At 43.7% G+C, this 72,089-nt stretch overlaps 1 long non-coding RNA gene across 2 annotated transcripts; it reads left to right on the top strand.

Annotated features, from left to right (window-relative positions):
- Window positions 1–28,057: 28,057 nt before the first annotated feature.
- On the top strand, window positions 28,058–42,622 carry LOC137522405 (uncharacterized). Of its 2 annotated transcripts, none has more exons than XR_011022283.1 (3): window positions 28,058–28,156; window positions 29,097–29,146; window positions 42,505–42,622. It is a non-coding gene; the product is annotated as an uncharacterized lncRNA (long non-coding RNA). The 2 variants fall into 2 exon arrangements; XR_011022284.1 differs by lacking the exon at window positions 42,505–42,622 and adding an exon at window positions 36,669–36,905.
- Window positions 42,623–72,089: the final 29,467 nt, after the last annotated feature.

The following is a 72,089-nucleotide window of genomic DNA, read 5'->3' as shown; positions in this document are numbered from 1 at the left end:
GGGGCCCCCTTACAGCACTGGGCACCCCTGTGGTTACAAGGGCTGCTCCCCTCTAGTTACATCTGTGGGCCCCTAACACCTCTGGGCCCCCCTTTTGTGCGATGCAACGGAGTGGTGTAAGTATGAAAGGAGCCTTATCTCCACTTGTATCTCTTTGTTGACCTCATTTCATTCAGTGATAATAGATCCCAGGTATTTGAAGCTCGACACTCTTTCGTACTCTTTCCGAACAGTTGGAGAAATAAAGACAAAGTAACTGCCAGTTGGGTAATCACCGTCCATTATCGCTGCTCACCCGGTAGGCTACAGTCATCTATTAATTTATTGGTCCCACTCCCGTTTTACGAGGCTTCAAGCTAGAACAGAAAGAAATAACTTCGAGCCTTTCTCAGCCGCCTTTGGGAAGGGCCCTGTTCTTCTAAGTGCGGCTTTTAAGAATCGAAAACAATCTGGCAATTCACTTTGCAAATTACCTTTCCGTGCTATAAAAACTGCACCTTAATCTTGCTTAATAATTGCCGTTGACCAGACACTTCACGGTCTCAGAGCAGCAGAGTTACCAGGGGAAATGTTTGCCCATAGGAAAGACAGTAATGGATGTGAGTCTTAGCTGAAAGAGGCTCGTAGTAGCACAGTTTGAGAAGCCCCATGTCTGGAACACATCCTGCTCTACAGGTTTGACTCAACCTCGTATGGCAATTAGTGTGCAGATAAGTGGAACGACAAAGGTGTTTTTCGCAGGAGAGGGCACAGCTTTCCGAGAGAGAGAAGCTTGTAGGCTGTTTATCTCTATTGCCCATTGCACAGAAATAGGTCTGCTTCCTCACTCTCTCTCCGCTGGGTGACTGCCCTCAGGTTTATAGCGAATGTCTAATGTCTCGAATGCAAATGCGTGACCTAGTCACAGGAGTGAGACGGGTGCGGCGGTCCTGACCTGAGTGCTCGATTAACCAAAGCGCTGGATTATGCTTCTGTGTAACGTGTGAACTATCCGTCTCCTTTCCTAAATGTGCCTGCGCATATTTTAGCCTAGTGTTAATAAACTGATGATCGGTGAGAAAGCCAGGCTTGGATTCCTCCTGTATTCCCCCCTCCCCCCAAAAAGTAAACAAAATAAACAAGCAAAATTTAAAAAGTCACACAGGTGGGAAATGTAGGTACGGTTTGGGTTAAATAGGTCAATCGGTAGCCGATACCCCCTTGCCCACAAGAAAATTGTATCTTTTTTTTATATTGTGGTGAACGCCTTCCCACAGTGTGATATCAAGGCCATGGCCCTGACAGTTTGGTGCCTGAGAACCTTGTTGCATTGTGGGAAATAACAGCTTTTTTCCTCTGTGCATAGAACTCACAGTAAAGAAACGTTCCGCAGAGATCCCCTGGCAGGACTAAAGATGTCGGCTTCTGGGATTAATTTCACAATGTAAATCAGGGCGAGGAAAGATTTTACAATCGGCAAACACTGACTAAATAATTTATAAATTAATATTGTAAAAAAAAAAGTAAGCAATTTTATTCATTATATTATTTTTACTACAGTTTCTCTTTAAAGAGGGACTTCAGCCTAAACAAACATACTGTCATTACGTTACATTAGTTATGTTAATTAAAATAGATAGGTAATATAATCTCTTACCCACCCTGTTTTAAAAGAACAGGCAAATGTTTGTGATTTCATAAGGGCAGCCATCTTTTTGGTTGAAGGGAGGTGACAGGGAGCATGAGACACAGTTCCAACTGTCCTGTGTCCTGATCACCCCTCCCAGCTGCTAGGCAATGAGAACAACAACATCATAAATCCCATCATGCTTTGCATAGCATCCGGGGGAAAATGCCTGGGCAGTTTTCTTTGGTGGGGCGGAGCTTAGCTTCTGTATAGCTAATAATTAAAGGGGAACTGAAGAGAGAGGTATATGGAGGCTGTCATGTTTATTTCCTTTTAATCAATACCAGTTGCCTGGCAGCCCTGCTGGTCTATTTCTCTGCAGTAGTATCTGATTAAAACCAGAAACAAGCATGCAGCTAGTCTTCTCAGATCAGACTTATAAGTCTGAACCACTGAAACACCTGATCTGCTGCATGCTTGTTCAGGGGCTATGGCTAATAGTATTAGAGGCAGAGGATCAGCAGGGCTGCCAGGCAACTGGTATTGTCTAAAAGGAAATAAACATGACAGCCTCCATATACCTCTCTCTTCAGTTCCCCTTTAAGCTTGGGTATGAAAAACAAAGTTCTGATGCTGTGAAACTGTTAAAGAAACAACAAGCCTTTTCAGTGCTGCTTAGTAGATTTTTAGTCTGGAGGTTCACTTTAAGCATGGTACCCAAATTAGACTTTTGATGCCAAAAAAGATCTGTAAAGACCCACGGGAGTGTGTAGGTATGATATAGAGCATTAGTGCAAATAGTAAGCCCCTCTCTGTACAGGTATTATTGTTATCCCTCCTGTTATGAGTGGAGGGAGTCATGATGGCCACATGCACAGAGAGTGTTTGCTGAACTAGCCACCCAGACTTGTAACTTAGTACCTTTAGTCTTACTTTGCTCCTTCAACTTACCTTAACCTACTACACCAGAAGGGGCTCCCGGTGTCCCTGTGTTCTTTTCTTTTGCATGATCTAAATATATGGAAACCACCTTCAAGAATGCTTTAACTACTCACACAGCAGTATATCTATGCCCCACGGGAGAACTGTTCCTGTTCCAGGGGCGTAGATACTCGTCTTCCACTGCAGATGCCCGGCACTCGCTCTCGTCATTGGCACTTACAGGCAGGGCTGGGACAAGGTCCTCCAGCACCCAAGGCTGAGGCACCAAAGTGCGCCCCCTCCATCCCTCCTACCCCAGCTGTCACACACTGATTGCTATTAGAGTAAGAGGCTCCCCAGGGCCCCCAACACCTTAATCTCCAGTTATTTGGCTTGCAGTCACTGCCATGGATCCCCTTTTCTTATTTCTCTCTGCTTCAAACACAGTAGGGGAATGATAGCTGAGTGAGTTGTGCGCCCCCCTCCTACACTGCACCCCAGGGTCGTATCTGGGTAATATAGGGACTGTGGCAAACACTGAAATTGCGCCCCCTCCCCTGGTCGAAGCCCCTTTTCCCTCTAAAAACTACATCCTCTCTCGTGTCCATGTGTTACGGTTACCTGTGTTTTTTGGCTCGGAATATTGCTGAAGTTACTTTTTTAGAAATATCTCTCATTTCCTCTTTCTCCTCTTTTCTAACACTAAGCCAAATGAGCCCTACATACATAAATGAAGTAGCCATGTTCTCCAGATAACAAAATTGATCTGAGTTCTGAGTGACTGGGAGGCATGGGGTGCAGCACAGGGGCAGAGATGGCGCCCATGGCATGAGCCAAGCCTGCACCCCTCTAGATACGCCTCTGCTGCGCCCTGAGGCTGGAGCCTCTCTGCCTCTGCCTCGACCTGGCCCTGCTTACAGGGTAGATTGGGGAATGGGAATTGATATTCCCAAAGCCAATCTAAGTGTCGGATTTTGAATAATCTCTGCTGTAACAAACAGCAGGTGTTATTCATTGAAAAAAAATGTAAAAAAAACCAGTTTAAAATATGTATAAATTGATTTTTTTAATAATGAGTAAAGATCTCACCACTTATATCTGATAATCAGTTATTAATATCAGCAATGTCTTCACTTTGTAACTTGGAGAGAGTTACGCAAACCCGAAGGTTGAATCGCTCGGAAATATTAAAAAAAGCCACTTCATAACAGCAACTTCATCTGTCGTCAAACTGAAACATTGGTTATGAGAGGTAAAATAAATCCTACAATAAAATAAAATGTATTTTAGCTGCCTTTGAGCTTTGCGATCCATTCAGGAGTACTTAAACTTGGGTTTTGTGCTATTGTACAGCCGTCCAATTCCCCAGAGACTTTATAATATCTTTAATTTTTCAAGTAGTCTACAGATTTCGTACTGCACACGGTCGCACATTGGAGTGATATGTATATTTCCAGATTAGCTTAATCCTTTAAAAGGGGAATTTAAATTACGGAAAGTAAAGAAAAGGATTATAGGAATGAAAGTGTGTTGTGTGTAGTTCCACCGGTTGTTAATATGAAAAGGCGAGTAAACCTTCAATTCAAGCTCCCTTTTATAAATATGTGTAAGTGTTGGATTTCTCAAAGCAGACATTCTCTCTGCAATTAAGAACTACTTTTTGCATTAGCAGGGGGTGTCTTTTAAAGGTTGGAAGCAAGTCATGTGATCAATACTTTAATTGTCTATTAACCCTAGACAGCTCCTAATGTCCACTGTCTAGGGTTAATATTTGACTCCAAGCTCTCATTGAAAGCAAATGGTGGAGTCACGCATCACGTGCTTATGGGGCTGGAGGAAGCCCCAGGTAAGTATAGATTCTTTGATTTTCCACAGCTATGGTACACTTTAAAGGAACACTTAAGCCAATGTAAAAAATGAGTTTTACTCACCTGGGGCTTCTACCAGCCCCCTGCAGCTGTCCAGTGCACACTTAGACACGCTCCGATGCTCCTGGCCCCGTCGGCAGCCACTTCCGGTTTCGGCAACAGGAGCCGACAGGCCGGGAATTCTTCACGATCCTGGACGCAATAGCAGTATAGAGGGCGCTATTGCATCCAGGAATGCAAAAAAATCACTCGCGTTCCCGGCCTGTCGGCTCCTGTTGCCGAAACCGAAAGTAGCTACCGGCGGGGCCAGGAGCATCGGAGCGAGTCTACGTGGGCACTGGACAGCTGCAGGAGGCTGCAGGAGGCTGGTAGAAGCCCCAGGTGAGTAAAACTCATTTTTTACATTGGCTTAAGTGACCATTTAACCATTTCAGCCCGCAGGGATTTTTCACCTTATGCATCAGAGCAATTTTCACCTCCCATTCATTCGCTAATAACTTTATCACTACTTATCACAATTTATTGATCTATATCTTGTTTTTTTCCGCCACTGATTAGGCTTTCTTTGGGTGGTACATTTTACTAAGAATTATTTATTTTTGAATGCATTTTAACAAGATTAATAAGAAAAAAATAGAAAAAATTCATTATTTCTCAGTTTTCAGCCATTATAGCTTTAAAATAATCCATGCTACCATAATTAAAACCTATGTATTTTATTTGCCAGTTTGTCTCGGTTATTATACCATTTAAATGTTGTCCCTATCACAATGTATGGCGCCAATATTTTATTTGTAAATAAGGGTGCATTGTTTCCGTTTTGCGTCCATCACTATTTACAAGCTTATAATTTAAAAAATATTTGTAGTATACCCCCCTTATAATGCAAGTTCAGACCCTTAGGTAACTATTTATGTCTTTTTTTTAGTATTGTATTTTTTTTTCCATTAAAAATGTTGTTAAATGTGTCAATTATAATGTAAAAAAAATGTGTAGATGTAGTTTTACTATTTGGCAACAAGATGGCCACCTTCATTTTTGCTTTCCCTCCTTGTACTTCTCGCTAAGCGGAAGTTCAAGGGGGATGCGGAAATTTTTCCAGGCAGAAGAAAGGAAGCCTTATGTGTGAGCGCTTCGGTTTTTCTGCGGGGGACAGGGATCGGTGATCGGGAACTATGTTCCCGTTCACTGATCCCAGGGCTACCGGTGGACACCACAGGGACATGGGGGCGTGGCCGCAATCGCGCGCGGGAGCGCATCAGAGCAGCCGCCCGGACGTGAGCTTCACGTCCGGGCGGCAGTAATGGTTAAAGCATAGCTGAAGTGAAATAAAAACTTATGATATAATGAATTGTATGTGTAGTTTGGATAATAAATAGAACATTAGTAGAAAAGAAAGGAGTCCCTTTTTTATTTTCAATAACATAGCTTTTATATATATATATATATATATATATATATATATATATATATATATATATAACATTTCATCATTCTCTGATATTTGCAGTTTAAAGGGAACTGAGCACATTCTCTTTCACTGGAAGCTCTCCTGGCATAGAAGCTGCCATGTTCCCCCATCCCCTTCTCACATTCCTTATTTACAGAAGTCAGAGATGCTATCTTGACACATTGACACACACAATGGGCTCGATTCACAAAGCGGTGCTAACCCAGTTAGAGACTTTAGGCATGATAACCATTTTTATCATGCCTAAACTCAGTTTAGGCATGATAAGTTTAGGCATGATAAGTTTAGGCATGCTAAGTTTAGATAAGTTTAGATCGCATGCAAAGTCCCGCAGGCAAAGCAGCGCCATTAAACTCTATGCAAAGTGCACCAGACTTTGCTAGCGCAAAACTTTTGATCAGCTGTGCACTGCGGTGCTAACCCAGTTGGTGCTTAAACTTATCACGCCTAAAAACTTATCACACCTAAACTTATCATGCCTAAACTTATCACACCTAAACTTATCACACCTAAACTTATCATGCCTAAACAGAGTTTAGGCGTGATAAAGGGCTTTTCACCAGGGTGCTAACTGTTAGCACCGCTTTGTGAATCAGGCCCAATGTCTTTGAAGAAACAGTCCTAATTACCCACCCCCTTTGTTGATGAAAAGGCATTGTTTACCGCTTGGTAATTAGCTCAATAAAACAATTAGGTTCCTGAAAGCTCTGCTGACGGGGACGACCGGGCAGGCCTGCTGAAACAGGCTAATAAAACTACTTTGAATGTAAAATACAAGGTAAATTGAAAGTTTATTTTAACCCCCTTGCCATTCCAATTGTGTCGGCAAGGGGGCGGCGCAGCACTTTAAAAAAATTTTTTTTAGTTCATGTAGCGAGCCCAGGGCTCGCTACATGATAGCCGCTGACAAGCGGCATCCCCCTACCTAACCCGATCACCGCCGGCGCTCTCGGAAAGCAGGAAATCCCGTTCAGAATTCCTGCTGGGCTTCCCCCATCGCCATGGCGACAGGGCGGGATGACGTCACCAACGTCATGGAAGTTGGGACGTCAGAGGGAATCCCGATCCACACCTCAGCGCTGCCTGGCACTTATTGGCCAGGCTGCGCAAGGGGTCTGGAGGGGGGGCGGTTTGCGGGTAGCGGCGAATCGGCGGCGGTGATCGAAATATGCACACAGCTAGCAAAGTGCTAGCTGCGTGCAATGAAAAAAATTATGCAAATCGGCCCAGCGGGGCCTGAGAATTCCTCCTGCGCAGGTTACCGCGAGCTGAGCTCGGGATAACCGGCAAGGAGGTTAATAATGAAACAGATTGTCGGCATGCATTTTTCATGTGCTATAGAAGTGTCCTGAGTGATAAAAAAAGGTGCTCGGTTCACTTTAAGAACCTCGCTTTGGCCCATACGCAATTAACTTTTCTCCTTAGTTTTCTCCTACGTAGTGGTTAGCACTCTCGCCTTGCAGCGCTGGGTCCCTGGTTCGAATCCCAGCTAGGTCAACAGCTGCAAGGAGTTTGTATGTTCTCCCCGTGTCTGCGTGGGTTTCCTCCGGGCACTCCGGTTTCCTCCCACAGCCCAAAAACATACAGATAACTTAATTGGCTTCCCGCTACAAATTGGCCCTAGACTGTGCTACATACACTACACGACATAGACATAGGACTATGGTAGGGATTCGATTGTGAGCTCCTCTGAGGGACAGTTAGTGACAAGACTATATTCTTTGTACAGCGCTGCGTAAGATGTCGGCGCTATATAAATACTAAATAATAATAATAATAATAAAAAAAATCTTCTACGGTATTTTAAATAACTTTTCAGCACTTTGCAATTTAAAAAGTGGCCAAAAATAAGTGAAAAAAGTACTATAAAAATAGTTTTGAGTATTTTCTTGCTAGCTGAAGGTTTAAATGGCATTTTAGTGACATGTTTGAAAATATCACCTTGGAGAAATTTCGGTAGAAAAAGTGAATTGCATACTGGCCTCTGTCTTTTAAGCTATAAAACAAAGCAGAAATAAATCCAAACTTTCCTGCAGTAAATCCTTATCTCAAGCTGTCTTTCGCTGATTCTTGCCTGTTTAAGTGCTTCAGAAAACAGGACTGTATTCAACCCAAGTAGGTTCAGAGAGCTGAGAGAAGCTCTTTTGCATAGATAACAACTGAAGGTTTTTTAACCCTTCCTGTACTGGAAACAACATGGGACACTTATTTTTTGCCACACATGTTCTATTTCTTAGCTGTACTACACAATTCATTATGTTGCAAGTTTATTTTTTGTTTCATGTTTGCTTTAACTGTGAGTAACTTAGTGCAAAATATAAAAGCAAATGTATTAGGTAAAAAAGTGTGCAAAAGAAAAATTTAAAAAAGGCGTAAATCCAATAATATGTGTGCAATGTGATCAGTGGTTATTTTATGCACTAGGAGACAGTCTGATGAATGAAGTATGGTAATTGTTTCATTTTGGGGGTGGTGGGTGGCATCGGGATCTGTCATAATGTTAGGAGTGGGTCCTGTATTAGTCTAGGTGGGTTTGATGTATATGCACTACAATGCTGTTTAATACGGGGGTTAGGGCGGGATCAGCTGGGAATACACCAGTTAGCCCAGGAGTGGGTCCTGTATTAATATAGATAGGGTTAATGTGTGCTACCATGTATTGTAAAGGCGCATCACATGGGCAGTACTGTGGGCGGGATATCTTGAGGGGAGTGTGATGCGCGGCGTGGAGTTGGAGCGCAGCGTCACGTCGGTGCACGTGTGGGTCAGCTGACATTCACGTCACGTATGGGGAGGTTTAAGTGCGGCTGGCGTACTGGCAACGCTAGCCCCTGATGAGTCTTGTGACGAAACGCGTAGGGCGGAGCCAGTACGCCTGACGCACTACACGGGAATCCAGAAGAGCCGCTGATTGCGGGGGAACGAGCGGGACGCCGCGAACGAACCCAGCAGTAATAGAGTGGTACGCCGGACAGCCCTGCCGTTGTGATATGCTTATCTGTATCTTGGAGCTTGTAAGTTCATAGAGGGCGCGAGAGGCGCAGTGTGTTTTATATGAGCATTGGATGTTACGCAATGAAGTTTTTATGTGTTTTTTATTGAGGAATAAAGGCCTTTTTTTATGACACCATGGATGTGGATTACTGATGAGCCTCTGAGTACCACATGCTGAGCTTGAACTCCACCTATATATTGGTGGTCATCATCTGGTGAGCTGCTCTGTTTTCAGAGGTGGAGGGAGTAATTTGCACGGTCTCACCTTTTGACACTTTTGCTGTGGGTGTAGTTTTATATTGAGTAAGCAGGTTACGCTATGTCAGATTATTTTTCAGATATGGTAGCGCGCAGTGGATGATATTGAGTTAAAGGCATTCCCAGAGGATTCTACACAGCGCACTCCAGGAACTGCTCTGGACCTAAGGACTTTTATGTGTATTGTGTTCACTCTAGTAACGACATAGTACTGTATCTATTGTGGTTGGCGCAGCATTTTCTACCACTACTGTAAATCCAATAAGAGAAAACATAAAAAATGGCGACAGAGTCTACATTTGGTTAGTAAATAGATGTGATTAGGATGTGAGATGGACAGATGTGGATTGTTCTGTGTACTCTTTGAAGCGCTGCATGATATGTGTATAAAAACAGAAGACAAGAACAATAATAATCACAACTGTAAAAATATAATTAGTCATTAAAATCAAGTAAATAGGCATTTTAGAATTTCAACAAGCAGTTAATAAATACACATTTTCCATACAGTACATTGGAAGATGAAGCACTAATTAAAACAATTATAGTATCTAAATGTAAAGGAATCTGTAAATAGGAACCAGTTCTGATATCTTACCGTTATCGCCAACGATCGCTTCGGGGCCAAGTCGGTCCCCTTTGCCAAGGCATAGAACAGACAAAAAACGTAGGTTTTTTTTGTCTGCCTAACTGTGCTTGGGTGGAAATTTAGGGCACTGCCTTAGAGTTACAACATTACATTACAGTGTCATGACATCACACTCGCACCCAAATATATGAAGGCAACCAAATGGGGCACAGGTATGGGCTCCGTGAAGCTGGCCCCCCTACAATCAGCACAAGTAAATATTCCGTTTGTGCCCATTTGTGCTGCAAAAATTACGACTTGTGCTGCTTTCATTTTGAAGATAATATTTCCAAAACAATACCATCACCCGGCCCCTATACAACAACCTACAGACATGAAACTGGTATGGGTGGGTAGTGCTGTGTTTGTGCTCATTTGTGCTGCAAAAATCATCTTTCTATCTTTTATCGTTTTTGAGATATTCACATTTTTATAAAGGTCAGAAGTTCACTCAGCCCCCCCTACAACATTGCAAAGGCTGAGTGAGTCTGAGTGAACTTTTGACCTTTACAAAAACGTGAACATCTCAAAAATTATAAAAGATAGAAAGATGATTTTTGCAGCACAGATGAGCACACGAACAGCACTACCCACCCATGGCAGTTTCATGCCTGTAGGTTGTTGTGCAGGTGCTGGGAGATGGTATTGTTTAGGAAATAATAATCTTCAAAATGAAAGCAGAACAAATCTTACTTTTTGCAGCACAAATGGGCATAAACTTAGAACTAACCAACCGTTATGGAATTTTTATTTGTGCTGATGGTACGGGGGGGGGGGGGGGGCAGCTTCACGCAGCCACGTGTATGTGGTATGTGGACGGATCCCGGAGTCAGTGTCGGACACGGACAGGCAAAGTATAGTGCCCAAGGCATGGGGGGTGGGGCACATTTGACATTAGGGCGTGCAGTGTTGGCCGCGAGGTGACAGATGCGGCGTCACATGACCGATTCCTGATCGATTTCAGCATGGATTAGATCCGGAATCAGCCTGCAGTGTATGGGTAGACACAGATCTTTGTCTAATCAGATTTAACCAGAGAGAGATTTATATCTTGCTGGAATCAGCCCATCATCGCTAGATGTATGGCTACCTGAAGTACCAGGAGGGATGAGAGGAGCAATCAATGGAACAGAAGCTGCTGAGCCAACTTACCCATAACATAAATACACAGGTGGCCGCTGCCACATGCTTTATGGATATTGGCCCCCATTCAATTAATTTTTCTCCTAAGGCCAGGTTCACAGTGGTGTGTTGCAGTGCGGTCCGTGGCGTAGCTAAGGAGCTGTGGGCCCTGATGCAAGTTTTACATTGGGGCCCCCCAAACACTCTATACATAACAACTGATACAGTGCACCACAACCTGCCAATGGCAACTACAGTGTCAGAGGTGCAAGAAGGGGGTGGGGAACAGTTTTATTAATGATTTCTACTATTCAAAGCATCTATAGAAGTGATTATTATGAGCACAGGACCAATACATAGCTAATACTGCAGTTGAGGGGGGCCCTTAGGGGCCCCTCTGGCTCAAGGGCCCGATGCAGTCGCAACCTCTGCAACCCCTATTGCTATGCCCCTGAGTGCAGTGTAAGGACCACTTTGTACTGCTGCTTACCGCACTGCAATGCACCACCTATGAAACGTTCACAGTGTGGCAGGTGCATTGTGGTACAACGGGTTGTAGTATGGTAACGCACTGCATATAGGGCGTAACTGGTAAATGTACATGTTAGCAGGAGCCGTGAAGCATACTTTTAATTGACTGTATGCTTCACTGTACCTGACGCAATGCGTCCATACCATGTGGCACGACTTTTCCGCTCCATTATTCTCATGTTAGATAGGGAACGCAGCGCAATGTCCCACTATGAACTTTGCTTACGTTTTCTCCTAGGAGATCATTTTTCATTCTCTGTTTAAAATAACTTTTAAGCACTTCTCAATTGAAAACAGGGTTGCCTCTAGCCATTTTGTCACTCCAGGCGAGAAAACCTGTGCCCCCCCCCCCCCCCCATGGCGCCCCCCATGAAAATAATTGTAATGAAGCAGTGTTTACTTTCACCAGGAAATAATTGTAATGTGACAGCATTCAGCAGAAAATAATCGGAATGTGGCAGCGTTTCACCAATTACACTTATTGTGGCAGCGTTTCACCAAAAAATACATGTAAATATGGTAACGTTTCACCAGAAAATACGCAATGTGGGCAGTGTTTCATCAGAAAATACACGTAGGCAGGACTCATCTAGGAAGCAAGTAATAGAACGGGGTGGGGCTTAGTCAGGGGTCAGTACTTAATTTGGGGGGTGGGGCTTAACCCAGCAACATGGCGCCCCCTAGGACCAATGGCACTCCAGGCAATGGCTTGTACTGCCTATGCCTAGAGGCGCCCCTGATTGAAAATGTACAAAAATAAAGTGAAAAAGTACTGCCACAATTATTCTGAGTATTTTCCTGCTTGCTGACGGTTTAAAGTTATTTTCATATATGACAGGGGCCCTCATACAATTTACTTTTTCTCCTAAGTTTTCTCCTAGGTGATATTTACACACTATATCAATAAAATGCCTTTGAAGCCACCAGAAAGCAAAAAAATACTCAGAATAATTTTGACAGAACTTTTTCACCTACTTTTTTGGTACTTTTTCAGTGCTGAAAAGTTATTTTAAACAATTATTGGCCCATATGCAATCAACTTTTACTCCTGAGTTATCTCCTAGGAGATCATTTTCATATTCTGATTAAAATAACTTTTAAGCATCTTACAATTGAAAAAGTACCTAAAAGTTGGTGAAAAAGTACTATCAAAATTATTTTGAGTATCTTCTCATTTGCTGTGGGTTTAAAATGCATATTATGACCAAACGGCCCATATGCAATTAAGTTCTTCTCCTGAGTTATCTCCTAGATCATTTTTCATCTTCAATTTATAGTAACTTTGCAGCACTTTGCAATGGAAAAAGTTCCAAAAAGTAGGTAAAAAAGTGCAATCAAAATTATTTTGAGTATTTGTTTCCTTGCTGGTGGTAAAGGCATTTTATTGACAAGTTTGAAAATAACACCTTAGAGCAAACTGAGGAGAAAACCTTAATTGCATGTGGGCCGTGGGTCCATATGCAATTCACTTTTTCTCCTTAGTTTTCTCCAAGTTGATATTCTCACACCTTATTAAAAAAAATGTCTATTAAACTCCCAGCAAGAAAGGAAATACACAAAATCATTTTGATAGTAATTTTTCTACTATTTTGGTGCTTTTTGGATTGTGAAATGCTAAAAAGTTATGTTAAAGAGAAAACGAAAAATGATCACAGAGGAAAAAACGTAGGAGAAAACGAGAATTGCATATGGGCCGTTATCTCCAAATTATCTCCTGGGAGAACACTTAAAGAGGAACTCCAGTGAAAATAATGTAATTAAAAAAAGTGCTTCATTTTTACAATAATTATGTATAAATGATTTAGTCAGTGTTTGCCCATTGTAAAATCTTTTAAATCCCTGAATTATATTCTGACATTTATCACATGGTGACATTTTTACTGCTGGCAGGTGATGTAGCTGCTGCTTGCTGGTTTGCCAGTTGGAAACAGCTGTAAACAGCTATTTCCCACAATGCAACAGGGTTCACAGACAGGAAACTGCCAGGAGTATGTACTCAGAATTTCTTTGTGGGAGGGGTTTCACCACAATATCAGCCATACAGCACCCCCTGATGGTCTGTTTGTGAAAAGGAATAGATTTCTCATGTAAACGGGGTATCAGCTATTGATTGGGATAAAGTTCAATTCTTGGTCAGAGTTTCTCTTTAAGGTGCGTACACACGCACTACGGCCGCCAACGACGGGTCCGTCAGACCCCCCCACTGGGCAGACTTTCAGCCAACAGTAGCGCGTTTGTACGAGCTGTCAGCGGAATGATAAGGCTGTTTCTGAACTATCCGCTCAGCCGTAGCGTGTGTGTACGCACCTTTAGAAGAAATTGAATAAGAACCAGGGTCTCTACATAACCTGAGTTTATGATACTGCTTGACAATGTTGTTTGTTGAATATCTTGTCTTTGTAGCTCACATTTGCCAAAAAAAAGTATTTATACTTTTTCATCAAACATCAAAACGGTGCAATTTTGGTGGTATATATGATGTAGCCAGTGATAAGCTTTTTATATAAGATGATGTAGTTTTTGAGTTTTGAGAACTTTTGCTCTTCTGATGTTATTGGGAAGAATGACATGTGTGAAACTCATTACATTTCAGTACCATGTAGCTGGGAGAAAAAGATCCATCACACCATGTTTGTATAAGTTTTTTTTGTACAAGCACAGCGACTAATGTCAACGATAACAAAATCACAAGTACACCATTAAAATGCCTCTAGTCTTTTTTTTTCTAAGAGCTGAAAAGTAACTGCTTCTTCTAAGCTCTGCTACGTAGCAAGAAAGGACTTGGCAGAGCGTTCGCTTGCGGATAGTATTCCACTCCGAGGAACGCAGGGCTATTTAATATAAATGAAAGGACCAGGAACGTCTTTTTAGACCAACATTATATATTTAATCCGGGGAACCAAACCACATATCACCGTCAAATCGTTTCACTGCAGCAGTTCCTAAATTGAAGTTGCAAAAAAGTGAATTGAAAAAATATTTCAGCAGTCACTTACAGTATATTTTATTAATTAAAAATCTACTTTTTGTATCTGCTCTTTATTTCCCAGGCCGCTCTTTCCAACTAATAATACTGTAGGTTTTGGCCCGGCTTCTGCAAGGACGTGCCAGCCAAAACAAGCGGGATAGTTGGGTTGGGGAAGATCCTCGGGAGTTTGTGTTTTCAAAGAAGTGAAAGTTTTCAGTCTAGGTTCGTCTTTTTTTTCTTTTCTTTTTCTTTTTTTTTTATGTGATGGGTTTTCAGTTTGAAGTGGCTTTGGAGGTCTGGATAGTTTGCTGTCACAGCCAGACTTTAAGTAATCATTAAAGAGGTTTTGCCACTTGGGTTTTGGCCAGTGGAACAGCCTCGAACTGCCAAAGAAAAGACAAAAAGTTTGATAAATGTGGACTTCTCAGTAGGAAAAATTCTTAAAGCAAACCTGCCACTGATCTGTGTAATGGAAACATAAGATGAAAAAGTACTGATACGTGAGACATTTATTTGGTATGAAGATTCAGAAGCAAGCTCTACATTGCGAAACAACCAATAATGTGATTTTCATATGATCTTCTCTGCTGCTTCCTAACGCTAACTTCCTACCTTCTATGTCCGTATTGTATTGAGATTAGGGATGGTCAATGAAATTCAAATAATTTTGAGTTGATGCAGTATTATGCTCATACTTTATGCAAATTTATGGAGCTTGAAAATGCCTTAGCAGGTAAAAAAAGGTGCCAGAGGTGCCTTGTTAAAAACGGAGCTGCCATAGGCAGCAATGTTAAAAGGCTCGATTGGCGGCTATAATGGTAATTTGGGCACCTGGAGGCATGGGATAAAATAGCAGATGCCGGGGCCACCCGCTATGCAAATTAGGGCTACAAATAGCAAAGCCCCCACTATTTATAGCTGCACTTAGCGTAACGGCCCACTATATACCGTTTATAGCTGCTATTTAAAGGATACCCGAGGTGACACGTGACATGATGAGATAGACATGTGTATGTACAGTGCCTAGCACACTAATACCTATGCTGTGTTCCTTTTTTCATTCTCTGCCTGCAAGTGTTAAATATCCGGTATGTAAGTGGCTGACTCAGTCTTGACAGGAAGTGACTACAGTGTGACCCTCACTGATAAGAAATCCCCCTTTTTTTAACCTATTTCTTGCTCTCAGAAACCATTTTCTGCTGGGAAAGTGTTTTATAGTTGGAATTTCTTATCAGTGAGGGTCACACTGTAGTCACTTCCTGTCAGAGTCAGCCACTTGCATACCTGATATTTAACTCTTTCAGGCAGAGAAAGAAAAAAAAGGAACACAGCATAGTTATTTGTGTGCTAGGCACTGTACATACCCAGGTCTATCTTATCATGTCACATGTCAGGTCGGGTATCCTTTAATGTTTGTAGCCATTTATAGCCACTATTTACCATTTATAGCCGCTAATTGAAGATTTCATCATGCTTTGTGTTTATTAAGTAGTCTACATCCTGACCCTGCATTGCAAGCATTTCAATATAATCATAAATGATTATATGCAGTTCTGCATACACCATCTCAGGCAGAGGAGAAAAAAAAGAGTAAGGGAGGAAATGACATCAGGCTTGACTTAAGTCAGAGGCAGTACAGATGGAAAATCCCTACAACAGTTTTCTTTTCATTTACTATATAAAATTGACTGAAATCAAAACATGGACAGTACAATACATATATTATGTAAGTAGAACAAGCATTTATCTACTTATATATGTGTTTTTTTCCTGGGATAGTATGGCTGATCCTACTGCTTTAAAGAGAATTTATACTCTACAATTCTTACAATAAAAAGCATACCATTCTATTCATTATGTTCTCCTGGGCTCCTCTGTGCTGTTTCTGCCACTCCCTGTTGCAATCCTGGCTTGCAATTGCTAGTTTTAGGCAGTGTTTACAAACAAAAGACTTGGCTGCTAACAGCATGTGATAGGCTGAGAGTAGCTCAGTGTGTGAGTCATACAGAGCTTAGAGGGGGCCTGGAGAGGGTGTGTATAGCGTATATCCTATCACAAGCAGACCTGCACATTCCAGCCTGAGCCCGACAGAGCCGACAGAGGAAAGAAGATTAGATTATATAACAGACATAACACAGCCACTGTGCAACTAGGAAAGGCTGCAGTAAGGCAGAGCACATTAGAACAGGTATAGGAACTTATAGGATAGAAGAAATAAGGCTGAAAATGTTGTTACAGAGGCTCTTTAAGCACTTGTACTAATGCAGTAAAGCATGACCATATATATGCTCATTTCACACCACTATCTATAGAGTTTGTTTTAAAAGCAAAAAAGCAAATAGTTTTGTAAAAAAAAACAAAAAAACTTCTAAAACAATCATTTTAGGGCTTGTTTTATAGCAGTGGCTATACTTTGCCAAAGAGAACAGGCCACCTAACTTTGGGGTTTCTTTTATGCACCAGCCTGTATTTTCTTAGAACCTTAAAAACGCCACTGTTAATAAGGGCCCTAGGTAAGACGACTGAATGCCACTGTCAATCAAAGCCCCTGTTAAGAAAAACAACCAAACAGTAGAATATTTGCCAAGCTGCCCAAAACGTCATTTGAGTTAAAAAAAACAACCAAACAGAATAATATTTGCAAAGTGGCCTTCCACTGCCTGACACTGTGACACATTCCCAGAAAAGTGCTTAATAGTTCCTTGTCCTGAAACAAATCACAAATTGTTGAAAGTAACTTTGTCTGCTCTCAGGGGCATTGTTGAAAGCTCCAGAGTCCTTCTAACAGTTTAGAATGCACTCATTCCGCCTTCCTCATGGGCTAGAATTTATTTTCTTAGAAGTTACACAATTGTACAAAATGTCAAGAAATGTGGTCGAAATTTTGACAGAGCCGTATGCGCCGAATGAGCCTGTCACTAGTCATATTCTGTTGTCCTTTGTGCAGAACTAGGAAACAGCATTTCATATGCAAAGTCTGTACATCGTGCTTGGTATATTTACAGTATACACAATAATTAAATTGCATTTAAAGCAAACCTGCAGCGAAAAAAAACAAAACAAAACACCATAATATAATGAACTGTATGTGTTGTACTAATAATAGATATAACTTTAGTACTGAAGAAAAGAATCTCATATTTTTATTTTCAGTTATATTTATTTATTGTATTTATAAAGCGCCAACATATTACGTAGCGCTGGACATTAGTTTAGGTTACAGACAATATTTAGGGGTGACATACAGCAATATTACAATACAGGAATACATGCAAACCAGATCACACAGCACAGTATGAGTACCAGGTAATGCTTAGTCAGTCACTGGATCGGAGCATAGAGATTAGGCAAGTCAAGTTCACTTAGATCCATAGGATGGAGGAAGGCGCGCGATCAGGTAGGAGACATAAGGAGGAGGGCCCTGCCCGAAGGCTTACAATCTAGAGGGAGAGGTGGGGACACAAAAGGAAGGGGACCAGAGTTCAGCTGCGGGTTTAGAGCTCTAGTGAGGGGTGGTAGGCCAGAGTGAAAAGGTGAGTTTTGAGGGCCTTCTTGAAGATGTTAAAGGAGGGGGAAACCCTAATGGGGGGAGGTAGGGAGTTCCATAGTGTTGGAGCAGCTCTTGAGAAGTCCTGGATGCGTGCATGGGACTGGGTGATGCGGGGGTCAGTCAGGCGAAGTTCATTGGAGGAGCGGAGTGAGCGGTTAGGTGTGTACCTCTGGGTGAGAACGAAAATGTAGGTTGGACAGGTTTTGTGGACAGATTTGTAGGCCAGACACAGTAACTTGAATCTTATTCTGGACTGGATAGGAAGCCAGTGGAGGGATTCACAGAGGGGAGCTGCTGTGGTGGAGCGATGGGAGGAATGGATAATTCTGGCTGCCACATTCATGACGGACTGCAGAGGGGCAATTCATGGGATAGGGAGACCAGACAGAAGGGCATTGCAGTAGTCAAGGCAGGAAATTATAAGGGCATGGATGAGGAGTTTGGTGGTGACAGAGGTCAGGAAAGGGCGAATCTTGCAGATGTTACAAAGGTGGAAGTTGTAGGACTTTGTGAGGTCTTGAATGTGGGGGGTGAAGGAGAATGCAGAGTCCATAGTGACACCCAGACAGCGGGCTTGAGAGATAGGGTGAATGGTAGTGTGGTTAACAGTGACATTCACATCTGGCAGGGTCAGGGATGGCCGGGATGGCAAGATCATAAATTCCGTTTTGTCCATGGTAGTGGTCAGGGGTGTGGAGGTAGATCTGGGTGTCATCTGCATACAGATGATAGTTAAAACCCATAGAGGAAATAACCTTGCCAATGGAGGATGTGTATAGGGAGAACAGTAGGGGACCAAGGACCGAGCCTTGGGGGACTCCGACTGAGAGGTGGTTGGAGGTGGATGAGGACTCATTGAAGGAGGTTGTGAAGCTGCGGTTGGAGAGGTAGGATGAGAGGCAGGCCAGGGCGAGGTCATGAATGTCCATGATCTGGAGGGACTAGAGAAGTAGGGGGTGGTCCACTGTGTCAAAAGCTGCTGAAAGGTCAAGGAGGAGGAGAATGGAGTAATTGCTTTCAGCTTTAGCTAGGGTGAGGTCATTGACCACTTTGGTGAGAGCTGTTTCGGTTGAGTGGGCAGTCCGAAATCCAGATTGCAGCGGGTCTAGCAGAGAGTTGGCATTGAGGTACTGGGTCAAGTGTTTGTGAACCAGACGCTCAAGGAGTTTTGAGGCAAAGGGGAGGAGGGAGATAGGGCGGTAGTTGGAGGGTAATGAGGGGTCAAGGGAGGGTTTCTTGAGTAGGGGTAGTACAGTGGCCTGCTTGAAGTCTGAGGGGAAGGTGTCTGTGGATAAGCTGAGGTTAAACAGGGCAGTGAGGACTGGACTGGGGCCAAATCTGGAACGTGTGAATGGAGTAAGTCAGAAGGGACGGGGTCAAGGGGGGAGGTAGTGGTATGGGAAGTCTGCAGTAGGTGGTTGACTTCCTCAATGGTAGTAGGAGTGAAGGAGGAGAGAGGAGGATAGGATGGAGAAGGAGCTGGATGGAAGGGGGTGGGAGGTGAGGATTGAAGGGTGGATATTTCCTGATGAATGGAGACGATTTTGTTAGTGAAGTGGGTGGCTAAATCCGTGGCAGAGAGGGAGGAAATGCATGTTGGGATGTGGGTTTAAGCAAGGAGTTGAAAGTGGCAAAGGGACTCCGGGGGTTGTATGCTTGAGCTCCTAACAGCTTGGTGAAGTATTTCTGCTTTGCATCAGCAAGGAAATGTGTCAGGTTAGCCTAGTAATGTAGGAAATCCTGATTAAGTCGAGTTTTCCTCCATTTCCGTTCAGTGGCTTGTGTTTCCCTCTGGAGGTTGCGAGTATGGGTGGTGCACCAAGGCTGGGGGTTAGGGGGTGGTTGCGGTGAAATATTGGGGGAGCAGCTTCCTCTAGGGCCGAAGAGAGGGTTTAACGATACTGAGCTGCAGCAAGATTAGGACAGGTTTGGGTGGGGAGAGAGGAGGAGAGGGCATGGAGGGGGTTGGTTAGGGCACTAGGGTTCAGCTGACATAAATCTCGCTGCCATTGACCAGGTGGGTGGGAGGGTGGTTGGGAGGTGCCTTCTGTGAGGAGGTTGAAGGTGAGAAGGTGATGGTCTGAGGGTGGGAAGGGTGTGATGTCAAGGTCTGTAATGGTGGTGGATTTAGTGAATATAAGGTCGAGAGTGTGACCTGCAGTGTGGGTTTGGGTGTTGGTATGTTGTACTAGGCCAAGGGAGTTGATCATATTGAATAACCGGGTCACGATGGAGTTGTTGGGTTCATCGATGGGAATGTTGAAGTCTCCAAGGATGATGGTGGGGAGGTCAGATGAGAGGATGTGTGGGAGCCAGGAGGCAAGGTTGTCGAGAAAGTGAGGAATTGAGCTCAACTGAGGGCGGTATAAGACCGCGACAATGGCTGGGAGGGAATTGTAGAGGCGGACAGTGTGGGACTCGAATGATGTAAATTGTAGGGAGGGAAGTGGGGTGAAGACACGGAAGGTGCAGGATGTGGGGACCCACCCCTTCCCCGGTCCTGTTGTCCTAGGTGTGACTGAGGTGAAGCCCCCCATAGGAGAGGGTAGCCTTTGCGGCAGAGTCAGAGGGGGTAAGCCATGTCTCAGTGAGTGCAAGGATGGTGAGGGTTTTGGAGAGAAAGAGGTCATGGACCACTGTAAGTTTATTGCGGACGGATCTGGCATTCCAGAGACCGCAGGATAGGGGAAGCATGTGTTTGTGGGTGGGATGGATAGGAATAAGGTTGGGGCGAGGATGGATGTTGAGGTTATTTGTGGACAGAGGGCTGCGTGGTGTGTGAAGCAAGTGAGCAGGGGATGCTTGTCTGGCTGTGGCCCAGGGTTAGGAGATATATCACCAGCTGCAAGTAGGAGTAGAAGGGAGAGAGTGAGCAACTGGGATTTGGATTTAAATGTTTGTGAGTTTTTTGAGCTGCTGGTAAGAGATATAGCTTTTTTTATACCATTACATCATTCTGTCTCATTTGCAGTTTTAAAACCACACTCTGTCTTTTAAGGTATAAAACAAAGCAGAAATAATGACCCTTTGAACCTTCCTGCAGTAAAACCTTATCTTAAGCTGTCTCTCACTGTTTCTTGGCTGTTTAAGTGTTTCAGAAATCAGGACTGTATTGTATTGGCCCCAAGTTGGGTGGAATAGCTCAGAGAGGCTCTTTTGCATAGATAACAGCGGAGTTAATTGCTATTCCCCCTCCAGGCTGCTGTGGACTGTGGGCTAAGACATAAATAGGCTGCCAGCTTTTGTTGGCTGCCAAATTACTCAGTTTTTATAGTAATTTGGACTCCGTCTTTTGACGGCGCCTAAATTACTGTCTGAGTGCCATTATAGCCGTATTTCTCATGTCAGCATATGGCGGCGCGTGGTGTTCCCAAAGTTTGAATTGGCCCAGCCTGTAACAGGTGTACTTTTTATTATTATTATTATTATTATTATTATTATTATTTATATAGCACTGACATTTTCCACAGCACAGTACAGAGTAAAAAGTCTTGTCAACACCTGTCCCTCAGAGAAGCTCACAGTCTAATCCCTACCATAGTCATATTTTCATCATAGTCTCTAGAGCCAATTTTAGGGAGAAGACAATTACATTATCTGTATGATTTTGGGATGTGGGAGGAAACTGGAGTGCCCGGAGGAAACCCACGCAGACACTTGGAGAACATACAAACTCCATGCAGATAGTACCCCAGCTGGGATTCAAACAAAGGAACCAGCATTGCAAGGTGAGAGTGCTATACACTACGCCCCCGTGCTGCCCACTACCCCACTATGCTGCCCACTACACCATCATGCTGCCCACTACATCCGGTGCTGCCCACTACACCACCATGCTGCCCATTACACCACCGTGCTGCCCACTACACCACTGTGCTGCCCACTACACCACCGTGCTGCCCATTACACCACCATGCTGCCCGCTACCCTGCTGTGCCACCCATACTTTAAAGTTTCATGTAAAAATTATGTATTGTATGCTTTAAAGTGGATCCGAGATGAACTTTTACTCATTGCATAATTTTGTTCCTTTCCTATTGTTCATAGGGCATTCCTCAAGCCACATACTTTTTTGTCTTTGTTTTAGTACTCTAATTCCCTATAAACTAAACAAGCCACGCCCACAGTTTTTCAGGGAGCCAAGGCACTTTCAGACAGTAGCAAGGGCTCATGGGAGCTCAGTCTGGGCAGGAGGAGGGGGAGGTATTACTAGCCAGAGATTTCAGAGGCAGCGGGGAGGAGGAGGGGGGATTAGGTTTATTTCACAGTCTGAGTGCTGATGGTGCAGATAAGCCTGCCTCTGTGTAATGTTTACAAACAACATGGCTGCTGTCATTGTATCACAGGAAGAAATAATCATTTTCTACTGAAGCTGTTTGTAGCTAGATTTGCTGTGTAAACTATCTAAACTTTAGATAAGATATATAGACAAGTTACTTGTTATACTTCGTTTTTCATCTCGGATCCGCTTTAACTGTGTTTTCCACTTTCAAAGAGCAGACTCTCCAATTGTTTCTGTTGTCTGTACAGCAGGGGTGCCCTGCTCAGAACCCCCACTGATCAGTTATTGTAATATCTCTGCCGAACTGCTTCTCTGCCGCGATGCTCAGCTTGTTTCCAGCATCGCAGTCCTCCTTCGGAAAACCCATTGTTTTCCCAACACCACAGATAAATACTGTATTGGAAACAACACTCAGCTTCGCAGCCTTATTCGCCAATTTCTTCAAAGTAGAACTCCGGGAGTACGGACTGAACACTGCTCTACCTAGCATAAACATTCATTTTAGGAGCTACCGTGGTAACAAAATCCATTCCAGCAACTCCCCTGAGCTGGGATGGTTCCATCCACTATAGCCAGCCTTGCTTGGGAGAGTAGCAAGTGGCTAAAATGGATTTTTCTCCCCCCAGTCGCGATTGCATTCTCCCACAGTAGGAGGCCTGGTGAGCTTCTTCCAGCTCCTCTCTGCATGTGAATCAGCGTTTATCCTCAGCTTAGCTATATCTTTCTGATAGCCTCGTAAAAGTCTGTGCAACACATTAGATAGAGAAATCCAACAGAATTTCCGATTTAAAGTGGACCTGAACTCTTGCACAGGACATAAATAAATGGGATACAGATGGGGACATCAAACTTGGAGAAGGACTTAGGAGTTCTCAGCGACGACAAGTTAAACAATTGTACTCAATGCCAAGCCGCTGCAGCTAAAGCAAATAACATTTTGGGATGCATTAAAAGGGAAATAAAAACTCGAGATGCTAGCATAATATTGCCCCTGTTTAACTCTCTAGTAAGGCTACATCTGGAATTCCGGTTTCAGTTCTGGGCACCACATTACAGGAAAGATATTGCAGTTTTAGAGCAGGTGCAGAGACGAGCAACAAAATTGATACGTGGGATGGAAGGTCTCACTTACCAAGAAAGGTTAGATAAACTGGGTTTATTTAGTCTAGAGAAAAGATCCTTAGAGGGGATCTAATTAACATGTATAAATACATCAGAGGGCAATATAATAGCTTGGCGGATGAGCTTTTTGTCCCTAGGCCTTCTCAAAGGACTAGAGGACATGATCTGCGCATGGAGGAAAAATGTTTTAGCCATTTATTTAGGAAAGGGTTCTTTACAGTAAGAGTGATTAAGATGTGGAATACATTGTCACAGGAAGTATTTATGGCAAATTATATACCTGCATTTAAAGGGGGCTTTAATGCTTTCCTTGCGTTAAAAGACATCCATGGCTACAATTACTAGGTAATGCCCTGTGATGTTGATCCAGGGATTTTATCTGATTGCCATCTGGAGTCGGGAAGGAATTTTTTTCCCTTTTGGGGCTAATTGGACCATGCCTTGTAGGGGGTTTTTTGCCTTCCTCTGGATCAACAGGGATATGTGAGGGAGCAGGCTGGTGTTGTACTTTGTTCTCTGGTTGAACTCGATGGACGTATGTCTTTTTTCAACCCAAATAACTTTGTAACTATATAGGGAAAACATATAGAAATGCACCCTGTACATATTTAGAGAGTTTAGACTGTCTAATTCCCCCTCATCTGTGACTAATCACAAATTGTAATTTAAATCACTAAGCTGTGTCAGCTGACTGCCACAGATGAGCAGCTAATTAGTAAACACAGGATGTTAAAGAGGAACTGTAACCAAGTATGAAACTTCATCCCAATCAGTAGCTGATACCCCCTTTCCCATTAGAAATCTTTACCTTTTTCTCAGGCAGATCATCAGGGGGCTCTGTGTGGCTGATATTGTGATGAAACCCCTCCCACAGTGTGATGTCAGCGCCTAGGTCCTGACATCACACCGTGGGTGCCTTGTTGCATTGTGGGAAATAACAGCTGTTTCCAAGTTCCAAAAAAAAAAAAAGCAAGCAGCATCTCCTTCAACAGACATCACCTGCCAGCAGTAAAAATGTACCCATGTGATACATTTCAGAGTGTAAATCAGAGAGAGGCAAGATTTTACAATGGGCAATAATTATTGTAAAAATTAAGCACTTTTTTTCATTACATTATTTTTATTGCAGTTCCTCTTTAACAATGCATCTGCTTCCATGAAAGCAGGAAGTAGACACACTGCAGATTGATTGCAGGATTTGTATTTGTATACTGTAACAAAGAAAGCCTTATTTCTTCTATCCTATAAGTTCCTATTACTGTTCTAATGTGGTCTGTCTTACTGCAGCATTTTCTAGTTGCACTGTCTCTGTAATAAATCTTATCTTCCTTCCTATGTCGGCTCTGTCGGGCTCAGGCTGGAAAGTGTGGAATGTGCAGCACTGCTTGTCATTGGCAGAAGCTATACACACCCTCTCCAAGCTCTGCATGAGTCACACAGTAAGCTGTTCTCAGCCTATCATACTCTGGTTAGAAGCCATGTCTTGTTTGTAAATACTGCCTAAAACTGTTAATTACAAGCCAGGATTGCAGCAGGGAGTGGCAGAAACAGCACAGAGGGGTCCAGGAGAATATAATGAAGAGAATGGTATGCTTTTTATTGTAAGAATTTTAGAGTACTGATTCTCTTTAAACCCCTAAAATAGGAGTTCTGATGATTTTTCTTTGAATGACTTCTCTTTCGCCATTGCCACCTAAAGAAATAAAAAGTACCGGTAATTCTCCAACCTAGAATTTAACAAAGAGGAATGTAGAACGCTCTCAGAATCGGCTTCTTAACACTTAACTAATTTGGGCGGCATCCAATATGGATTTTTGACAGCTGAAAAGCAGAGATCTCTTTGTGCCCCTGCAGTATAATTTGCTAATGGTTTGCAAAATGACTAATTCACCTTTATTACTCCCAGCGAGTCAGGCAAGGTGTTAATTTATTATAAGAGTTGAAGTGATTTGATGTGTCTCAGCCGAGGCTGGTTCAGACAATTGCCACCTTTGACAATTTGCTGTTCCTTCCTAGTCCTCCATAATATCTAATTACGTTTCTTTCCTTGATTTTATTTTTTTTTTCAAACCATTCTCCTGTTCTCTCCTGGCTCCCCTCTTTATTTCATATTGTACTCTGCACACAAGGGAAGTCCTGTCTCAGCAGGACCAAAAAAAAATCAGGACTTATCAGGATCATTTCACTGGAGGTATTTTATTAAAGGACAACTGTAGTGAGAAGAATATGTATATAATATATATATATACACAGGGGCGTAACTAGACATCACTGGGCCCGCCCGCGAAACTTTGGATGGGGCCACCCCCACCTCCCTCGCTTTCTGCACAGGAAAACTGAGGACCAATGTGTTTTCCCCATGCAGATATAAACACTATGCTACCCCTAGATCTACTTACCCGGGGCTTCCTCCAGCCCCTTGCAGCTGACAAGTCCCTCGTCGCAGCTCTGCTCCCAGTATATACAGTACATACAGCTGTATTATTGTACTACATGAGAGCACATGCTATATGGAGGAACAACAATGACATGCTGAACATAAGATATAGTATGTACAGTAATCAGTCACCATAAGGTCACTAGCCTGTGTGTGATAAGAATCTAGGAATCTCTTCGAGTGATTGCTAAGGGACAGTCTACAACTTTTTTTCAAAATGTGACTCCTCTGTTTGTAACGTTGTACATGCAGTCATCAGAACTTTGCAGCAGTGAGAGACAGATGTTTTTTACGAACCATAGGGAGCAGGGACAGTGTACGAATTCCAAAGTGTGTATGAGTCCTTATCTGTGTTGTGGACACATGCAGTCAATATAACAATGATGCGAGAGCAGAATACGTTTTTTCTCTCTCCGTGCCCTTAGTTGTCAGTCTCTCAAACTTTTCCTCCCACGGGCCCCCTGTAGCTTCTGGGCCCCCCTGTGGAGGCATCCCTTGTGCACATTCGTGTGATTGTGCACCTGTACCCATGTCGCGAGATTGCAAAAAATGACCACTTGTTGCTCAAAAAATTCCTGGTCGTCAGGGAAATCGTCTAAACAATCGCGAGGTGGGTACAGGCCTTTAGAGGCAGAGGATCAGCAGGGTAGCCAGGTAACTGGTATTGCTTAAAGTGAACCTCCAGACTAAAAATCTACTCAGCAGACCTGAAAAGGCTTGGTGTTTAACAGTTATACAGCATCATAACTTTTGTTTTTATTATAGAAGTCTCATTTTTAGCTGCATTTTTAAGCTCCACCCCATCAAAAAAAACCTGCCTGGGCTTTTCCCCCCTGATGCTGTGCAAAGCATGATGGAATTTCCTATGTTGCTATTCACGTTGCCTAGCAACTGGGAGGGTTGATCAGGACACAGCACAGTTGGAACTGTGTCTCATGCTCCCTGTCACCTCCTTTCAACCAAAAGAAATAACAAACATTTGCCTGTTCTTTTAAAACAGGGTGGGTAAGAGATTATATTACCTGATTTTAGATCAATCACAGGATTCCATTTTTTCCGATTTCCATTTTGTTGTAATTTTTTGCATTCTCTGATGCACAAAAAAAAATGACATATAAAATACTCCTCGGAAATTGGAAATAGAAAAATAGAAAATTGGAAAAATGTAAATTGGCATTACTAGAAATTGGAATTTCGAGAAATTAAAAATGAGAATTTCCTACCATCCCTTCCAGAACTTGCCCTCATCTGTTTCTCAGCCTTACAACAGTAAAGAGAGGGATTTGGAAGCTGCCATATTTATTTCCTTTTAAAGAGGAACTTCAGCCTAAACAAACATACTGTCATTAAGTTACATTAGTTATGTTAATTAAAATAGATAGGTAATATAATGTCTTACCCACCCTTTTTAACCACTTGCCGACCGCGCACTCATACCGCGCGTCGGCAAAGTGGCAGCTGCAGGACCAGCGACGCAGTACTGCGTCGCCAGCTGCAGGCTGATTAATCAGGAAGCAGCCGCTCGCGCGAGCGGCTGCTTCCTGTCAAATCACGGCGGGGGGCTCCGTGAATAGCCTGCGGGCCGCCGCAGGCTAAATGTAAACACAAGCGGAAATAATCCGCTTTGTTTACATTTGTACGGCGCTGCTGCGCAGCAGCGCCGTAAGGCAGATCGGCGATCCCCGGCCAATCAGCGGCCGGGGATCGCCGTCATGTGATAGGGGACGTCCTGTCACTGGCTGCACAGGACGGATAGCGTCCTGTGCAGCCTCGATCACCGGGGGGGCAGCAGGTAGGAGAGGGAGGGGGGAATTTCGCCGCGGAGGGGGGCTTTGAGGTGCCCCCCCGCCAGCCACACGCAGGCAGAAAATATCAGACCCCCCCTGCACATCATCCCCATAGTGGGGAAAAAAGGGGGGCGATCTGATCTCTCTGCCTGCACCCTGATCTGTGCTGGGGGCTGTAGAGCCCACCCAGCACAGATCACTAAAAACAGCGCTGGTCCTTAAGGGGGGGGTAAAGGGTGGGTCATCAAGTGGTTAAAAGAACAGGCAAAGGTTTGTGATTTCATAAGGGCAGCCATCTTTTTGGTTGAAAGGAGGTGACGGAGCATGAGACACAGTTCCAACTGTCCTGTGTCCTGATAACCCCTCCCAGTTGCTAGGCAATGTGAACAACAACATAGGAAATCCCATCATGCTTTGCACAGCATCAGGAGAATAAAAGCCTGGGCAGTTTTCTTTGATGGGGTTAAGCTTAGCTAAAAATGCACCTAAAAATGAGACTTTTATAAGGAAAACAACGTTCTGAATGCTGTGAAACTGTTAAAGAAACACCAAGCCTTTTCAGTTCTGCTGAGTAGATTTTTAGTCTGGAGGTTCACTTTAATACTGTGTTTGTAAGTAGTATTTGTTTCACACATTATTTCATTGCCTGGAAATGTTACACTATCTGGTGCTCCTGGTGTTTTCTGTTTCTTTTTTCCTCTCCCGTCACCCAAATTTGCCAACTTCAAACCCATAAGACTACAAACCCATCCTTACAGGAAAACGCGATTAGTGATGAGCTCAAGTATCACACAGTATTCATTTTGCAGCAAAAATACGCAATTGCTATTTGAAATCCCAATGTGAAATTTTGTAATAAGAATGTGTAATTTCACATTGACTCGTAATTTCATGAAACATTGATGTCTGTCAAAATGCCCAATGCAGATGCAGATCCTGCCCACATGGTACAGAGAACTGCAGTGCTGATCCTGCCCTGTCCACATGGTACACAGAACTGCAAAGGAATGTAAACAAAAAGATAATGTTATCACCTCGTTTGAGCTTTCCACTGAAGAATAAAGTGCTGTGTTTAACTGTTTGAATGCTGCTTTGCTACAATTTTTTTTTGTGTTAGTAGATTTTATGTTGTAAATAATCTTTTAGAGTAAGGAGGAAATGCTGACTTTCAGACCACTTTAGGTCCTCCCCAGCCCATACACCAATTTGAATGCGAACAGTTTCTTAGTGGAATAGGGCCCTTGCACAATGCAGCTCAGGAGAAAAATAAATGTTATCAAAATGTATAGACTATTTTTTTTTTTTAGATGTGCCTGATGTCACCTGATGTGCATTGGCTCACTGGCAAGCAGTATACATTTGTTTTTCATCAATATGGTGAATTTCTTGTTGTGAATGATCAAAAATAATATCAGAAAAGCATCTCATTTTTGCAGCTGGTGTAGACAAATCTTTCTGAAAAAGTCTCCGGAAGTGTGTTTGTTCATTCACCAAGGACCTTTTCTACACCCCTTCCCATTAATCATTTATCCCTGTGCTTTGTTCAAACAGAGGTGGTGAAAATTCTCCAAGAGTGACATGGGCAGTACATTTGAGTGGAGGTAAGGATTGTAAACCCTGACTAGTTTCTCTTTCTGTCCCTGGGATTACTAGTTCTCATAGTAATGGTGGGTACACACGAGCTACAAATGTAGCTGGTCGCTAGAACACGGGAGCGTGTGCGCGACAGATCGGCGACAGCTCGTTGCCAGGTCCCTCCGCATACACACGGTGGAAGAGGGATGAGTGATGCGACGGAAGCTGTCGCCGACGTTGCTCCCCCCCCGCCGGAAGCTCCGTGTATTGCCCTGGAAGTTGGAACTGGGCATTAACCCTTTCCAAACCATGTTTTTGTTCACCCTCCTTATCCCCCAGCACTTACTTTTTTTCTGCTGTTCGAGCGGGACATGGGTGATTTCGCTGTTCTGCTGCGGGGGTGCTGGTAGGGTCTCTACCTCCTTGCACTAGTCCATCAATCGCGGGGGCAGCACCAGTTCACTTGCTATAGCCCTGACCCACATGGCATGAGCACCAACATTTTGATCGAAAGAGGATGACATTGCGTCAGATTTTATCCGGTAATGGCGCTCCTAGTGGCAGCCGTATTTATCCTTTTTGGACTGTGTCTGACATTGGAAATGAAGACATGGCAAAAGCTAAGCGGAGCGATGCCACCGCTAATCAGTGCTGCTTGTGCATTTTCGCCAAAGTAATTTTCGCATCGAAAATGCTGTTTTCAATTTTTGAAGACAATATTTGCAAAAATACTTCATATTTATGGCCAAAGGAAACAACTTTTTCTTTTCGACATGAAAATTCACAAAACATGCATACAATCAGTGGTGCTCAGCAAGATTTCGGATATCCGAACTACCCAGATAATCCGAACTTTTTCCACTATCCGAACTTTAAATAGCAATTTGGATATTTTTTAAAATCCGAATAGACTATCCGAGTAAACTCAGATTTCCCATATGAAATCCGAAATTCAGGCGGATATCCGAGCAGAAGTCAAAATCACCTTCAATGGCAAAAATCCCTTTCAAAGTCATCCAGGCCTAGGGAGAGGGGGAGAGAGAGAGGGGGAGAGGAGAAGAGAGAGAGGGGGAAAGGGGGAGAGAGAGAGGGGGAAAGGGGGAGAGAGAGTGAGAGAGAGAGAGAGAGCGAGAGAGAGAGAGAGAGAGACATCCAAAAGGCATTTTGGCCCTTTGGAAGCATTTTAACACCATTTTCAGGTCACTTCCGGTTTTCTATCCAGATATGGGAATCTGGCTGGATACTGGGGTCGGATATCTGATTCGGATCCGTATTGGAAAATTTTAAACTCAGATATCTGACCCGGATCGGATATCTGGGCATCCGGATCCGAATTAGATCCAGATAGTGAAAAGTGGTATCCGAGCAGCACTATGCAAAAATGCATGCAATTTATTTATTTATTTGTTGTATTTATAAAGCGCCAACATATTACGCAGCGCTGGACAATAAATAGGGATACATACAATATTTAGGGGTGACATACAGCAAAATGACAATACCTGAATACAAGAAAGATCAGATCATGCAGCACAGTATGAGTACCAGGTAATGCTTAGTCAGTCACTGGATGGAGCATGGAGATTAGGCAAGCTAGGTTCACTCAAATGCATAGCATGGGTGCACAGTAATGGAGGTGCATGATCAGGTAGGACACAAAAGGAGGAGGACCCTGCCCAAACGCTTACAATCTAAAGGGAGAGGTAGACACGAGAGGTAGGAGACCAGAGTTCAGCTGTGGGTTTAGAGCACTTGTGAGGGGTAGTAAGCCAGAGTGAAAAGGTGAGTTTTGAGGGCTTTCTTGAAGATGTTGAAGGAGGGGGCTGCCCTAATGGGTGGAGGTAGGGAGTTCCATAGTGTTGGAGCAGCTCTTGAGAAGTCCTGGAGGCGTATATGGGACTGGGTGATGCGGGGGGCGGTTAGGCGAAGTTCATTGGAAGAGCGGAGTGAGCGGCTAGGTGTGTACCGCTCTGAGTAAGATCGGAAATGTAGGTTGGACAGGTTTTGTGGACAGATTTGTGGGTCAGACACAGTATCTTGAATCTGATTCTGGACTGGATAGGAAGCCAGTGGAGGGATTCAAGGAGGGGATCCGCCATGGTGGAGCGATGGGAGCAGTGGATAATTCTGGCTGCTGCATTCATGATGGACTGCAGTGGGGCTGTTCGGGTCATAGGGAGACCAGACAGCAGGGCATTGCAGTAGTCAAGGCGGGAAATTATGAGGGCATGGATGAGGAGTTTGGTGGTGGCAGAGGTCATCAGTAATTTTTACCGCAAAAGGCACAAAATAGTTTATTTTAACAAAAAATTCACAAAAAATGCAGAAAAATAAATGAATGTTTCTTGATGGCATTTTCGCCAAGTCAAATTTTACATAATGTTCACGAAAATTAATGCAAAAAACAAAGCAAAACATTTCTTAGTGAATACAACTGTGAGCAAAAATATGAGCATTGTGGCACCCCATCCCTCTTTTCAGCTACACAGACTGCGAGTCCACATTCAGTCCCAGTCTGTCCGTATCCCTCAATGCGCGTACCAAAATAACTGCAAATAGTTGTAAAAAAACATTTCAAAAAAAGGAGGTATTTTAGAGGTGTTGTGACATTTCATATTAGAGGCTACTAATGCATTCCTAGTTTATGTCTAATGCACTTCCCAGGAGGAGGCGGCGGCGTTACCCACTGTGATTGTAAGGAGAAGGGAAAAAAGCAAATTTCTTCAGTTAATCTCTCCTCTCCAGAGCTGAGATTTGGAAGTCCTGGAGAAATACAGGAACTCGTGTAGAAAATAAATGTTGCGAGAGGAGTCATGATTTCAGAAGATGTTCAGAAGTCGTTTTTGTGTACCCGTCGCGGCTGATGGATGTCTGATAGCCACATAGACAGATAACTAGACAGATAAGGTGATAGAGGCCCATTTATAGGAAGGTGAACAGGTAACTTGCCAGAAAAATGCTGCTACAAAAATTCATAAAATAATACGTTCATAAAAGCAATAATCATCTGAAAAAAAGAGCGTCCACCACTTTTAGCGGAGCTGTTACTAGCTGCTCTTTAGGGGCAGTCTGGTACCAGAAAAAGGAAATTTGGGTGCCAGACACAGGCATAACTACAGATGAGCAGCCCCTGGGATCGCATGGGAGGGCAGAGCTGTAAGGGGGCCCAACTACCACCTCGTTCCCTGTTATAAAGGGTTTTTTTAGGGATAAACTTGTTATAGGTGTGAAGATTTTGCTGGCCACACTTGTCATATGACCCTTGCAAGGTGGGCTCCAAGGCTGTGAGGGTCTCCAGGGGTGGGCAAACTTGAAGTGAAAATAAACTTATGAGTGTAACAATAGTGTCAGCAGGATAACAGATTTCTGATTATGTGGTGATCTGCAGTATCACCAATAATACAGATACTATATCTGATTATATGGTGATCTGCAGAATCACCAACAATACAGATATAGTAAGCAAATGACGTGTAAGACGTGACGAAAGTCACTAGCTTTATTGCACAAAGTGTAGTGATTGGTGCAAACAGTAAGTTTCTGATAGATTCGCAGCGGTAACCTCACCAGTGGCGATGGAGGTTACAGATAGAACCACAGCGGCAATCTCACCAGTGGTGATGGCCCACTGGTGAGAAAGAATAGTCAGATAGATCAGGTAGGCAACAGACGGGCAGATAAGGTACAGAATCGACAAGCAGAATCAGAGAGAAGTTCAAGCAAAAGTCGGCAACAAGATCAGATAGGCAGAGGTACAGAATCACAAGGCAGAAAGAATAGTCAGAACAGGCAAAGAGTCATACACAGATAAATACAATTGGTATGTTTTTCACTACTGATTACAGCTATCAAAGGTCTGAGCGCTAACACGAAGTATTCACAACAACAGACAATGAGCAAATGACATCTCCCAGCTTAAATACAGAAAGAAAATTCAAGCCGCCCGCCCAGAGGGCTGAACCAATCAGCAGCGTGTGAATGGCAGGTTGGTGTCCACTGACCGCAAGATCAGCTGACCCGTCTCCTCAGATTATACAGGTCCTGCCGCCCCGCCCGCGAGCGTGCTGACTGAGTTAATCTGATGTGCAGAGGAGAGACCTGTCCTGCCAGGGGCTGTGCAAGATGTCTGAGAGGATGCGACCGCCGCCGGAGTGACGTCAGACGCGGAAGCGGCGGCCGCAGCACTCTCCGCTGGTGAGGTAATACTGCTATACCTGACTATGAGATAATGAATTGTATGTGTAGTTTAGCTAAAAAATAGAACATTAGTAGCAAAGAATTTAGTCTCATATTGTTTTCCAGTACAGGAAGAGTTAAATAATAAAACTTCAGTTGTTAGCAATGCAAAAGAGCCTCTCTGAGCTCGAACCACTGGGTTGAATATAGTTCTGATTATTTTTGAAGCACTTAAACCACCTTACGACTGCCTAACGCCGATCGGTGGCCGCAAGGTAGCTCCCCCAGGACCGCGTAACACGTAACAATTGACGTCAAGTCCTGGGGGCGGAGTTTTAGGGGATCCCGCGTGTTGATGCCTTCCGTAAACTGCCTGCTAGCCTACGATCGCGGCTAGTAGGCTGTTAGAAAAAAAAAAAAAACAGCAGCACTGTAAGGGGACAACTTTTGGTGGCAAGGAAAGGGGGGGGGGGGGGGTGAATTCATTTGTGTGCTGTAGACGAATGTGTAGAGCACTGAATTGTAAAAATTAGCCTATGGTCCTTAAGTGGTTAAGGAGGAGTTTAATTAGGAGGAGGAAATGGCTAGTTGGCTCCACCAAGGCCGGATTTTTACTTTTTGTGCCAAGTATGTCGTGGCTCCCCTTTCATGTGCAGCAGCGCCCCTCCCATTCCATGTGCAGCCCCCTTTTTATTGTGTATCATCCATGTACTGTAGCCCTTTTTTTCATGAACAGTTTCCTTGGGCATCAGTTTCCCTTTGTCATGTGTTGCTCCCCATTTTCAAACTTCTCTTTAATATGTAGCAACTCCTCTTTCATGTTTGGGTGCTCCCTTAGGCAGCAGCTACCCAAGGCCTGGGCTTTTGTGGCCTTTCCAGAAATCCACCCCATGACATCATCATCATCATCATCATCATCAACACAACTAAGGGTGAGGGCCAGGATTTGTCTGGAAAGGAAGAAGGGCAGAACAGGCCCATGCAACAGTCCTGGAGACCTTAATCACTAAAATTTTCTATAATTTAAGTTTCATGGAATTATTATTTTCTTTTACAATTGTGTTTCTATAAAATGCAGTTATATAAAAAAAGTACAATAGGCCTTTATTTGAAATGCCGTTCAGCAATGCATTAAAAAAAATGATATATACGGAGAAGGAAACATAGGCACATCAAGGTGTTAAAAATGCTGAGAACATAATTTTGGCAGCCATTACACATTGTTTCCGCTATCCTATGACAGATGTCACTGACAGTTTGCGGAAGAAATGCCATCACACAAAGTTCTAAGCATGGCTAAATGATAGTTGAGGACGCTTAAAGACGTAATCCCACCACTAACCAAACTGGCCTCAGGGTGGAAGAATCTTAAGAGTTTGCCTCTCGGGTCCTCGGGTCGTTTGCAGAGAAGCTGAAGAACCTTTTGGGAATTGTGTTTTGCTAAGTGTAGTGATCTAGGGCACACAGGAGAAAACAAGACAAGACATTTGTTCCCTATAATTCATTTTACGAATCTTAACTGAACACGTTCAAATAGTTGAGTCTCCAAAGAGCCGTAGATGGAAATTCTGCTGTCCCAGCGAATGTGAGGCTGTTTGGTTCTCAGAATGATTTGTGGAATTGGGAAAATAAAGCAATTTTTTTTTCAGCCAAACCGTGCATAAATATTTTATGATGGGTTCAAACAAAAATCTGCAAATTTGTCCACAAATGTTTTATGACTGTTTTCAACAAGCAGGATTTTTAATGTTCCGTTTTAGAGACATAACGTATTGCTCATAGTGCGTGTTTAGTGTTTGGGGTTTTTTTAACTCAAGAAGAAGAGAGAGAGAGAAAAACGGATGGAAAGATTTCTTAAATTTGACATTTTAAGGATACATCTGCATCTTTAGACATCTATTTAAATTACATCTTCAAAGCAAACTAGAAGTGGGAAGAGGGTGAAGTAAGATACTTACCTCAGTGGTGGGAAAGTTCTGGAGGGCCCAGAGGCTTCCCAGATCCTCATAGAACCCACTATTCCCATCCAGGGTCCACTTCACGGGTGCGTGCGCGGCAGTGACAGACCTAGAGTCCGATTTTAAATGGGCTTAGGTCACTAGTTTACTATAAGAGGGATTGTTCCTCCAAAAAAGAAGACAGTTGGGAGCTATGTTAAAGCCCAACTCCAAAACAGAATAGTTACTTTAGTTTTTGGATATATTAACTTGACAGAAAATAGTTACATTTGATCCAATAGATGCCGAGAAAGCCAGCGGCATAGCTAGAAGTTATGGGGCCCTATACCAAAATTTTGTCTTCCCCCTCCCCCTTTAAAACAAATATAAGGTACCTTTGTGCCGGAGATAGCCCCCCACCTTCAGTATAGGGAGCTAGAGAAAACACTCAGTATTAGGTCGCCCTCAGTATAGGCGGACAGAGTATGAATATCTAAAGATACCCCAAGTATAGGTATCCAGATTAGCCCCCTAAAATATAGTTAGCCAGACTAGTCCTCCAAAAATACAGGTAGCCAGATTAGCCCACCCCCCACCTCATATGCAGAGTTACCAAGTAGAGCGCTGGAAGGAAGTTACATATCTCTCTGGGCTTCACCAATAATCTACTTTCCCCATGCATCTGAATTTCCATGATTACTGCACCCTCTCTCATCATGCAACCCATTCGAAGAGAGAGTGTACTGTAGTCATGGATACAAGGATGCCATCAGTGAAGCTCGGAGAAATATGTGACTTCCCTCCAACGAACACTCTACTCGCTTACTCTGCAATTTAGGAGGGTGAAACCAGGCTTTTCAGCTCCTGGGGACAAAGACAGTTTTTGCACCCCCTTCTGGACAAATTGGGCATGGCCATGCATCAGAATGTGTGTGTGGTCATAGGTGGAGCCAAATGTATAAATGCTGTTAAGATAGCCAGATGTGCATTCCTTCCCCACGTTTAGATTGCCAGATATGCCCCCTATAGTTAGCCAGATGTACTTCCCTTGTTCTGCTGCTGTTAACGCTTCTGCACTCCTCTGCAGAGGTAGAGAGAGAAGCTGGGGCACTTCTGGCAGCCAGTGAGTTGCCTCTCACTCTCTTGGGGGTGCGGTGGCCATGCTCTGCGCCCCCTTACAGTGCTGCGCCCGGGGACATGTGTCCCACCTTGCCCACCCATAGCTATACCTCTGGGTGAAACCACCGGGCCCCCATTGGCTACAGGCTCTATAGCAGCCGCTATGGCTGCTATGGTAAACTCTACGCCACTGGAGATAACTATAATATTCTCTCTCTTTCTCTTTGTGTGTGTAAATATATATTACTTTCTTTTTAGAGAAGGTTTAGAACTTTGTTCAGTTTTATATTGCTGTTTTTTATTTTCTGTTCCCAAGACCAATTCTGGAGGCGCGCAAGAAGATCCCACAGACAGGAAGTGAGAAAAAATAGACAGCAAGAACAACCTGACAAAACGTATTACTCATCACCTCTCTCCAAAACTAAGAAAACACTTTTGGCTGGAACTGGTCTTTAATTTCACAGCATCAATCAGGCTGCAGAGAGGCTGGAGGGGGGCGAGTGAGCGGAGGAAAGTATGCCCACATGCGGTCTTTAATAAACCAGAGCCATACACCAAGTATAATAACTCCTAGTAATCAATCAGAATTTTTCCATTGATCTGATCTCTAAAGGCTTCCATTCACCAGTGCGCTATGTACATCAATATTCCCCCCCCCCCCCTTTTTTTTTGTTGCGCTTCCTTATCGAGCAGGATCTAATAATTTAAATTGGTTTAATATAACCATTGTTTTCGCTTTCCTTACTGCCTGCTGTTTCCCTAACCTCAAGTTTCCTTTCTATAACAGACTCAATTTCTGCCCGACGTGCAAGCAAATTTGTAACCTCGCAAATAGAATACCGTTATTATGTCGCCAAAACGAATTAACATATGCAGAGATCCAGGTGAAATCTATTTCCAACCGAATAGACGTCCTTTGCGCCGGGATCCAGTGGGAGTTAAGTGTTAATAAGCAAATGCTCCAGAAGTCGAAAAACTTAATAACTCGACTCGGTAGCTACTGTAATATTACACCGAGTTCTTTCTGCGAGGGAAAGTCTATCCATAAATAAGACAAGGGGCTCCCAGCTACAGAGAGCTGCTCACTCTGTGCATCGCAGTCCATTTTCAAAAACCAAAGGAAATCACAGCGGCCAATCAGTTTCCAGCTGACATATTGCTAGAGAGAGACTTGGAAAACCTAGGCTGGGCTTTTATCTATGCTTGAGATTTTTTTTTTTTTTTCGAAGATTCTTTGCTGTTCTGTAGCTCTACAGCTGTCCTCTCTAGTGCTGAATCCTTTTGACCCAAAAGGGCATGGCATTGTGGAAAAGTGCGTAGAGGAACTGTGTTGTATTGACCCCCGGAGTAACTACACAGACTGTTCACACGGCCAGAAGGGCAACTCTGAGATGGTCTAGGGGTGTCAAAAAACAATGTGTAGTTTTTGTCTTTTTTTTTTTTCATTCTACTTTTAGGCTTCCTTTAGCATTGACCTATATTCTCCTGATTGGCAATACAGATGACTTGTTGAGTCGCTATAAGGGTCATTGATTCAGATTTCATATAAGAAAGAAAATGTACTACAGCTAAAGCACTTTTTGGTTCACAACGCAGAGTCCATAGAGCACTGAAAATAAAAATGATGTATGTGTTTTTATAATTATTATGCAATACATATCATCTACTGCTGGGTCCTACAGATGGTTGATCTGGTGGTCATCAGGAACTGCACAGATGATTCACTCAACTCCACCATTCCACTGCACTTATTTTGCTGTATAATCCAACTGAATGGCAGTATTTGTGTCAGTAATTAACTTCATTTTGTGCCAGCAAATGATAAGTCATGCATTGGGTGGAGGCTGTTTATATGATAAGTATGCTGTAAACCCCTGCACTGGTGGTAGGCATGGTCTGCCCCAAGGCGAGGAGTGTGAAGCCCAGGATACAAGTGCAATAGTGGTCATCGGGAGACAAATAATCCCCAATGGTTAGCGATGAGTAAATGACGTGCAGAGTTCCCCTTCCTGTAGGCAGTCTAAAGCATCTTGAGATGCAGAGATCACCTTCCTCTAAAAAGCTTGCCGAGTCTTTAGGTGTAGAGTACCCCATCATGTAGGAAGTCCATAGAGTTTGACGTCCACAGAGTCTTGAGGTGCAGAGTTCCCCTTCCTCTAAGAAGCCTGCATAGTCTTGAATTGCAGAGTTCCCCTTCCTTCAAGTAGGAAGTCCATATAGTTTGAAGTCCACAGAGTTTTGAGGTGCAGAGTTACCCTTCCTGTAGGAAGTCCGCAGAGTCTTGAGGTGCAGAGTTCCCCTTCCTGTGGGAAGTCCGCAGAGTCTTGAGGTGAAGAGTTCCCCCTACTGTAGGCAGTCCAATGAATCTTGAGATGCAGAGATCACCTTCCTCTAGGAAGTCTGCCGAGTCTTTAGGTGTAGAGTCCCCCATCATGTAGGAAGTCCATAGAGTTTGAAGTCCACAGAGTCTTAAGGTGCAGAGTTCCCCTTCCTCTAGGAAGTCTGCATAGTCTTGAATTGCAGAGTTCCCCTTCCTTCAAGTAGGAAGTCCATATAGTTTGAAGTCCACAGAGTTTTGAGTTTTGAGTTACCCTTCCTGTAGGAAGTCCATGAAGTCTTGAGGTGTAGAGTTCCCCTTGCTGTAGAATGTCTCCGGAGACATGCAGACATAATCTTCCTATGTTGTGATTTTAGGGGATGCTTGTGCTTCCCTACTATACAAATGTTTGAACTCCTCCCTTCACTAGACTGCATACACCAGTCTGCTTTGTGTGTGCTTCAGTGTCATGTCTTTAAGATGTGCCAGTTTCTGTCTCAGCATGTTGCTAGAATTAAAGAAAACAAAGATGCAATGTTTGTTAAAGATCCTCTTGGGTTCCTCCGACACGCCAGCTACGTATGAGATCATTATATTGCTCCATGTATTCTGTTTCTCTGTTTATTGGTCTGGTGTTTTCTTTTGACATCCTCGTTGTTTTTCAACTAAGACCCCCGTCTGCTTTTCTGATCTATTTTTATTCCCTCTTCTTCCCCTCTGTGCTGGTAATTGTTCTGTTATTTCTCATCATACAGGTAGGCCTAAATGGATCTCTGGGCACTTGCTAAAAAAGAACACGGTTGTTTTTTTATTTTTTGAAAATAAGAACAAAATATCAAAAAGAACAATCAACCCTGTTTACAGTGAAGAGGAAGCATTTTTTTAGGTCAGCGGTTCCATAGGGCATACTGGGGGGGTCTTCAGTCTTCACCCATTAGGGGCCCCCAAATCATGGGTTGCAGAGATCACAGCTCTGCAGTATTAAAATACGAGAGGCCCCCACATTCCGTTTACTTACAACTGTCCCTGAGGTTTTGAGGCAACTTCTGTCCAGGCCAGGTCTTGATTCCGACTTTGCGGTGAGGTGGAGCGGATGTCCCAGCTTTATAATTGTGGCACCACTAAAATATCCCAGCAACCTTTGCCTGTTCAACCACAATAGGCATGTCATCTTGATATATCACTGATAGAACATTGATGAGCAAAAATGACAATCTTCTTATCGCAATCGTTTTCACAAAAATAATGTAAAATTTGACTTTTAAGAGAACGTGCAATTGAAGATCATTTTGCCATATGTTTGTGAGTTTTTTTTGCATCTAAAGCGGAATATAACCCAGCATTTCAACTTTGCACTAAAACATTATTTACAGCATATGATATGCAACCAGCATTTTTTTTTTACTAGACCAGCATTGGAAGGGTTACACACAGAGCTTTAAAGTTCCGTGCAGAGAGATGCTGCCGCAGCCGAAGTTGAATGATGATACATTTAAGTAAACACAAGATAACAAGTGGTGAATTTGACACACTCTCTGACTGTGCAGGAGCTCCCGGACACAGAGAGAGAGAGTGAATCACGTTCCTCACTTGTTACATTGTGTTTACTTAAATGTATCTATCTAAACTTCGGCTGCGGCAGCATTTCTCTCCATGGAACTTTAAAGCTCTGTGTGTAACCCTTCCAATACTGGTCTAGTAAAAAAAAAAAAAAAGCTGGTTGCATATAACATGCTGTAAATAATGTTTTAGAGCAAAGTTAAAATGCAGGGTTATATTCCGCTTTCATTTTCACATTTAAAAACACCAGTTTTCCACAGATTTTCACATCGGAAAGAAAAGTTAGTTTCCTTTTGACTTAAAAAATTCACAAGCAACGCTGCTAGGCAACAACCTGATTGGTCAGCCCAGTTATCCTCTGCTTCTTGGTGGAACCATCTGTCCTGTCCAGAAGAATATGAGGAAGAGGATCAGGTAGATTGGGCAGATTGGGTAGATTGGGCAGCATGGTGGCATAGTGGTTAGCGCTCTCGCCTTGCAAGCGCTAGGTTCCTGGTTTGAATTCCAGCCAGGTCAACATCTGCAAGGAGTTTGTATGTTCTCCCTGTGTCTGCGTGGGTTTCCTCCGGGCACTCTGGTTTCCTCCCACATGCCAAAAACATACAGATAAGTTAATTGGCTCCCCCCCAAAAAAAAATTGGCCCTAAACCATACATGCACTACATGATACATACATATGACTTTGGTAGGGACTAGATTGTGAGCCCCTCTGATGGACAGTTAGTGACAAGACAATATACTCTGTACAGCGCTGCGTAATATGTCGGCGCTATATAAATACTTAAATAAATAAGGTAGATGAACATGAAGGATGGGCAATGACCCTGCTGAGGGTTGTAAACTTTTTCCACCTATAAACAGACAATGTTTAATCAATCTAGGCCTGGTGTGTAGCATCATTTATGGTCACCAATAATCTCCAGCCTAGAAGACCTTAGAATTTTTTTTCTTCCTCCATTGTGAATTTTATTTATACTTTTTTATGTTTCTTTGTAAACCTGTCTTCAGTTCCACTTTATGTCATTTCCACTCGGTTCATTCCTGAACCTTGACAGCATCCATACATTGAAAGAGCCTACGGCACAAACTGATAACATCAATTTCACTAATCACAGGGATTATTACCATCAGCAACAGAATTACAGGGACAGGCCAGCTCAGAGTGGCAACATGTAATGCGCGTCTGTCCCTTCCAATGGAAAATCCTTTATCATTGAGAATAAATTCAAGGGTTTCCGCTTGGTTCTGCATAATACTGTTAAGAATATGTACTGGTATCTTCTGCAGCACTTTACAGAGCGCATAGTCATGTCACTGAGGCCTGGGACCTACTAGAGCGCTTTTATCTGAGCTTTGAGGTTGCTGATCCCAAAAGGTGCTACGCTGAATAAAGGCAATGGCCAAATCACAATACTGGGTGCTGTGGCGTTTTTGGAGTGGTTGTGGTGCAATACAAGATATAGAAGCACTGAAAAATCAATTCTGAATTGCTTTTCAAAAGCAATTTTGCAGCAACTTTGTGGCGTTTCTTGGTCTCCCGATGTCAGGCTTTTGTTTCACAGCCCCGCCCCCTGGCAGAAGAGGTTATCTACCCGTCTCTAATTGGAAGTAGAGAAGTGGCTATGACCTCCTGTGCTAGGGGGCGGGGCAATGCACAGGAAGCCAGCAGAAATTAACCCTGGGAAGCCTGGTAAGTACTTTAAACTTTATTTCCATGGGTTCACACACACACTAGACCAACGCCCGGGGATCACTGCACAAAGCGCTTGTGTGATCGCAAGTGCAGGAGTGATCTCCAGTGGGCCCCAGGCATGGGTAAATGTTCAAAGTGTACCAGAGCTCTAGCTATAAGAAGAGCCGATACTTACCCGTTGCTTCCTCCTGCAGCACAAACACGCCTGAGTCTCTTGTCGTCTTCCCGCGGTCTGACGTTCTGCCGCAATCAGCCCCAGTAATTGGCTCAGTCGGGCTCAGTCTGGGTCTGCTGCGCTACTGCACATGCGCAGTAGACCTGGACTGACGCGACTGAGCCAATTACTGGGGCTGATCGCGGCAGAACGGTAGACCGCGGGAAGACGGCAAGGGACTCACACGTGTTTATGATGCAGGAGAAAGCACCGGGTAAGTATTGGTTCTTCTTATAGGTAGAGCTCTGGTTTACTTTAAATAAATGTTGAAATAAAAAATAAAGCTATGGAATATCTAAAAAAAGGTCATTTTTAGGAGTAGGAGGATAAATACAATTGTCTATCTCATCTGTTCATTTTCATCTCAGGTTCAATTTAATCCCTGTCTGTTTGGGATACAGGAGGAAACCCAGACAAACACAGGAAATACATACAAACTCCAAGCAGATAGTGTCCTGGCCCAGATTTACGCCGGGGACGCAGTAGAGCAAGGTAAGCATGCAATCTACTGTACCACCATGAATATTTCAGGGACTGACCTTATTTCAGCTTACTTTGTCTTTAGTGTTCATGCAAAATAATTATTCAACAGTCTTTCTAATTGAAAATAAAAGGTCGGAGGAGTATACCAAGTTAGCTGTGAGTCAGTGGAGTCGTTCAGGTGGGAGTTTCTACCAAACAGACTCCTGGCAACAGTTCTACATATAGAGTACAAAAAGTACTGTTGCCAAGACCGCAAAGAAGCAAAGTCTGCGCTTTCTGTCATTGTTTAAAATCCTTTGCTAGCTGCAGATTGAAATAGAAAGATAGTTTGTAACAACAGTACATTGCAAAAAGCCTTGTGAGACACTCATCTATGTGTATGGGGTAGCACGGTGGTGTAGTGGTTAGCACTCTCGCCTTGCAGCGCTGGGTCCCTGGTTCAAATCCTAGCCGAAGCACTATCTGCACAGAGTTTGTATGTCCTTCCTGTGTCTGCATGGGTTTCCTCCAGGTTCCTTGATTTCCTCACACATCCCTGGAGGGTTTCCTCTGGGCAATCCGTTTTCCTCCCACATCCCAAAAACATACAGATAAGTTAATTGGCTTCCCACAAATTGGCCCTAGTCTACGATACATACACTACATGATATGACTAGGGAAGGGATTACGACTGTGAGCCCTTCTGAGGGGGCAGTTAAGGGACAAGACAATATACCCTGTACAGCGCTGTGGAAGATGTCAGTGCTATATAAATACTAAATCATTTATAGCAATTTTATAACAAAATTGTAATGTCCCTTTAAATCCTCCCCCCCCCCCCCCCATAAAAAAAATCCACCCTGAAAATATGTAGAGAGAGACCAGAGCATATACTTATTGAAAGCACACATACGGGAGTGGCAAGCAGACCATTGCAGCCAATAGAGAGACGGGCTTTGATCAGCCTGATGCTTTCAAACAAATTGGAGCCCTGCGGGTCACTGGTTGCTACGGGTGACTGCACATGTGCATTTTGCTGGGTAAATAACATCATTGTGTCTGTAGCAGCCAAACCAGCATCGCTAAACAGAGCTGGCTGCCTGCCCAGAGACAGGCTGTGACCCAGTTACTCTGTCCAAGGACTGCGACTGTTCACATAACAAAGCAAGGCCTATTACCATGACCCATGATGCCCTGTTAGCAGATTTATGTATAATATGTGTATGGAATGATGGGCCTGCCACATGTGAGTATATATATTTGCATGGCGCTTGGAGCTGACACACTCTGGCAGCATGCAAGGGACGATGACCTCATGCCAGGGCTGCAGATATTTATAGCACCAATGCCTGTAGACACGTGTAGATAGCATTCCGAGCATTCCGAGGGGCAGGGCACGAGCAGTGGTACCTCTAACTGCCAATCACAACCTGCTTTTTAAAGTGAGCAGTGCCAATCACAGCCTGCTTTTAAAGGAGTGTGGTTTAAAGTGTTAGTATATCATGCTTTACTGCAATTAAAGAGGAATTTTAGTGAAAAGGGGAAAAAAATCAATGCATTGCAAACTGAGAAGTTAAAAATAGTTGAGAGATCAAGAAATGATTGATATTCGCCATGTAATTAGTTCATACTGTTTGATCCACAAGCAGCCTGCAGGTCATCATCTTTACTACTGGCAGACATGAAAAAAAACAGACAGCACCAACTGCCATGATTTATACCCACACCCCCCTAACAATGCAATAGGCCACTAGGCCAGTGATCTGCAAACTTGGCTCTCCAGACTACAAGTCCCACAATGCATTTGCCTTCATGAATCACGAATGTGGATGTCAGACTCCTGCAATGCATTGTGGGACTTTTAGTTCCTTAAAGCGGAATATAACCCTGCATTTCAACTTTGCTCTAAAATATTATTTACAGCATATTATATGCAAAAAGCATTTTTTTTTACTAGACCAGCATTGGAAGGGTTAAACACAGAGGTTTAAAGTTCAGTGGAGAGATATGCAGAAGTTCAGATTGTTACATTCTATATAGTTAGATGTATCTATTGATAAATGTTACACACTCTTTGGCTGTCCTCCAGCTCCTTCTCAGTCAGAGACAGTGAGTCACATTCAACACTTAGATACATTTATGTAAACAAAATGTATCTATTTCAGCTTCGTATGCGTCTGCAGAAATCTCCAGGAACTTTAAAGCCCTGTGTAACCCTTCCAATGCTGGTCTAGTAAAAAAAAAAATGCTGGTTGCATATAATATACTGTAAATAATGTTTTAGAGCAAAGTTGAAATGCAGGGCTATATTCCGCTTTAACAAGTGGAGAGCCAAGTTTGCAGATCAATGCAATAGGCTAAAAGGTTGTTGTTTTTTATAACTATTCATATGCACAGAGGGAGATACTGTTGGGAAAATACGTTATTTCCCAGAATGCAACAAGGCACACAGACAGGAAACTGTCAGGACGTAGGTCATGACATCACACTGTGGGAGGGGTTTTATCACAAAATCAGCCATACAGAACCCCCTGATGATCTATTCGAGTAAAGGTAAATATTTCTCATGGGAAAGGGGGTATCAGCTACTGATTGGGATGAAGTTCAATCCTTGGTTACAGTTCCTCTTTAAATGTAATTTAAGTGTATTGTTGCATTGTTTATTTTACACTTTTTTTTTAATATACAGGCATGTCAACCCCAGTGTATGCCAAATAAGCTATTGAACTGCTCTTCTATTTAGAGTAAACAAGTAAACTTATCAACATATGCTAAAGTGTTGATAGCATCTGTAAACACTGTACAGTTTCCTGGCTCAGTTTTGTAATGTAAATATTGGAAGAGATAAGTTTGTATTTTAGAACAAAACTAAAATCATTAAAGCAGCAGAGACAGCCATACTATCCCAGAAAAACAACCAAACACTAGGGATGGTCGGAAATGCCAATTTCCGATTCCGCGGTAATTCCGCATTCCGCCATTGCCAAATACTGATTCCGCTTTCCGCTACCAATTTCCGCATTCCAATGCGGAATTTCCGCCGGAAATCGCGGAAATTCTGCCCGACTTTAACATCGATTTTCTCAAAAACTGTAGGGTCTTTTTGAAAACTTATTTTTGCATCTTGTTCAGAAGATTCTGTTTAATAAACCCTCAAAATTTGGTGTTTCTAGGACTTACGGGGGCTTTGCTATTAACCGTTAAAATCGGTGGATTTTTCCTGTAATGTAAATGCAGAAAATAGGCAGAAGCAGATTTTCTGCATTTTACATTACAGTAAAAATCCGCCAACTTTAGCGGTTAATAGCAAAGCCCCCGTAAGTCCTAGAAACACCAAATTTTCAGGAGTTATTAAACTGAATCTTGTGAACAAGATGCAAAAAAAATGTTTTCAAAAAGACCTTATAGTTTTTGAGAAAATCAATGTTAAAGTCGGGTGGAATTTCCGCGATTTCCGGCAGAAATTGAAATCCGCCTAACGCACTTGCATTACCGATTTCCGCATTCCGATGCGGAAATGCAATTTCCGATCGGAATTTCGGAAATTGCATTTCCGCGGAATCCGAATGAGCATCCCTACCAAACACATACTGTATGTAAGAAGATATATTCTTGTTCTACTTACATAACATGTATTGTACTGTTCACGTTTTGATTTCAGTGAATTTTATATAGTAAATAAAGAGAAAACTGTTCCAGGCATTTTCCATCTTTACTGCCTTTGACTAAAGCCAATCCTGATGTAATTTCCCCCCTTACTCTTTTTTTCTCCTAGAAACTGCGCTGTCTAGCTTGTTTTGTACAAACATGTGAGCACAGCATAGATCACATTTCAGCAGCTTCTGTAGAAGGGTGAGGTGTATGTCCCTTCTCAGCCTCCTGTCACACTGAACTGCCCTTAGCCAATCAGTGAGGAGCTGGAATGTGGGAGGTCAGATAACAAGCTTCCCTCTCCCTGGCAATGTACCAGAATAGAGCTAGGCTGAGCAAGATCCATTACAGCAGAAACATTTATGATGGTAGCAGGAAAAAAGGGCGCCGCCATAGACTTTAATGCAATTATCGTCAATACGGCAAAAAAAGCAGGCGCTGCAAAAATATTGTTAACAACAGTAAAACATTATAGTTTTTGAAGTAGTTATCGTTTTAGAAGCTTGCAACTTTATAGTTTTTGTCTTATTATTTCGGTTATATGTACAGATTTTACGTTATCAAAGATATTACCGTTTCTATGTGTAAAAGGGTGTTTCTGCAGAGTGAGTGTTTAGGGTTAGGCACCACCAGGGGGAGTGGTTAGGGTTAGGCACTACCAGGGCAGTGGTTAGGCTTAGGCACCACCAGGGGGAGTGGTTAGGGTTAGGCACCACCGGGGGGTTAGGGTTAAGGCCCATACACACGTCGGACTTTTGCGAACGACGGGTCGTTTGAACGTCCCGTCGTTCATTCGTCCGCACGCGAAATCGGTTTCGTGTGCGGACGACTGAACGACGGGACGTTCAAACGACCCGTCGTTTGCAAGAGTCGGACGTGTGTATGGGCCTTTAGGCACCACCAGGGAGTAATTAGGGTTAGGCACTACTGGGGGGGGGGGTTAGGGTTAGGCGCCACCCGGGGAGTGGTTCATTTAGGCACCACCAGGGGAGGGTTCTCTGTGAGAGTAGGGTTGAGTTAAACTGTATTGTTAAATTACGTAACGATTTTTAACGTTAATACATTTTCATTATTATTTACCGTCTGTAATTACAATGGTATTTATCGTTAACCAAGTTTGACAACGATGTTTATCGTTATCAGATTTCGTTATCCACCCGCGCCATTTCGTTATCAAGCCAAGCCCTTTTTTCACTGCTCGCTTTTTTCATGCACGCTTTATGATTGTACTGGAATGCTTGCAATGCAGACTGCATGTAGACTACATAATAAACACAGAGCAGTGTGTAAATGGAATTTTGATTTTGTGGCTGACAATCCTGCTTTAAAGGACACCTGAAGTAAGAGGGATATAGGGGAAATACTCTAAAGAACCCTCCCTCTCCAAAATAGTTTTTGGCATATTATTTTGTTTGTATGTACAGATTTTACATTATTAAAGATATTATCGTTTCTATGTGGAAAAGGGTGTTTCTGCAGAGGGAGTGGTTAGGGTTAGGCAGCATCCAGGCGGCGGTTAGTTTTAGGCAACACCAGGGGTGGTGGTTATGGGTAGGCAGCATCTGGGTGGTGGTTAGGGTTAGGCACCACCAGGGGGGTGGTTAGGGTTAAAGCCAGTGGTTACCTATTTAAAAATCAAAAAGTCAGATACTCACCTAATGAGAGCGAAGGCTCGGTCCTAATGAGCCTTCCCTCTCCTCTCCCGGTGCCCTCGGTGCTGCGCTGGCTCCCCCGTTCCAGTCCGCCGCTGCAGGGACTTCGGAGGTCTTCGGGAGCACTCGGGCTTCCGAAGACGGGCCGCTCCATACTACGCACGCGCGAGTGCGTCATAGAGGGCACTCGCGCATGCGTAGTATGGAGCGGCCCGTCTTCGAGAGCCCGAGTGCTCCCAAAGGCTTCCGAAAGCTCCCTTCGGCTGCGGAAGTGGCAGTATTTGACCGAACTGGTCGAATACTGTCATGGGGGATCCTGCGCGGGACCGGGCACCGGGAGAGGAGAGGGAAGGCTCATTAGGACCGAGCCTTCCCTCTCCTTAGGTAAGTATCTGACTTTTTGATTTTTATAATGGTAAACATTCACTTTAAAGTGGATCCGAGATGAACTTTTACTCCTTGCATAATTGTGTTCCTTACATATAGTTTATAGGGCATTCCTCAAGCCAAATACTTGTTTTGTTTTGTTTTAATACCCTAATTTCCTATAAACTAAACAAACCACACCCACAGCTTCTCCAGAGTGCCTTGGCGCTTGCAAGGGATTGTGGGATTTCAGTCTGGGCAGGTGAAAAAGGTGTTGCTAGCTATAGATTTCAGAGGCAGAGTTTTCACAATCTGAGAGCTGCAGTGCAGATACAGATCAGTTGCCTGTGTAATGGAGGAGATAAGAGTGGAGTTTTCACAGAATATGCAGATTAGCATGCCTAGATAGAGATAAGCTTGCCTGTGTGTGTAATTGTGTAATAATGACAAGCAGAAAACATGTCTGCTCCCATTGTATCACAGGAAAAAATATTAATATACTGTTGAAGCTGTTTGAAGATAGATTTGCTGTGTAAACTATCTAAACTTTACATAAGATATATAGACAAGTCACTTGTTATATTTAGTTTTTCATCTCGGATCCGCTTTAAGCACCACTTGGGGGTTAGGGTTAGGCAAAACCAGGGGTGGTGGTTAGGGTTAGGCACCACCAGGGGGGCGGGTTAGGTTTAGTCACCACCAGGGGGGTGGTTAGGGTTAGTCACCACCAGGGGGGTGGTTAGGGCTAGGCACCACCGGGGGTGGTTGCTAGGGTTAAGCACCACCGGGGGGTTAGGATTAGGCGCCACCAGGGGAGGGTTCTGTGTGAGAGTAGGGTTGGGTTGAGCTGTATTGTTGAATTACATAACGATTTTTAACATTAATATCTTTTCGTTATTATTTCCCGTCTGTTTTAACAATGGTATTTATCGTTAACCAAGCTTGACAACAATGTTTATCCTTATGAGATTTCGTTAGCCACCGGCGCCATTTCGTTATCCAGCCGGGCCCTTTTTGCACGGTGCCCTTTTTTCATGCATGCATAACATCTATGTACTGCAGCCCACTTTCTTTCATGAACAGCTAACTTGCGCATAATTTTCCCCTTGTCGTGTGTTGCTTTCCATTTTCCACTGCCTCTTTCCTATGTAGCAGGATCTCTTTCATGTTCAGGTGCCCCCTTGGGGTACAGCTGCACAAGGCCCAGGCCTTTGTGGCCTTCACAGAAATACGGCCATGCCACTTCCCATGTCTAACCTTAAACCCCCCTTCCTGATACCTATTAAAAAAAACCTTCCCCTTAAACGCCTAACCTGATGCCCCCCAAACCCCCAGCTCATCAAGCCCAATGCAAAGCCTGTTTTATTTCTTCCAACATCTCTCTCTAGAGTTAGCCAGGCTCAGCTTCTGTGCAGGAAAACACGACGTAAACAAGATTTGAGCAGGTTTGTTTGTTTTTTTTATTTGTAATGGGGTGAAAATAACTTCTCTGAGTCTGTTAATGTTGCTGTTGCCGTACATTATTTTTTGTCTTCCGCTTAGCAGAGTTGTTATTCTGCTGTGTGGATACATTTGGTCAGAATGCCACAGGGCAGGCATGCGGGGACATGAAGCTGTTGCAATACGTGAAGGACAGTTGAGAGTCGAGACAAAGACACCGTCTGAGGAAAAATGCCAACGAGGAGAGAGACCAGATACCAAATAAAAAGAGAGGCAGAGCTCAGTGGATGAAAAGCAACTATTCATAAACTAGACTAGAGACTTCGCTGAATATTGTAAAAACTGCAGACATGCCGAGTCACTTTGGTAATTAGAAGAAAAGTTCATGAAATTACACTGCTGACTTGTACCGGGCCATTTTTTCTGAGCGGAATTTAAACTGGTGTTCACTAAAGCGGGAGAGCATTGAACCGGCGATAACCAACGGTCGGGGCACTTTTAACGTTGGCACCAGCTTTTACCGTCGTTCGTACACACTCAACAATAGAGTAGGGCATAGCTCCCAACTGTCCCGCTTCTGGAGGGACAGTCCTAGGGGTGCTCATTTGGATTCTGCAGAATTGAATTTTCCGCATCGGAAATCTGCATTTCTGATTGAAAAACGGAAATCGGAAATTCCACAGAATTCCGGATTTACCGCAACTTTTAGACTAGTCACGGAACTCAGAAGCATTGGACCAATCAGAGAATGCTGAATTTTTCTGCAAAAATCGGATCACCGCAGTAATTTTAGACCACTCATTTTTTTCATTTTTCGATTTCCATTTTTCCCATTTTATTTCTATTTTTTGCATTCTCTGATGCAAAAATGACTAATAAAATACTCCTTAGAGGGGCTTGTCGGTAATCTGAATGGGGCAGGGCTCCTCTTCAAGCATGTGTGTACTGTGCCCAGCCTGCACACGCCCGTGCCTATACAGTAAGCTGGAGCTGCTTGTGCAAAAGTGGCTCCGTGATACCGTGCAGCAGACGCGGCCGTCAGTGGGGTAACTACAATTCATGTCCCCCTCCAGGAGAAACTTTGATGCCCCCTTTCAATGTTCACCCTTCCCTTGCCTCCCCTTGGTGCCGTTCCAAGTGGCCTTGGGGCCCATCCCACAAGGGTAATAAAACAAGTGTGGCCATCGTGATCTTCACACCCATAACAAGTGTAGCCACAAAAACACCTGATCAGAAGTATAGTCCCCTGTATCGGAGGAAGGGGATGGTCAGTAGTTAGTTAGTAGTTAGTAGGGCCCCCAATAGCTCTGCCCCCCCCCCCTCGTTATTCAGGGGCTGCTCCCCTTTAGTTACACCCCTGGCGGCCGTACTTGTGCCACTGCAGAACCGCCACATTAGTGTAAGAAGAGGAGCGCGGCCCCGATCAGCTGGAGGGCCAGCGAGCGGCAAGTGAGTACCAGAAAACAGCAAGGGAAGCCTCATTAGGATCCAGAGAGCCTCTCCTTAGGCAAGTATTTGTTTTTTAGATCAAACTAGTGACCTTGGCCCGTTTAAAAACGGGCTAGGTCTGTCACCGATACGCCGTGTGCGCAAGCGCACACACACGCCCCTTCTGCCCCCGGCCTTCCCCAGCTCTCTTTAGTGTCTCTGCATCCCTCCCCACACATGCGCAGTGCTAAAAAAACACTGACACACGGACATGGGATGCAGGGACACTTGCTTTTTATTAGGTAGGATTCTCTTTAAATTCATGATTTGGCAACCCTGGCCACTGATAATGATAGTTTTATTTACTGTGCGGCACTTTGGTATTCGTTTAACATATTTTTGTTACAAATGCGCTTATCCTTTAAGCTGCTTGCAAATATGGAGCAAAAAAGTTCATACAGAAAAAATTGGAAACTCCTGTTAATAAAAATCCATCTTTCCCAGGAAGAAAGCAAGGTTCACAAGCAGGATATCAAAAAATAACAGCATGCTCCGATACCCTAGTGAGCTCTGGATGGCCGCCAGCAGCTGTCGTGAGCGCCGGCCGTGCTTTCTCGGGGCATAATATGGCGCAAAGCGTAACCTGCACCGCATCTGCCACGCTCCGACTGTTTCCTACAAAGCCAGCGGATGGATATTTGCTAACAGGACTGTGACGGACAATTCTCCTGCAACACAAATTAAAAATATATTACTCCCAACTGTGCACATCTGGACGGAGCGGAGGAAGGCTTCCTGTGTGACAAATGTCTGTGTTATATAATTCCCCATCACATGCCACCCCGCCCGGGTTCATTTCAGAGCTCCGCAGCAGAGGCCCGGGATCATATAGCATAATTACAACCTCAGACTGTGTACAGCAGAGACGGCCTATAGATGTCATTCACTCAGAGGAGAAATCCGCTCAGGGTCAAAGCAGCGAGTAAGGCAAGATTATCTCAGGTAATATATTAAAAGACACCCAAGTTGAAAATAAACTATTAAAATAAACAATTGTATCTATCCTCCTCCTAAAAGTTACTTTTTAAGATATTCCATAGTTTTAGTTTATATTTAAAGAGACTCTGTAACAAAATTTTGAGCCTTATTTCTTCTATCCTATATGTTCCTATAGCTGTTCTAATGTGCTCTGTCTTACTGCAGCCTTTCCTATTTGCACAGTGGCTGTGTTATCTCTGTTATATTATCTAATCTTCTCTCTTCTGTCGCTCTGTCGGCTGAGGCTGGAATGTGTGGAATGTGCTGCACTGCTTGTCATTGGCAGAAGCTATACACACCCTCTCCAGGCCCCCTGCACACTCTGTATGACTCACACACTGAGCTACTCTCAGCGTATCAAATTGCTATGCCTTTTGTTTGTAAACACTGCATAAAAATGGCAATTACAAGCCAGGATTGCAGCATGGAGTTGCAGAAACAGCACAGAGGGGCCCAGGAGAACATAATGAATAGAATGGTATGCTTTTCATTGTAAGAATTTTACAGTACAGATTCTCTTTAAATCTACTTTTTAAAGGGGTTCTGTGGCCTTTTAAAAAAACAATAAGTGTCACTTACCTGGGGCTTCTGCCGGCCCCCTGCAGCTATCAAGTCCCACGCCATCACTGAAGCACCCTCTGTTCCTTGCCACGGGTCACCTGCCAGTTATTCCTCTAACTAGAGGAATAGCACTGCGGCTGCGTGTCCTTGCTCCCGCTCGCATCATCGGAACAGGAGCTTACTGCGCAGGCGCAGTACGAAGTTTTCTTGTTTCTTTCTTGCTCCCACTCGCATCATCGGAACAGGAGCTTACTGCGCAGGCACAGTACGAAGTTTTCTTGTACTGCGTCTGCGCAGTAAGCTCCCGATGACACATGCGGGAGCAAGAACGCGCCACAGTGCTATTCGTCTAGTTAGACGAATAATTGGCCGGTGACCTGTGGTGAGGAACGGAGGGGGCTTCAGTGATGGCGTGGGACTTGATAGCTGCAGGGGCCGGTAGAAGCCCCAGGTAAGTGAAACTTTTTGTTTTTTTAAAAGGCCACAGAACCCCTTTAAGTTGTTACTGTTTTATTGTTTTTGCTCAATGACACATTCTTTGAAGTATGCCAGAGCTAAAATCTATGAACTAGATTTTATCTCTTTACTGCTCTCAGAAGCCAAAGTGTTTTATAGTTGTAATTTATTAACAGTGAGGGTCACAATGTAGTGTGACTCAGTCCTGACTCAGACAGGAACTGCCACTTACATACCTGAAAGAAAGAAAAAAAGGAACACAGCCTAGTTATTTGTGTGCTAGGCACTGTACATACACGTCTATCTCATCATGTCACATGTCACCTCGGGTATCCTTTAAAGGAATACCATCTTGATAAACTATTAAACTGTAAAATAAAAAATAAAAAAACATACTTATAAGATGTACATTTCTAACCAAGTCAAATACACTATAAGTTACTTTTTCCCTATGTTGCTGTTCCCTACAGTACAGTAGGTATTCAAACCAAAATCTGACAGATCTGACATGTTTTAGACTAGATCATCTGCTCATGGGAGATTCTTAGTACTGTATTTCCTTTATTCTTTACAAAAGCACTCCGCAAAAAAGAGCTACACAAAGATGCCAAAACAGCCTCCCTACTCACTTGCATACTATTTTGGCAGTTGGACTAAGCAACTGCCATTCAATATGTGTTTTTGTAAATAAAGAAATATCTGAGAATCTGCCATGAGGAGATGGACTAGTTCAAAACCGGTCAGATCTGTCAGATGTTCACTAGCCCTTGTAAGTGACAGCGACATAGGAAGAAAAGTAATTTAAAGTGCGTTTTACTCTGGGAGAAATCTTCACTTCATATAAGCATATGAAGTGAAGATTTCTCCCAGAGTAAAACACACTTTAAATTATTTTATAATACTATTATAAGTATTTTTTTCCCAATTGTTGCCCTTTAAAGAGAATCTGTACTCTTATATTCTTACACTAAAAAGCATACCATTCTATTCCTTATTTTCTCCTGTGCCCCTCTGTGCTGTTTCTGCCACTCCCTGCTGCAATCCTGGTTTGTAATTAACAGTTTAGGCAGTGTTTACAAACAAACTAACCAGCTTGTGATAGGCTCACATAAACAGAGTGTGTGAGTCATACAGAGCCTGCAGGGGGCCTGCAGAGGGTGTGTATCACTTCTATCCAATCAGAAGCAGCCCTGCACATTCCACACATTCAAGCCTTAGCCCAACAGACACGACAGAGGAAAGGAGATAAGATTTATTACAGAGACAGTGCAATTAGGAAAGGCTGCAGTAAGCCAGAGCACATTAGAACAGGCATAGGAACTTATAGGATAGAATAACTAAGGCTGAAAAATTTGTTACAGAGTCTCTTAAAGAATGATGGAAAACAAAACATCTGGAACCATCACGAGTAAACAGGATGTTGCAGCAGAGGGTGATAATAAATATGAAGTTTGCAAATTAGCTAGAATATTGATCTCTCTTCATGCCCACCAGCGTTCACCGCCCCTCAGGACTGCGACCGCCGGCTGCTATCAACAATCTGTCCATTGAATCACTGCCTCTCTACTTTACCATGTGCAAATTTTCGCCAAAATCATTTTTGAATTGAAAATGGCATTTTCGATTTTGAAAACATTTTTGCAATACGGTGAAAATTTGCATAAATGTGAAAAATTGTTTTAAACATGAAAATGCAAAAATCGCAATTTTTTTACCACGAAAAACATGAAAAGATTTACTTTAGCTTATTACAAAATGGTTTTTAATGGCTTATTTGCTCAAAACAGTCGAATTTAACATTATTTTCACGAAAATTACCGGTATTGCAAAAAGATCATCGGCATTTTTGCTCATCACTGACCACGTGTACGGTGTGGATACTGGTATTTTGTGTGGACTTGGTATAATGTAATTTTTGTGTCCTGTTTTCCTCCTGTATGTGCCAAACCCAATTCCAGGCACTGTCCAGTCATGCCTGGCGAATAAATGATTTCTGATTCTGATATCTTTGCCGACTCCCGATGTGGTGCATTTTATCCAGGGATTACTCATACTATTTGCTGAAGATGGGAAATTTAAGAGCGGCAAAGGTCGAGATTGGTAACCGGAGTACCGTTGCCACGGTTACAAAAACATGAAATTTGAACTTCCTGGCATTTGCGAAGAATCGCAGCTGGCTGTAAACCGAAATAGAAAGGTCATTTTTAATTATATCAAAGCTGATCCCAAAGCTTTTAAAAAGCTTACTGCTAGTTCTACTTTCCCCTGAATACCCCGACCACAGAAGCTGTTGTAAACATAAATGTCGCTATATAGTGTTTTTTAACCCCTTGACCGCCATAGACGTGCCACCTCATCATGGCTGTATTGGTCACATTGACATCCATTGGTGGGAACTGCTCCATCATGGCAGCCAGAATCATAAAATGAGCTTATGGTGGCAACAGTTGCTGCATGCTAGTTTAATGTTAATGTGAAACCTCTACCCAGTGTTTAGGGGTACTCCCCCCTACCCAGTCACTCACAAGTGAACTGATTATTCACAAGAAGTGAACTGATTTTTTTTACCCCTAGTTTCTCTAAAGAAGACCTATAGCCCCATGTGACTCCTCCAAAAATAAGAATAAAAATGAACCAAGCTCCCCTTACTCACCCATGATGCACCCACCCAAAAGTGTCCAACCTACATGCATCATAGGAGTCTTGCTATGTGATCATTGTTGCAGCCAAGGGTTAGTGTTGGTGAGGAACTGAATGGATCACCAGTTGAAGGACATTTGAATTTAAAGGGACTCCGAGCAGTGCAGAAACTATGGAAAGATGCATATCATTTTAAAGCTCTCTTTCTCCTCTGTCCAATGATATATAAACCGCCACCCTACGTCTTTTAGTTTTCGCTATTTTCGCGATTGAAATTGCAGCGGCCGCGATTTCGATCGCGAAAATAGAGAAAACTAAAAGGCGCAGGGCAACAATTTAGGTGTCGTCAGAAAGAGGAGAAAGAGAGCTTTAAAATGATATCCATCTTGCCATAGTTACTTGTATTACACAGGACGACACTTTCCCCAGTGTCAGGAGCTCCATTCTGCTGAATGCAGCTGCTGACTTTGAGAAAAAGTCGCCCTGTGTAATACAATATAACTATGGAAAGATGGATATCATTTTGAAGCTCTCTTTCTCCTCTTTCTGACGACACCTAAATTGTTGCCCTGCGCCTTTTAGTTTTCTCTATTTTCACGGCAATTTCAATCGCGAAAATAGCGAAAACTAAAAGGCGTAGGGTGGCGATTTATATATCATTGGAAAGAGAAGAAAGAGAGCTTTAAAATGATGCACATCTTTCCATAGTTTCTGCACTGCTCGGAGTCCCTTTAAAGAGATTGTATTTTGTTGGAGGCCCTTATTTATTATTGTTTCACATGTAATTGAGTTCATTGTTTTGCTTAATTTTTTGTTGATTTTTTTTGCTTATGATTGATGCTTAGCAAGTGGTGAGCACCGTTACCAGAAGAGGATATTTGTAGCACATTATTATATACATGGTGTACAGAAATCTGGGCTGAAATGATTATTCTGGGCCGCCTAGCCTGAGAAACTGACATATGCGTAGCTTATGGCGTTTCTGCCTTCTTTAGCTTTTGACAACACAAGACACTTTTCTCTCGCTTTTCTTATATATATATATATATATATATATATATATATATATATATATATATATATACCATCTGTACTTGTGTATAAGCCATCCCATGTATAGGCCAACCCCCAAACTTTTGCTCCAGAAAAATTGAATAACGTGTGACCCATGGATAAGCCGACCCTCCATTGTCTCCCCCTTGTATGTGGTGCAGTGCGTGGTGCATGTGGTGCATAGTGAAGCATGCTTGCAGAGTGTATGTACTGTATGTTCAGCAGAGTGTATGTATGTAATGATGCAAACTGCTGTGCAGTGTACTTATAGCTACCTCTCCTCGTTCCTGGCAGCCATCTTCCTGTCTCCGTGCAGTTCTGTTCTTGCTAGAGATCCAAGTTTCACTGTCTTCTGGTCTTTAGGCAACCATCTTCCCATTTCTCTTGCAGCTCTGTACTTGCCACTGACGTCTAGTGGCTGTGTACTGTACTGCAAGGGAAAGAGGAAGTGGCTTCCTGAGAGGAGAAAAAAGTGAAACCTGGACATCTAGCAAGGAGAGCTGAACAAGGAGAGGTAAATATCCCCACACATAACCCGCATATAAGCCACATCCCCCCCCCCCCCACACACACACACACACACATAGAGTCAGGACAAGGTCCCCCATCACCCAAGGCTGAGACAGCAAAATGCGCCCCCATCCCTCCCACCCCAGCTGATGCACACTGATTGCTATTAGACTAAGAAGCGCCCCAGGAGTAGGACCCCCAACACGTTAATCTCTAGTTATCTGGCTTGTAGTCACTGTCATGTTGTATCCGATTTTCTTATTTCTCTCTGCTTCAAACACAATAGGGGAATGATAGCTGAGTGAGTTGTGCTCCCGCTCCTACAATGCGCCCTGAGGCTGGAGCCTCTCCCTCCTCTTCCTAGGCCCGGCCCTGCACACATATGCTTTTAGGACTTGTTTGGCTTATATGCGAGTATATACGGTACATATATATATATATATATATATATATATATATATATATATATATATATATATCAGTATTCTTCCTGGGAGCATTTAAAACTATCATCTCATTCTTTTGCCTGGACTTCCGCTGAAACAGTTTCCTAAGTAGAATACAAAATGTGTACATTTAATGAATCGCCGATAAGGTGATCATTAAAATAACATTCATTTTTATTTTATTTTTTGCATCCTCAGTTTTATTTCGCAAGTTGAAATAATTCATTACTTTCCAAGACCTGCCGGTGATCTATTGCATTCTGTTTCGCATCTCCCAAAGGAGGTAAGAATATTAAACTATTACCATTTGCATAGCTTCCCTTGATATTTGCTGCACAATAGCGAATTCCATCTCTTTTCCCCCCATGGAAGGCATAAATGGCATTTTATTATTTCATGGCCTTGAATACAAAGGGGAGCCATGAAGAATACGCTCAGTGTTTTCTGTGCTAATGACCTGGGAAATGTGATCACTGGATGGTTTATTCAGTCATGATTGGGAAGACGGGCTTCTGTTTTTAAATGCCTTTCCGCGCCGAAGGAGGCGAGCGCAGGATTCCAAAAATTGCCGTCACCACCGAATTAGCAGCGGCCTGTTGCGGTGTCGCTGTAATGGCCTTCTGTTGTGACGTGTTGAAAGATAATAGGGAAGTGTAGACTACACACAGCCGCTGCCCGGGAGGACGGGGCCGAGCGGAGACTGCAGACTGGGCCTCCAGTATATAAACAGGAATAATGAAAAAAACAAGTAGCGCATAGTCTTCAAGCCCAGGGTCGTTAGAGGAAAACTATGGTGTGTTTTCTTCAGTTTCATTTTAGGTTTTCATAAAAGCTTGCAAAATGTAAAACTGCTGTTTTGTATTTATTTATTTACGTATGAGAAGACCTCAAAGGACAATCTACTGATATCTTTAAAAATCAATATAAGTGATGTATCCCTTAAAGGGTGTCTGAAGTCAGTTTAAAAAAAAACAAACACACAGATACTTACCTAAGGAAAGGGAAGGCTCTGGGTCCTATAGAGACTTCCCACTCCTCTCATGGCCCCCGTGTTCGAGCGCTGGATCCCCCATTAGCAGTCTCTGACCGATGGTTCGGTGACTGCTAACCGACCGATGGTTTGGCGACTGCTCTCTGACACTGCCCAAGGCAAGGCAGGCAGTGTATCTTATTGGCCTCTGAGGAAGCTTTTGTCAAAGCGAAACGGCTGTCAGGCCCTCTTCACCCCCACTGTGCACCTAGATGTCTGTTCACTGTGATTAAAGGTACAAAGCATTGCAATCTACAGTGCCTTAATCTCTTTGCATTGGCCACTGCCCAAGGCTTTGGAAGTCTTCGGGAGCCTGAGTACTCCCGAAGACGGGCCGCACCATACACAAGCACGCTGTCTCACTTGGGCTCTGAAAGACTTCTAAAGCCTCCAGCGGCAGGAGATTTGAACCGAGGATTCAGCAGTGGAACGCGGAGACCGGGAGAGGAAAGGAAAGGCTCATTAGGACCCAGAACCTTCCCTCTCCTTAGGTAAATATCTTTTTTTAACTTACTTCCGACTCACTTTAAAGTCGACCTAAGGAACTCAGAGACCATGGAAAAAGCCCCCCCCCCCCCTCCCTTTACATAGAAACCGTTATTTCACAATTTTGCATAATTTTCATGAATTTTCCAAAAATACTTTTTCTTTTTTTGAGATAATCGATTTTGAAAATGCATAGGAGAAACGTTTTATAAACTGAAATTTTTCTAAATTTAACAAACATTTTTCCATTGCACTTGTTTCTAATTTGCCCCTTAAAGAGAACCCAAGGTGGGCAGATGGACACAGAGTTATGTTCTCTGCTCTCAGCCCCCCACCGCCGTGCTATAGCCCCATCCCCCTCTCCCCCCCCCCCCCCCCCCCAAGATTAGCAACAATATTTGTCACTATCTCGGAGGTAAACACAGGGAGAGGGATTCGCTGTTCAAAACGCCCGCCTGGGGCGTTTCTGCACGGTTTCCAGAGCTGCCATTGGGCAGCTCTCTCTCCTTGGCCGCACCCCCTGCCGCTCCCCCACCTCCCTGCACGCTGGATGAGAGACACACAGTCTCTCAGTGCAGCGCCGTGACCCGGAGGTCACGAAAGTGAAAGTGGGCCATTGCGGCCCACGGGATCGGCGGGGAGCAGCGGTTTTTGTGGCTACCTGATCCGCTCAGATCCACCAAACCTCCCCCCCCCTAACCCCTCTGGATCAGGTAGCCAACCTCTGGCTCTCTTTAACATATGTAGCAATTTTGGTGACAATGGGGTTTTTTTGCTATTAACCACTAAATTTGGCACAAAATTACGCAAAATTACAAATGGATTATGCAAAATCTATTGAATGTCCAAATTGTAATTACGTATGGCTGTAATTGTGAAAAATTACGTGAAATTTTGTGTAATCCTAATTAGCAGATTACAATCATCAATACTTGTTCCATTCAGAGGCTATGCATGCAGCACATTTGTACATTGGGAGAAGCTACAGATTGATAAGATCTGATTAATACAAATGAATATAATAATAGGCTGTAGGATTCCAGGCTGGCCTTGGTGATATCAGCTCAATGTCCCATTTCTGTGGCCGGAGTTACACTTCAACTGCACAAAGTAAGGAGTAAGAGCCAATTCCTGCGTTCAGCGTGCGAGCCAGAAACCTTTGACCCGCTTCTCTTCTCACAGCGCATTAAGCCAATTGTCTTAGTGCATTAGAGCATGAAATAAAAAAAATGTTTGTTTTATGTATTTTTAACAGGAAACAGGCATTCCGAATCTAATGTTCAACTTCCTTTTAGAGGAGATTATAATCAACCAGGAAAACATGGAACACAAGCAAGACGAAAGGCAGACTACAAGTCCCAGCATGACCTGCAAACAGGAATGTGTGTACTGCAGCCAGCTGACCATCACAGTCTAAAAAAAAAATCACTATTTCATTTATACAGCAGTTTAAATTACAGTCTGCAACACTATATGCCAGAGCAGCTTTCTTTATTTTTTTTTCTTTATTTTTTTAACTGCAAGAGACATTGTTTAACCACTTCACCCCAAAGCGGTTTTTACCCTAACGGACAAGAGCGATTTTCACCTTTCAGTGCTCATCCCTTCAATTTGCCAATAGCTTAATCACTACTAATCACAATGAAATGATCTATATCTTGTTTTTCTTTCACCACCAATTTGGCTTTTTGGGGTTGATATATGTTTTCAGTAATTACTTTATTTTCTATGCATTTTAAAGGGAAAAACAAGAAAAAAAGAAAAAATACACTATTTCTTCAATTTCATTACCTATCGTTTTAATATAAAAACTGCTACTGTACATTAAACCCACACATTTTATCTGCCTATTTGTTCTGGTTATCACAAGATTTTAATTATGTCCCTAGTACAAAGTATGGTGACAATATAGTATTTGGAAATAAAGGTGTATTTTTTCTTTGGTGGTTTTTTTTTCAGTATTTTCACATGCGCATGCGCGAGAATGCACGTACGTGAGAAAGCACGTGCATGCACACAGCGGCAGCAGCACTGTCTGAGGCCTGGTGCACACCAAAAACCGCTAGCAGATCCGCAAAATGCTAGCAGATTTTGAAACGCTTTTTGTTATTTTTCTATGGCGTTTTACTAGCGTTTTGCGGATTGCTGCTGCGGTTTTCAGTATAGTAGATTTCATATATTGTTACAGTAAAGCTGTTACTGAACAGCTTCTGTAACAAAAACGCCTGCAAAACCGCTCTGAAGTGCCGTTTTTCAGAGCGGTTTGCGTTTTTCCTATACTTAACATTGAGGCAGAAACGCATCCGAAATCCAAAAAATGCCTCACCCCGGCATTTTTCGTTTCTGCAAAACGCCTCCCGCTCTGGTGTGCACCACCCCATTGAGATACATTGACCAAGCAGATCCGCAGCCGCAAGCGGATCTGAAAACGCCCAAAAAGCCGCTCGGTGTGCACCAGCCCTGACTTATAAAAACTTCCTGGAACCATTAAGAGGCTCTAGCAGGATGTTTTTATAAGTCAGCTTGTCATTAAGTGGCTAAGAGACTTGCAAATTATTATTTTTATTATAATTCTGTATTTATTATATACAGGCAGTCCCCTACTTACAATCAGGTTAAGTTCTGAAGGTTTGTTCACACTACAAGTGTTTTTGTTATTTTTTAAGCGCGGGCGATTTTTCTAAATCGCCCTGGAAGCGCTTACACAATGATTCTGTATGAGAAAGTTCACATATGAGTGGCTCATTTGCGTTCCGCTTTGTTAAGCCGTGCTTGAGCCATTTTTGAGGCGATTTTGCCTCAATGGAAGGTATAGAAAAAACGCTCACAAAACCGTTTGGTGGAGCGATTGCGTTTGCGTTTTTAAGAATAAACACATTGTATTTATTCTTTTCCGGATCAAGGAGTTCACTTCTTGACTTGCGTCATGGAGTGAATTACCAAAACGCTCAGGAAAAACGCGTCGGAAACCGCTAACCACAAAAACAAACCGCCCACCCAAGCACCGGGAATTGGAAAAAAAAAACGCCTAAAAAAAAGCCCACCGCCGACGGACACGCGAGCAGAACGCAATGTGAACAAGGCCTGAGAGATTGTTTCTAAGGGCCCATTCACACTCGAGCGTTTTGCTGGCGATTTCAGCAAAACGCTCAAACACTAGCGCTTTTGAAAGTGCTAGTGTAATAAAACCCTATGGGCCCGTTCTTACTTGCGCAAATCACCCAAAAAATGCAAATCGCAAACGCGTAGCCTGCACCATTTTCAGGCGATTGCGTTTCAGTGCTATAGAAGCAGATAACGAGATATCGCTGCACTGTCCAGTGATAAAACACCGGCGTTTTGCGCTTCTAAGTGTGAGTGGGCCCTAAGTTGAATTTCTTGAGTTAAAACAAAGTGACACATAAACTACAAAAAACACCCTTAATTGGAAGAACTACAACTCCCATATGCCATGAAACAATGTAGAAAACTTTATTGCACAAATACTGATACATTAAAAAAAATAGTTAAAAAAAATTTCCAGTACGCCCAATTATAACCAATGCACCTCCAGACCAAATGTATAAATAATGTCTAAATAAATATCAAGATAAAAGCTGGCGGCTTATATTGCAATGATGTGATAAAAAAAAATTTCTAAAATACTTTGTGTATATCACTCTGTTGGACCCTTATAGAAAAAAATGCAAAAAAAAGTGCAAAAAATGCACAAAAATATTATAAAAATCTATAAAAATGCAAAATATGCAAAAAGGAGTGAAACACAATAATCCTGTAGGAATGGTCAATTAAGAAAAAGTGATCGCCAAAAAATCAGCTAGTGCTTAGGCCTTTTCCCACTAAGACGTTGCGTTAGATGCGACGTTAAGGTCGCATAATGTGCCCCTAACGCAACGCATGGTGGTGTTGAAGTTGGACGTCAGATTGAGCCGGCTCTTGATGCGTCCATGATGCCGTGATGCGTACTTTTTGACGCATGCGGACCACGTGGTCCCGCCAGCCAATCGGCGCACAAAGCGGCCGCTCCAGGAAGTAAACACTGCACATCACACAGTGCAGTGAATATTAATTAGCCATGTGGAAGGCCGCAATAGCGGACTCTCCCCTCCTCCTCCAACATTACTGAGCATGTGAAAACAGTCTAACGCGGCTTAGCCAAGTATAACGTACTGCATGCAGTACTTTCACTTAACGTGCAGCGTTACACTGTAACCCAACGTGGGCACTGTGAACAGCCCATTGATTTTTCATTACTTTGCGTTGGGCTGCGTTACAGGCTGCTCTAACGTGCGCCTGTAACGTCCCACTGTGAAAGCAGCCTTAGATGTGATATTATGTGCCGATCACATTGCATAATACAACAAAATTACGCTATAGCACTTTAATAATTTTGTTGTATTATGCGCCCATCTCATTCCATAAAGGAAAGGAAAATAATTGTGTGCAGTTTGCCAAGCATATTTGTGCCAAGATATTCCAACTAGCACCACTTCTCTATTTACCTATCAATCTAATTGCTAACAAAATTGGTTGATACTGGGTTAGTACTGGGTTTACCTGGACTTTAAATTGCTATTGCAGTGATTTTTGTTTCAGTGGTTTTTCTTGAATAATCACATTCTTTTTTTCTCCTGATTGTGTCAGACTGTGGCTTGTTGAGAGGAAGTCTTATCAGATTCCTGAGGGCATTGGTGATAACAGTCCCACATCAATGACATAGGTAAAGGTAGCTTATTACCAATATGTCTTTTCTACACAAAACGATTCTATTTACGATTTGATAAAATCCGACATGTCCGATCAGGATTCGATTCGATTCAATTCAAATTGCCATTGCAAAACAATGGCAAATCAAATTGAATCGAATCAAATCCCGATCGGACATGTTGGATTTAATCGAATCGTAAATAGAATCGTAATCGAATCGTACAAAGAATCGTTTCATGTAGATGGGGCTTTAAGTAAACAAATGAATAAGACATTAAAAAAAACTAAAACAAAAAAACATAAAACTAAGATTGAGACTGAGATTTTCAGGCAGATTTCCTGCCAGATCGATTATTGCCAACATGTCCGATTTGATTTCCGATCAATCTTTTCGATCGATTTTCCATAGAAGCGAATGAAAAATCGATTGGAAAATCGATCGGAAATCAGATCGGACATGTTAGAAATAATCGATCTGGCAAGTTATCTGCCAGAAAATCTCATTGTGTGTATTATGCTGGGAATAGACGGGTCGACCGGCGGCTCAATTAGCCGCCGGATAGACCCCAGCCGCGTCCCCGCCGTCCCCGCAACGCGTATGATCGCACGCCATCTGCACCGCTACCCGCTGCGCTGCTGATCCCATCCATAGACAGTGATGGGATCAGTTCTGTGCTTGCGGGCAAAATGCAGGCAGCAGTATGCAAGCGCATCATAGCGCAACGTACTGCTGCGCAGCGTGGTAGATGTGAACGGTAGAAGGGCAGTCTATGCCCTTCTGCAGTTCCTGCGTTTCAGCACATCATACATGCTTCCAAATGCACACGGAAACGCGTATGATGTGAATGAGGCCTAACACACAACTGAACAGATTTGTCAAAATGTGTAAGGGCCGGTTAAGACAGGTGACTTGCGCATGGCGTTTCCTGCCGGGATCCACAGTGCCCCACATTGGAATGTATGGCAATGTTTGCAACGTGGTCAATTCAGTTTTTTCGGAGACACTGCATTTAGCTCCTCTTTATGTCCAATGTATATAAGCTGTGTTTTTAAAAATGTTGTCAGTTTATGCAGAAACCAAGTCCGACGAAGGCTTATTATTAGCCGAAAGCTCACTTTTTATTTATCTCTAAGTTAGCCAATAAATGGTATCATCAGTGGCGTAGGAGTAGGGGGTGAAGAGGTAGCGACCGCATCGGGGCCCTTGGGCTAGAGAGGCCCCCAGGGGCCCACCCCTCAAACACAGTATTAGTGTAACGATTGGTGTCAGCACGCAGAGAGAATCTGATTATTGGTGATCTGCAGTATCACCAAGAATGCAGATATATACCTGATTATTGATGATCTGCAGAATCACTGATAATACAGATATATTGCTAACCTCTGGACACCTATGGTATGTGAGTGTTTGGTGTAACAGTAATACTTTGAGCAATGCACCTGCCGAGCAGGTGATCAAAGACAGTGTAGCAATACTGCACTTGAGGACACAGAAACCTTCCAGCAGCCTGAGACTCTCCAAGGGGTGGAATCAGGCTGGAGGTAGGAAGGACCAGAAGGTGAGTGACACCTGAAGGTGGATGTCACTGTCTGATCTGGAGACTACCTCTTAAGGGAGAGATAGCTCTCGAGGTCGGGCAAGCCAGGTCGGCAACACACGGTCAGATAAAGTACATAGACAGAAGGCTGGTTCGGTATCCAAGGCTAGCAGGGTTTGGCAACAGAGGATCAGAAATGCGTGGTACCGAATCAGTAATCAGAGGGATAGTCAGGAAAGCAGAAAGTCATAACAGATATCAAACAATGCCTAGTCTGGGTGTGAGGTCCTTGGTCTCTACACCCTGGAACTAGTCTGGAGTATAACGTAGATGAATACAGTTCCCTAGTCTTGGGTGCGAGGTCCGTGGTCTCAGCACCCTGGAACTAGTCTGGAGTATAACACAGATGATAATACAGTTCCCTAATCTTGGGTGCGAGGTCAGTGGTCTCAGCACCCTGGAACTAGTCTGGAGTATAACACAGATGATAACACAGTTCCCTAATCTTGGGTGCGAGGTCCGTGGTCTCAGCACTCTGGAACTAATCTAAGCATAAACAGAATATCAATACAAGTGAACTGGCTCAGTGTGAATTCCCAGGAACGTCCTGGTTCAAACACACTGGAGGATCTGACTAAGGTCTGAGTGCTTCCACGTAGTGATCGCAACGGCAGACAACTTGAGACTGGCCAGCAGTAACTATATATGGAGTAGTGCTCTCCGGCACCACCCCTAATTGATCAACCAATAGTATCCTGCTCTGGAGTTAGCTGATCGGTGTGATCAGCTGACCTCTCCTTGCCCAGTATAAGAGTTCTGCCTCTCAGTGCGCGCGTATTCCTAAGCCTGTGTGCACTAACAGACTCAGCCACACCAGACACACGCTGCCGCGCGCAAACCACCGCGCTGGACGCAGAACCAGCCGCCTTACTGTTGTTGCATGCGGTGGCTTTTCCGCTTTCTGCCCTGTTACCAGCCGCACGCCTCCGCGTGCAAACCGCCGCATTGGACGCGGAAACAGCCGCCTCTTCAGCAGCACATGCGGCGGCTTTTCCGCGTTCTCTCACAATTAGCTTTTTATTGGTCCTGTGCTGAAATTAATCACTTCTATAGTTGATTCGAATAGCAGTGATTATTAACACAGTTTCCCATCCCCTTTTTGCACCTCTGACACTGTGGTTGTCCTTGATTGGTTTTGGTGTATTGTATCAATTGTTATCTATAGCATGCTTGGGGGCCCCAATGCTAAACCTGTACAGGGGCCCACAGCTTCTTAGCTACGCCACTGGGTATCATCCTGATTCAAAACTTCTTGCTGTCCCCCTAGGGGCTCAAAATGTGTAATGGCGATGAAACGCTGAGAACTGGTGGCAAACGCTTTTCTGCTCAGTAGCAGAATAGCGATTAGCATTGGCTAAACAAGCCATCGTTAGCTGTCCATCTGAACCTGCCTACGGCTTCTTTTCCAATAAGCAGCTGAGGGCTGTGAATGCATCACCTGTTGTGACGCTCCAGGGGGCTATTGGGATAAGGTAGTGTCAATTACCGCCGCTCCCAGGTCCCACATGGCTGCTACCCCCAGGGTCACGACGCTGCAGCTCTGACAGAGCTGTCCAGTTAGAGCTGGAAAAGGGGCGTTCCTAATGCCAGAATGGGCATTTTGCAGGAGTGCTTCTCCTGCAGGGGACGCCCCTTCCCCTCGTAGATTGCCAACAAGCAGCTTGTTGACAATTTCGGGGGGGGGGGGGGGGGGGGGGGGTTGGGGTCACAGCGGGACTCAGGGGGGGCTAAGAGTGGTGCATAGAGGACTGAGAGACAAGTCATAGAGCAGGAAACACCACCTTGGGTACACTTTAAGTTAGCCATACATACTCAATTCTCCATCGAGCAATTAAGAGATCAACTTTATTAAGCACTCGATGACCACAGTGCTAAACCCCCCTAAAGACCAGGCTATTTCTGTCAAAATAGGCCACTGCAGCTGTAAGGCCAAGCTGCAGGGCCGCATAACACAGCACACTAGTGATTCCCCTAGTTAAATATCAGGTATGTAAGTGGCTGACTCAGTCCTGACTCAGACAGGAAGTGACTACAGTGTGACCTTCACTGATAAGAAATTCCAACTAGAAAACACTTTCCTAGCAGAAAAATGGCTTCTGAGAGCAAGAAATAGATAAAAAGGGGATTTTTTTTTTATCAGTGAGGGTCACACTGTAGTCACTTCCTGTCTGAGTCAGGACTGAGTCAGCCACTTGCATACCTGATATTTAACTCTTTCAGGCAGAGAAAGAAAAAAAGGAACACAGCATAGTTATTTGTGTGCTTGGCACTGTACATACACATGTCTATCTCATCATGTCACATGTCACTTTGGGTATCCTTTAACCTTTTGAGGACTGCAGGGCTAAACCCCCTAGTGACCAGGCCATTTTTAGTAAAATTGGCCACTGCAGCTTTAAGGCTAAGCTGCAGGGCCGCACAACATAGCACACAAGTGAACCCCCCCCTTTTCTCCCCACCAACAGAGCTCTCTGTTGGTGGGGTCTGATCGCTCCCCCCATGTTTATTTATTTTTTTATAAATATTATTGTTGCAGCTTTTTTTTTTTTTTTTAAAAACTGTTCCTTTAACCTCCTTGCCGGTTCAATTCCTCCGGCAAGGAGGTAGCGCAGGAGTTTTTTTTTTTTTTTTTTAAATCATGTAGCGAGCCGAGGGCTCGCTATATGATAGCCGCTGAGCGGCCGCATCCCCCCACCCACTCCGATCGCCTTCGGCAATCAGAGTATGCAGGAAATCCCGTTGAGAACGGGATTTCCTGCAGGGCTTCCCCGGTCGCCATGGCGACGGGGCGGGATGACGTCACCAACGTCATGGACGTCGGGACGTCATGGGGAATCCCGATCCGCCCCTCAACGCTGCCTGGCACTGATTGGCCAGGCAGCGCAGGGGTCTGGGGCGGGGGGGAGCGGCTCGGCACGGCGGATTGCGGCGGATCGGCGGTGAGCGGCGGCGATTAGAAGTTACAAGCAGCTAGCAAAGTGCTAGCTGCTTGTAACAAAAAAAAAATTATGCAAATCGGCCCAGCGGGGCCTGAGCAATCCTCCTGCGCAGGTTACCCCGAACTGAGTTCGGGATAACCGGCAAGGAGGTTAAATCCCTTCCCTCCCTCCCCACAGCCAGCCAATTATGGTGATCGGCTGTCATAGGCTGTCATCGCAGCGCTGTACATAGAAATAGACGGCGATCACGCCGTCTAACAGTCTCCCGAGCGGCAACATCCACTCGGAGACTGAAGGCGGGGCGGAGCTCCGCCCCCCAAGCAGGAGATGCGCGCGCAGCCTGTGCGCGATCTCCTGCAAAACAGAGCCCCAGGACTTTACGCCCATCGGCGTGACGTGGTCGGAAAGTGGTTAAAGAAACACCAAGCCTTTTCAGTGTTGCTGAGTAGAGTCTGGAGGTTCATGTCACTTTGGGTATCCTTTCAAAATCTTTTAGCCCTCAAAGTCAATCATTAGCCAATCAAAATAGAAGGTGTGTACTAGGCTCTAAACTTAAAGTATGTTCTGTGGGATAAATTACTTTATATACCGGTATATGAGGAAGACTTTTTTTTTAAGTACTCCAAACAAAAACAAAAAAAAGAAAAGACACTAAAGAAAGCATTTTCCGTTAAAGTTGCACAGATGTTGAATTATTTAAGGTCCTGTATAATGTCTCCGACTAGATTTTGATTTGTTATGATTTTGCTATGATTTTTCTCCCGCTCGTTACAAAATGCTGCGGGGAATAGGAAAATTATGCAACTCATTATAATTTATATGGTATACTTGATGTCACAATTAATCTGTGCATTGTACAACTCTTGCGTTTCGTATTTACGGAACGTAATGCCGGTGTAAAGGGAGATCTATTACTCATTAGCCTGGAAAAAGCGCAGAGAAGGGATACTGCCGTGAAATGAGAGGGGCTTTAAAGCAGACCTGTCATGAAAGAAATATGGAGGCTGCCCTGCACGTGGGTCAGGAAAGGCAGCCCAGTTGATCTGTATAATTGCGAGGGATTTCGAATGTATAACAGCCGGAGAATCGGCGTGACAGCCAGGAAATCAGCACTTTTTAAGAAAAAGGATAGCCATGACAGCCTTCCGTGAAAAGTGGCGTTGCGAGTTCGCAGGTTAGGAAAGAATGTAATAAATCAAACCCTTCTGAGATATAAGGGTATTAAAAATAATATAGGAATAAAAAAAATCACTTCCTACTATCAGAAAAATGATGCAATGCAGAGCATAGCGACCAGGCCCCAGATTGACACCTCATCTTCAAGAGTAAATTCTCCCAAAGCATATATTTTAAAAAGGACGTGACTCAGGGCACTTTCTAGCCTAAATTGCTTCCACGGCGACGGTGAAAAAATTGTGCTGCCCATGTGGGATTGGGAACGTTGTTTGTGATGCATTATTAAGTCCCCCAGTATAGGTAGCCAGGTATGGTTGCTCCCAGTATAGGTAGCCTGGTATCTGTGCCTCCAGTATAGGTAGCCTGATATAAGTACCTCCAGTATAGGTAGCCAGGTATGGTTGCCCCCAGTATAGGTAGCCTGGTATCTGTGCCTCCAGTATAGGTAGCCTGATATAAGTGCCTCCAGTATAGGTAGCCAGGTATCTGTGCCCCCAGTATAGATAGCCAGGTATAAGTGCCCCCAGTATAGGTAGCCAGGTATAGGTGCCTCCAGTATAGGTAGCCAGGTATAGGTGCCCTCAGTATAAATAGCCAGGCATAGGTAGCCAGGTATAGGTGCCCCAGTATAGGTAGCCAGGTATAAGTGCCCCCAGTATAGGTAGCCAGGTATCTGTCCCTCCAGTATAGGTAGCCAGGTATCTGTACCCCCAGTATAGATAGCCAGGTATAGGTGCCCCCAGTATAGGTAGCCAGGTATAAGTTCCCCCAATATAGGTAGCCAGGTATAGGTGCCCTCAGTATAAATAGCCAGGCATAGGTAGCCAGGTATAGGTGTCCCAGTATAGGTAGGCAAGTATAGGCACCCCCTGCATAGATAGCCAGGTATAGGTGCCCCAGTATAGGTAGCCAGGTATAGGTGCCCCCAGTATAGGTAGCCAGGTATCTGTCCCTAGAGTATAGGTAGCCAGGTATCTGTACCCCCAGTATAGATAGCCAGGTATAGGTGCCCCCAGTATAGGTAGCCAGGTATAAGTGCCCCCAATATAGGTAGCCAGGTATAGGTGCCCTCAGTATAAATAGCCAGGCATAGGTAGCCAGGTATAGGTGCCCCAGTATAGGTATCCAGGTATAGGTGCTGCACTCCATTTGGGTTTGAGGCTGGATTCTGTGCACCTTTTTTTTACCGATTTTTTGTTTTTATGGGAGAAGACAGAACATCACCCATCATAGCTTAAAGGACAACTATTGTAAAAGAAATTGTAAAATGTAAAATACATGAAATGAACCATACATTATTTTTCTTAAGTTGTTGTCACTTACAGTAAGTAGCAGTAGACATGTTTTATACAGGAAGTTGCGTCAGTCACTAGAGCGAGAAGTGTCCGCGCTGGAACGCACGGAAGGTATGTTTGCCTGCTGCTTCCTGCCGCTCCGCTGCACATACATAGCTATTGAAGCTGGAGGGGAGCGCAGAGGGTAAAGTCTGAGGTGAGGGAGGGGGGACCTTCCCCCCTCCCCGCCAAGTGTGGCCATAGCTTTCCCCTCATGCTGCCACCCCTCCAGCCCCCTAAAACGGCCACGAGCGGGCCCCAGGGGGGGGGGCGGGCCCCCCTGCCGGCGCATTGGCTGCATCCCCTATTGTTACGCCCATGCCTATAGCTTTAAATATTACACAGTCACTCCAACCCCACATGTAGACAGCCTGTTTCAGGCTTTTGGCCCTCATCAGTACATGGCAGGTATTGATATGGCTGTATGGGATAAGGCTTGGACCAGTACAACAGAGTAACCAAGCAGCTCAGGGTGACCCAAACCACTAGGAATGTATAGGGGGATAAAAGAGACCAAAAAGCCTTCCTACTAATAAGCAATGCAAAATCACTTACTTAGGGCATTTGATTGAGAGTGCATCTGCAAGAGAAGAGAAATATAGTGATGTCACCTCACTCTGCTCATCTCCGCCAGCCTTAAAAAGGATGTCTGAGTCTTGACTTGAGACACATTACAGCACTGCAAGAACAAGCAGTCTCAAAACTAGACAGGAGCACCTCTGCCTAGCAGACCAATCTCATTTGGTTTTATAAAACTTCAATCATAAGGAGTAGAGTGGTGTCTTGTCTGATGCCATCCATAAGTAAAAAAAATTTTGAATTTTATTTTAAATGCAGGACTCCAACAAAACCAAAAGTTTCTTTATACTGAAAGGAGGAATGAAATTCTGACAGATTTATATGGCTGTCGGTGTCCTCGTTGACCTGAACTGAAGAACAATATCTCCTTATCAAGTACTTTGTATTATTACAAAGGATGG

Source organism: Hyperolius riggenbachi, chromosome 6 (assembly GCF_040937935.1).
Source record: "Hyperolius riggenbachi isolate aHypRig1 chromosome 6, aHypRig1.pri, whole genome shotgun sequence".
Taxonomy (NCBI): Eukaryota; Metazoa; Chordata; class Amphibia; order Anura; family Hyperoliidae; genus Hyperolius; species Hyperolius riggenbachi.
Note: the sequence above shows the minus strand (reverse complement) of the source record. Positions and strands in the feature narration are given on the sequence as shown.